This window comes from Gorilla gorilla, chromosome 11 (genome assembly GCF_029281585.2).
Source record: "Gorilla gorilla gorilla isolate KB3781 chromosome 11, NHGRI_mGorGor1-v2.1_pri, whole genome shotgun sequence".
NCBI classification, from domain to species: Eukaryota; Metazoa; Chordata; class Mammalia; order Primates; family Hominidae; genus Gorilla; species Gorilla gorilla.
Genome location: NC_073235.2, coordinates 55,902,710 through 55,974,798, shown reverse-complemented (window position 1 = coordinate 55,974,798; position 72,089 = coordinate 55,902,710). Strand labels below are relative to the sequence as shown.

The window sequence follows — 72,089 nt, the reverse complement described above, 5'->3', positions numbered from 1 at the left end:
AATTCTGATTTAATCATTGTGGGTTTGGTTTGGGTATAAAAAATTTTAAAGCATCTTTAGGTGATTTTAACATGTAGCCAAAGTTGAGCACTAATGCTCTAAAGATTATGATAAAATGGGTGTTTGCATGCTTTACAAATAGGAGTAAAAATTGGGTACACCTTTTTTGGCAAACAATTTGGTTGCTTTTTGCTTTATGTAAAAATAATAGTTTTTACTAAAAATTTCAATTTGTAAATTCATCCTAAAAGTGTAATTTAAATATAGGAAACATTATAAGTAAAAATGTTCTTTGTGCATAATTAATTCAATAACAATATTCGAGATCAATATAACTGCTCAGTTATGGTTTAATAAATAAATTATAGTATGTTCACATAATGGAATACTATACTCACTAAAATGTGTATATAAGTTTTTAATGCCATGGGCAAATGTAGTATTAAGAAGGAAAAGCAAGGTATAAAATTGTATTTACTATATAGTCATGGCTATGTTCAAATAAGTATAGTAAAAAGGAAAAAAATAGTCTAATTACTAGGGTGAGTATCTTTGAACTATGAGAGTAATACATTTGGGGGGATTATTTTCTAAGTGTTCTGTATTTTCAAAAATGTAAATATTTATCTCAAATCTAATTTAAAATATTTAGAATATTTCATTGTGGTAAAGTACATAAAACATAAAACTTACTATTTTAACAATTTTTATATGTACAATTCAGAGGCATTAAGTAGATTCATATTTTTGTGCAACCATCACCCTATCCATTTCCAGAAACTCTTCATCATTCCAAACTCAAACTCTGTACCCATAACTACTGTTACTCCTCTCCCCAACCCCTAGTAACTATCATGCTGCTTTCTGAATTTGGCTAGTCTAGGTACCTCATTTAAAAGTGAAATCATACCATATTATTCTTCATCTGGCTTATTTCATTTAGCATAACATCTTCAAGGTTCATACATGTTGTAACATCTATAAGAATTTCAGGGCAGGGCCGGGCATGGTGGCTCACACCTATAATCCCAGCTCTTTGGGAGGCCAAGGTGGGTGAATCACCTGAGGTCGGGAGTTCAGGACCAGCCTGACCAACATGGATAAACCCCGTCTCTACTAAAAATACAAAATTAGCTGGGCATGGTGCATCATACCTGTAATCCCAGCTACTCAGGAAGCAGAGGCAGGAGAATTGCTTGAACCCTGGAGGCAGAGGTTGCGGTGAGCTGAGATTGCGCCATTGCACTCCAGCCTGGGCAACAGAGTAAAACTCCGTATCAAAAAAAAAAAAAAAAAAGAATTTTATTCCTTTTTAAGACGGAATAATATTCCATTTATGTAAATACCACATTTTGTTTATCACTTCATTTGTTGATGGACGTTTGGGTTGCTTCCACCTTTTGGCCATTGTGAACAATGCTGTTATGAACAGTAGTATACATATACTTGTTTAAGTACATGATTTCAATGTTGAGGGGTATATACCTAGAAGTGGAATTGCTGGATTATGTGGTAATTTTATGTTTAATTTTTTGAGGAACCACCATAATGTTTTTCACCATGGCTGTACCATTTTACATGCCCACCAGCAATGCATGAGGGTTCCAATTTCTCCACATCCTTAGCATTTTTTACTCACCAAGGTCAACCATTTTATATGGAAATCTTTCTAAAATGTTTCACTCACTTTCCAGACTTCTTAGAAGAAAACTATTGAATAAAATTTAATGGCTTTTTTCATTTAATGACTTATGCATATTGATGTCCACCTCAGGAACTATTGCAATTTATCTGTATTTGAGATCTTGCTATGTGCTAGGTACTGTTTTCCAGTTGTTTCCATAGAATAGATCAATCCTTTCAAAATTCTGTAAAGTATTATCCCCATTTAACAGATAAGTAAATGAGGTAAATAGAGGATTAAAAAAAAAAAAGGCTGGGTGCGTTGGCTACGCCTGTAATCCTAGCACTTTGGGAGGCCAAGGCAGGCTGATCACCTGAGGTTAGGGTTTTGAGACAAGCCTGGCCAACATGGCAAAAGCCTGTCTCTACTAAAAATATAAAAAATTAGTCAGCTGTGGTGGTGCATGTCTGTAAGCCCAGCTCCTCAGGAGGCTGAGGCAGGAGAATCGCTTGAACCTGGGAGGTGGAGATTGCAATGAGCCCAGATCGTGCCACTGCAGTCCAGCCTGGGCAACAGAGCGAGACACCATCTCAAAAAACAAAAACAAAAACAAAAAACTCGCCCAAGATTACACGGTTGTAAGTAAAGACAACAGGATTGAAAGCCATGCCTTTATGTAGTCTACTTGCCATTTAGACTGCTTGTCTCTATGTTAAATGTCTCCAAACTATTACTTAATACTCTTAGAAAGTCTGTGTATGGTGTTTAACATTCTGTTTTTTCCTTCTGTTGTTACTCTTTGTGGTTGTAAAAGCACCTACCCCCTAGCCATTTCCTCCTCTTCAGAACACATGTTGATACTGATATCCTGTCATTAAGAAAAACAGACAAAGAAGTGAGTTAAAACTCTGAAAAATCAAAGTCGTACGTTCTGAGAAAGAATTTGGGGAGGGATAATCTAAGGGTGAAATATATGAGCTTAGGTATTTAGCTTTTACGACATTTATTTTGGTGGTTCAATAACCTATTTTGCTTATTTCTGGCTTTTTTCTTATGTTTTGGCTATGGAATCTGCTATTATGAGTGGCTTCTGAATTTGAGTTCTTACTCTTACTCCTACTTACATTGTGTAATATAATGTAATTTATTTTTTAAAAAGCTTGCCCCAAAGCAATAAATATCCTTTCAATGTTTGATATTTCCTTTTTTAAAATATCTGCTTAATATTTTCATAACGTACAAAAAGAGAAAATCAAAAATCTTTTGGCATTGAGTGTCTGGTCCTACTTCAAGGCTATTCAAACTATAAATTACAGCAACCATCCATATCAGCATTCTGTAAAAATACCTTTACAGAATGCATTATAGGCCAAGGATATATTTTCCAGAAAGAGTAGGCAGTGTTTCTGTCCTTGTGTAACATGTATGTTATAAAATACTGAGCCTTTAACTCTCATAAAATCACACCTACCTATTTCCAATGAAGTAGAAGAGGATACTAGTTAAATAAATACAGCAGTTAGTCTTTCTCAGTATCAAAAATCTTTGCTTTAAAGTGAATTACCAATATGCTCCCTGCATACCATATGTTCATCCATTTTTCTGGAAATTAAGTTTTTCAATGTCAACATTTCTTAAAGATTTCTTTTTTCACACTCGTGAGATTCTCCTAAGAAACAGGTGAATAAAAGGAGAAAAACTGAAATTGTTCGCTGAAAATTCAAAAGGAAAAGATAAATAAAAGGGATTCTGTAAAACATAAAGATTTCTCTAGCAACACAGATCCCCTTAAGTCAATTCATGAATGAATAAATATAATTTTTGTATGACTAAGTTTATAATTAATTTCCATCTATATGTTCTAAGTAATTTTATTAAACGAAATCAGAGAGGAGGGAAAATAAGGGAAACAATCCCAAGATTGTCTTGAACAAAACCAGAGAGCTGAACTAGCTGATGGGGGAAATACCTATTACCTTGTCAACAATTTTGTGACTGATTAGTCCTTAAACCTGAGAGAAAAGATCCCACCCAAAGATTTGATTAAATATAAAACCTCTCCTGACTCCAAGGTTTGATCATTTTAACACTGACCTGATGAAAACAGCAATACTGTTCCTAGCAATAAATATACTTAAATTCTGATAATGATTCAACTAACATTTTTAGCATCCTTCCATATTGGATCTTACAAATGTACTATAAACTAACTCATGGTTTTTGTCACATAAAGAAGGGGCTAGTCCCTCTCCATCTGCTTACACCTAACTTCTACTGAACACACAATTCTGTACAACTTGATCCCTGGAGGTGGGCCTCTGTTCTCTGACCTTTTATTTTTCTAAATTTCTATTACTTTTCTCTACCATTCATCTCAGGATGACTTTATATTGCCTTAAATTTGTTGTAATTTTTTTCCGTGTATACATTACGTTTTATTATTCTTAAGGACTACCCACATTAAGTAGATAGACTGATTGTATGATGAGATTTAAGTAAATTCTTACTAATCAATTATTAATAAATTTATTCAAAGAAGAAATTGTCGAGAGTGAGGTATTCTTCAGTTCTAATTAAATTATGGGAAACTAGAACAATAAGCCAGTGAATTGTGGTAGAAGCCCAAGCCTGAATTTTCAGCTGTTAAACATCCCCCTAAAAATAATAATAGCTATTTTAAAAAATCAAATTTATTGCAGCTGATATACCATAAACATCAAAAAATTGAAAACTCAACCAGAAGGCATTTCATTCTATTTTATGATAGTCATGAAGCAGTGCAAAAACATTTAAGGAACACTCTGAAGATGGAATAAATGATGTTTTAAGAAACAGAAATAAGAGGATTTACCAAGCAAACAGAATGAAATTAAGAGTACAGTTGAAAATGGCAAGACAGCTACTATTTTTCAGTTTTATTTTATTTTTAATTGACAACTGTACATATTTATGAGGTACAAAGTGATATTTTGATACACATATACATGTGGAATGATCAAATCAGAGTAATTAGCGTACCCATTATCTCAAATTTTTATCAGTTCTTTGTGGTAAGAACATTTAATAGAAAGTAAATGTATTCTATTGGAAGCTCAAGTTACTGGTTTCCAGCTGTTACAGCTGAAAGAAAGAGGGAGGAAGGTAGGGAGTAATGGGGAAAAGGAGGGAGGGGAAAGAAAACAGAAAAGGGGGCGCGGGAACATGCAGTATTCTTTCAGAGTTAAGAAACTTAATCTGACAGGTTTATAGAATTTCGTTGGAACCTACAGCAAAATCACAATGGCTGAAGCGTCAATCAGGCCTATAAAAACATCTGTGTTTAGTTTAAATGACTAAGGGTGAAATACATCAGCTTATGGAAAATGGGGAGGGCTCCCAGTATTTGGCCAGCGTTCTAGGTGATGGATGTTGATGAGCAATTCCCTTAAACAACTGATTTACTGCCAACGGACAAAATGCTGGAAGCACATCCAAAAACTCATCTGCAATTAAAATTACAAGCAAGTGGTCACTCTGTTCACCTCCTTTACCAGAGAGGTGACCCTGCTCCCGGCAACTACCTCCACCCAAGGGCCACAGAAGAACTCCTCCTTCCTCTAACCCTCTTTCCTTGGCCTCAAACCTCACGATAAGACTTCCCTTGCTCTGTCTCCCAATCGCTTTTGTAAAGGAAGCTGGGTGTAGAGCTCTTCTTTCTCCCTCCCTTCCTTTTTTCTTTCCTTCCTTCCTTTCTTCCTTCCTTCTTCCATGCCTTTCTGTCTTTCCAAATTCATTGCTTTGTAAGAAACATTCTCACATCACCTCCACTCCACTAGAAATCCAACGCAGGCGAGTCGGAGTCAAGCACAGGCGGTGGGCGGGCGGCCTCAGCCGGCACCATCTGGCACCTGCGATTCATCGCCACTTTCCATTCGCCCAGAGGTCAGGGGGCAGCAGGCAAAGGACACGCAGAGCTCGTGTGTCCCAGTTCCTCTGAAACTTTCAGCTGACCGCACCCTCCCCCGACAAACTCTTTAATCATCCATCAAGCTAGAAGAGTACAGTGACCTCTGCCTGGCCTTTGGAGTTTGCAAAAGAAGCAAGCAATAAAAAGCAAGACCAGGTTCGCCCCTTTGCTTCCTCCACCTCCCAAGAGCAGCGCGCAACGCGGCGGTGCGGCCGGAAGGGGCCGCTGTTTGCTCAGCGCAGCCACCCCGCCGCTGCAGCAGCCGCGGCCCGCACCTCCCACGGCCGGGCCTGGTCCAGCCCCGCCAAGTTCCAACAGCCCCCCCCTCGAGCGAGCGCCGAGAACGAGCACCGCCAGGGCTGGAGCGGACGGCTTTAGAAGAGCCTAGCTGCTGCGCGCGTCGGAGAGGCTCCTGGGAAACTCCCACGGCCCAGGGACTTTCTAAAGCAGAGCGAGGAGCCCTCGCACGCGCTAGTCTGAGAGTGAGCGCTCAGCCCGGCACCTGTTCCTCCAGCGCCGCCGCCTTCCCACCCCTCGGACCCGCGCCGCTCGCGGCGCCTGCCCGTTCCTGCGATGAATCCGGCCCTGGGCAACCAGACCGACGTGGCGGGCCTGTTCCTGGCCAACAGCAGCGAGGCGCTGGAGCAAGCCGTGCGCTGCTGCACCCAGGCGTCCGTGGTGACCGACGACGGCTTCGCGGAGGGAGGCCCGGACGAGCGCAGCCTGTACATAATGCGCGTGGTGCAGATCGCCGTCATGTGCGTGCTCTCACTCACCGTGGTCTTCGGCATCTTCTTCCTCGGCTGCAATCTGCTCATCAAGTCCGAGGGCATGATCAACTTCCTCGTGAAGGACCGGAGGCCGTCTAAGGAGGTGGAGGCGGTGGTCGTGGGGCCCTACTGACCCGCCCTCTGCCCCCGCGGCAACCGCTCCCACGCCTGCCCACTTTGCTAGCCCGGCTGTGCCCCTCACTATCAGAGACTGGGCGAAGCAAACCTGTCGGAGTCAATTATTTCTCTCGACTTCGGCCTTTCGGAAAGAAGCGACCGGTTTCTCCCTCGCCCTCTGAAAGTCCTCATGCCTGGCAGTCGGAGGAGAGCGCCCAGACTCTGAACTCAGCAGAAAGTGGCAAGAAGAGGGCGATTAGGGCGCAGAACTTTGGAAGCTGCTACTTACTTGGAATGCGGGGAGACCGACGGGGCGAAGGCCCTTCTCCACCCGCAGGTGGGCCAAGCTCTGGGGGCAGGTGGAGAGGGCGGGCAGGGGAGAGACCCAGCGGCACTGATCGCCTTGTGACCGGAAGAGTGACCTGTTAAAAGCCACGCAGCAGACTCTGGGGTCTCACAAATCCGTGTCCGGGTGCGCTCCCACTCTTCTCCTGCCCCCACCCCCTGCCCTGGAGGAGAGAGGCGATAAATACCTTTGATTGTAACGTGCCGTTTTAAGAGGTTTTGTGTTTGTTTGCTTGAATACAAATGTTTGATAAGTCTTTTTCTGCCCCAGTGGCCTGTTTGCCTGCCTGAGGAGTTAGAGTTTTGTCATTGTAGGAGAAGGGGTGGGGGGAGGGGGAGCCTGCGAATTTGAACGGGGTGAGTTGTTTCTTATAGTGCATTTCCCACTGGGTCTTTTGGGAGGCGTCTAGCGTTCCTGCTGGCCCTGGGACAAAGACCCAGAATAGAACTCGTAGCTCGTGACTGCACGGTTTACGCCACAAAAGTGCTCTTGACATCCGTGACACCGTTTTGACTTTTTTTTTCTTATTTAACATTTCCTTAATAAATGCAACATTTAAGCGTTTTGTTCCTGGCCTCCTGGTGGTCATTCTGCGCTCCCCAGCAGGGGGAAACGGGGCGGCGGTGAGGAGTCTGGCTCCCGGCCAGGGCAATTAACCCTGGAGAGCTGCGGTTCAACTTGTGGATCCCCTGGAGGGGCGAGGGTGGGGCCAGACGGAGAGGCCCTGGGATGACTGAGAAAGAGCCCAGCCTCAGGCACAGTAGCCGTCCTGGAGGCAGCATCCTTTGTTTCCTCTTATCGTGAATATTTTATATTTCATTTAGTCGCAGCTCTCAGGTAGGCGAGACGACAGGAGGGCCCCCGCGGGAAGATTACACTTCCGTGCCAGGCTCCGGCGGGAACACAGGATTACACCGCTAATGAAAGGAAGAGACGGCTTGGACAGCCTTTAGGGAGGGCGTCTCTACCCTAACCAACGTCAGCCAGGCGGCTTTGGGATGCTGCCCATGGGTGGGGCCGGGGGGCGGAGGGAAGGGGAATTATAAAATGCGAGGAAAAGTAGCTGCTAAGGTACACAGTGACGTTAGTGACGTTAATGCTCCCTAGGGTAAACCATTGTTACTAAAACATGAGATGCATTACTGTCGTTGTGATATTACTTTTTCTAGCAAAAAGACCACGTTAAAAGAAAGATTCAGCCTGTTCTTTGTAATTTAGTCTGCCCCAGACCAGGCAAAGGGTTGAGAGGAGTTAGCCGAGGTCCTGAATGTGGGAGATCAGTATTACAACCCCAACTGGGAAGGATATTTGGAGTAGAGCTACAGATGGCCGTTGACACATTTAAGGTTCAGAAATTCAACAGTGTTAGAAAGAAACGCCTAAAAACCGTGCCTGTGAAAATAACCCAAAGGATACAATAGCTTCGAGCATAAACTTGACAAAAGGTTTTGAGCAGTTTATTTTTATGCCTGGGACAGGATCCTAAATATTTTAAAGACTATAGAGAATCCACTAGGATGCTATATAGCAATTAAAATTTCAAAGACTTCACAATGGCAGCTATAAGAGTAACTAAAATCAAATAATAATAAAGTGTTCCATTTACTCAGAAAGAAGCACAACTGGTGTAAACAATGTTAATGACTCAAAGATTGGGATCAAAAGTTTTGAGTGCCTTTAATGTCATATCCACTATTAAGTGTCCATTTCACTCTCAAGTAAACCTTGTTAAAAATCACAACCTAGGATGGTTTTTTGAATTCTAATGGATATCAGGATTGCGAAAAGAGGATTTTGAAGTTTTGCTTGTTGTTCCTGTCTTTTAAACAGGTAAGGATTTGTTTGCTTGTTTGTTGTTTTGGTATCTGGGCAGGGGGCAGGGTCAAGAGATAGTCAATAGGTAGTCAGCAGGAGTCTTGGAAGGCAATTTACTTTTGCTAACCGACAGGACAAGAAATGGCAATGTTCTATTTTGTAGACAGTTTCTGTGGCACCGAGTTAATCTGCTGCCTGCATGTTTCAAAGGGAGACACAAAGCAGAGCAATGGATTCTCTGGGACAAACCAGACACTTAAAATTTAACTCAGGCTGTGGCTGCAACATCCTCTGAGGGTCCCTTCTTCTGGAAGATTTATTAGCTCACCTGTGAATCCAGTACTCTGGTAGAATTCGATTTGGGATAAAAAAACAAATCAGCTAGAGTGTAGAAATCTTGCATTTTACTCTGCTGTGTACGGGCACATGCTTACAGTTTCAGACATGCGGAGGCTGAAGGAGGGGTCAAACCTACAAGTCAATTTTAAATTGTATAGAACACAGGTTTTCACTTAAAACAAAAGTCCTGAAAGTCCTGAAAGTTGAGAGAGGAGCCAAGGTTAAAGACCTCTATCTTCTCTATCTTGTTCCTCTCAATATTTCTTCACATCTCTTTCCTCTTCCCTGCATCTCAAAAGCAAAATGCAGTTTCTCTTTATCTCAACTATCCATATTTATTCTCTCACCCCCAGAAATTGTGCATGAAACAAACCAAAACCTGCAAAATGTAGTCCTTAGATACAAAAGGTATGTGAACACAGCTTTGTAATCTATGATCTCTATGCACTACAGGGAAATGCACAGTCTGCAATGCACATAGCCCTGGAGACTACTTCCTGCCAACAACACTTCTCTCCAGCCCTTAGATCCATTTGTTACTTAGAGAGATGCCAAGTAGTTCTGGTTTTTATAGATGAGGCAATGTGTGCAAGAAGCTTTTTACACTCTCTATTCCCCGATGGCCACAGAGCAACCACTTTCTGGGGCCACACCACTCCCTCTTTCACTCTGCCTTTGACTCTCTTTGTCCCTCATTCTAACAACTGCTTTAAATGAAACATTTTAATCCTGCTCAGAATTTATGGAGTGTCGGTCCTTTCCCAGAGACATTCTCTAAGAAAAAAAGGTTTTGAAAGCCACTCTCTGTGTTTAACCTAAGAAAACAATGTCAGCCTTAAGAGACCAGAAGTTTAGATACATAAATAATCAAACAGGCAGGTTCTACCATGCCACACTGAAGTCCACCATTTGGTCAGTAATTAGTGGGAGTCCCTGAGAGAGAGAGACAGATTCCTCTAAAAGCTTGCTTGATCTGACATGGCCCAGGGGGACTTATCTGAGATTTCCTGAAGCCCTTCTGGAAATACAGCAAATGCAGGGAGAAGTTTTCATGAAACACAGCTGGTGGATTAGTGGGATCTCAGGCTGGGCAGACAGCTAGTGATACCTCTTAGCTTAATTGGGTGGCCTCTGTATAAGTAGCTTAACCAATTGTTGATAAGTGTTCTTTTTCTTAAGATTGTTGATACGAATCTCCCCACTCTCTCTGAAAATGTAGCAAGAGCTTGAGTGCTGGACAGCTTTAGGGAAGTGAAAGCAGAGGTCACACTACTCTGTCAAGTCTGAGATCACACTAGTTCCTGGTAGATGGTCCATGATTTCTGATTTCCAAGCCATCCTGGCTTCTCACTGGATCCAAGTCAATCCTGCTACTGTGTCTTCCTATACTAACTCTGAATTAGGAAGGGAAAGACACACTGGGCTGAGATTATAGAAATTTTGGTTCTGGTCACTAAGCAGCTGAATGGCCTGATCCCTAAAATAAGGAAGATGGGTTCTAAAGAAACTTCCGATTCTATGATTCCATTGAATTAATTGGTTTAACATGTTCTCTCTCTTAAGATGTTTCATACATCTCTTAATTATGTGTCTTAAAAATATATTTTATCTTTCCAGTCTTGATCTTTTGTGTAGATGTTTTTCTCACAAAAGACAAGTGCTCCTCTACTGGAAATAAGTTATTTACAATAATCAAAGCAAAATTTCAGACACCTAGCCAGGCCAGAGTAGATGACAGTTTTTAACATGATCGATTACGCATGATCTCACCAGCACCTTAAATTTACAGGTCTCTGCGCTCTCAAAGGACGAAGCCATGAAAGTAAAGCCTATTGTACTGGGGAGTAAGCAATTCTTCTAGGTACGCATTCAGACTAATATGCACTGTTGTTTATAGAAACTACTAGGGTGTTTGAAGACTCTTTAACATCCACTTTTTCTCCCTAAAGCATTTTTCCTTTTGAGTTTCTGCAACAGCACACAGCACCTGTTCCACATGCAGTTTAGAGCCTTCCTTAACCCTGGCTTATTTTACTTCTCACTTTGGGGGTTACAATGACAGGAAAGGATTCCAGGGTTCGGTTTGTTCTGTAAGACTCAAACCTAATTTGAAAGCCTGTGGAAGCAGCAAGTCTGCAGCAATCCTCCAAACAGGAATCAATAAATATTTTTTCTACCTGTCAAATCCCATGTAGACCTGTGCACAATAGCTCAAATGGGATATGTTTTAAAAGCAGCTGCCTCAGTAGTAATTGTTTCCTAATGTCTGAATTTAAATGCTCAATAGTAAGTTGTTTCCACGGCCAATCTCACTTTGTTCTCATTTCCTGATATTTTTGTGTTGTTTTAAATGTTTAAAAGACTTGAAAGTCCAGGATTAACTTTCAGAAAAATTAATTATATAATATTATTATCAGTCATGTATCATTTATGGTGATCATAGTAACATACTTTGAATTTATATGTATACATCTTATTTTTTGATTATTATTATATTTGAGAAGCTTAAAATACTCCAGACTGAGCTCCTCTAAGGACTGTTGTAAGGATAACTACATGTATTTTTTCTTTTTTTTTTTGTTATTATACTTTTAAGTTTTGGGGTACATGTGCAGAACATGCAGGTTTGTTACATAGGTATACATGTGCTGCCATGGTGGTTTGCTGCACCCATCAGTCCGTCATCTACATTAGGTATTTCTCCTAATGCTATCCCTCCCCTAGCCCCCCACCCCCCGACAAGCCCTGGTGTGTGATGTTCCCCTCCCTATGTCCATATATTCTCATTGTTCAACTCCCACTTATGAGTGAGAACATGTGCTATTTGGTTTTCTGTTCCTGTGTTAGTTTGCTGAGAATGATGGTTTCCAGCTTCATCCATGTTCCTGCACGTATTTTTAAATATTCCTCAGTCACACTGCAAACAGTGGCTTGCATCTAACCTAAATAACAATATACACTACATGAGAATAAACAAAGCTTATTTTCATCTGTTTAACTATTTATGTATATTTTGAAGGGATAATGGATAGTTTTCTTTTCTAAATATATATTTAAGGGCATGCTTGCTGAAGTATTCCTGAGTGGGTAAATGCAGGTATAGAATGATCAATACTAAAAAGGTCAAGTGATCTGCAATAATGCTGGAACAAATCCTGCCCTGCCTAACCCCATTTTAAAACTGGTTTCCATTAGATAGTAATATTTTATGACCTCATAATTCAAAGAGTTATATAGTGTTTCTCAAGCACTCATGTATAGATGGTACATTACTACTTATTACTGGAAAAAATGAGATGATTCCTTTCCATTTGAACCATAAAACACTGGCACAGACAAACATATGTAAGGGAAGGTATATAATCTACCCACAAGAGTAAGATAAGAAATTGTTCCTATTATTTCTAGAATTCATAGTAATATAAATATACACACATAATTATGCCATAGCCTACATGTTGGTATTTTTTATTACAGAGAGAGAAGGTTATAGTTTTTTTTAGTTTTTTAAATATTTGCTTTGTACCCTCACCAATTCCTCTTTCATTATGCACTCCTTCCCACACCCACATCTAAAGATGTACTGCCCTGAAAGAGTCATTGATTTTTATCAGACCAAGACTCCAGATGTCTGATTGCTTTGGAAAAAGAATCCCTCTGGGATCCAGAGTGTCTCTTTTGCTTTATTTATTTTCCTATAAATTGAGCAGGATCATGTAGTTCATATTCTAAGTAGTATTGATTAAGGCAGATGCATGCGCACATATTCTCATACTCAGTGTTTCCCTTACTGTATACTCATGAAACATGTTTATTCTACTACAGACTAGAAATGAGCATCGCCCATTCCACATTCCCCAATTCTTTGTTTTACATTATGTATTTGTTTACAATAAAACAATGCATAGGAAAGGTTGCAAGTAAATTGTCTCAAAATGTTCAGTAAAGAAGATTTATTTGAAGTGTCTGGAGTCTTACAATACATCTGTATCTCGAGATATATGCTTTAATCTTCATCTAAGAATCATAAAGGAAAGAAGCTGAAACCCTAAGAGACAGAAAAGTCAAAGATTATATATTGCATAGGCTTGAAAAGCTTTAAAAGCCAAGTTAAGAGAAATGAGCTGGGACCCTAAATTTGAAGAAGGTCAATGAAAACAAAAAGAACCTATCAAGTAAAGTCTCTAGAAATTTACAGGCAGATTCTAAATTCTCAAAATGGTGGTTAGAAACTTTCACATTTAGAGGGCTTAATAAAAGGATCAAAGACTGCTGAGAGGGAGGACTAAACATTGTGAGAATGTGGAAGGTTGTAAATTCCTTCTCTATTTCTCTTTTCTTCTCTGTGGAGTCTTGGAATGATTGCAAACATCCTTTCCGCTGGCTGAGTTTTCTTATATCCAAAGGAGAAAGAGGCCTTGCCAGGCCTTCTTATCTTTATCATCAATAAATATTTATTATTTAGTATCTATTATAGTCATGACTCTGCACTAGGTACTAACTTAGACCTTGGAAGTTTGGTGCAAAGAATCATGGAATTTAAAGGGGCCTTCTGTGCTAATATCCTATCTTCTGCTTAATCTGTTTGCACATGTCCTTCGGGATCTATCTGTGTGAGCCACACACTCTCCTGGTTTCTCCCCTTGAAAATGAAGTACTCTCTACCCTTCTCTATAATTAGCATGGGGCCTGAAATACTCAAACAATTTAATTTGACTTTTCCCCATGTCTTCAGGTAGCATACGCAAAGCGGGCTCCACTTTACATATTCAAACTCAAGATGAACATGAATATGGAAGGCCTGAAGAAAGTGCTCCAAATGAATATCTCGAGGCTACTTATAATTTTCTACAAATTCAGCTCAGGAACAAGTGTTTTATTCATTTCCCCCACTGTGAATTTTCAAGGACTGAATAATTAAGAAGATCAAGTGTAAAATTTCCTCCCCTACATTCCATAGATGAGCTTTCTAAGGAAATGATACATTCTTCTTTTAAGTAACATTAATGTCTCCTAATATCATCAAAGTTCAAGCTAGAATGGACTTTATTAATTAAGAATCTTTGGGTTACAATCAACAAAAATCTAGCTTAAGCTAATTTTAAATTAAAAACAATTTATTGATTCATGTAACTTGTAAGTTCCAGGATACAGGTGCATCACGCATGAAAGAAGCTGATATCTAGTGTCACTCAGACTCTTTCTCCAACTCTCAGAAAATCTCTCTCCACACGGTAAGAAAAGAAAAATACATGGATGCCCCTGGGCCCACACTCATATCTCATCAACTTAATAACCCCAGCAGAAAGAGATTTTTTTCCTGGGAGAACTCTGGCCCAGTTGGCATCTTGTGTCAATTGCTGAACAAACCGCTGTGACTGGGTGGCTGCAGGAAGAAGGGTGTACTCAGTCAATGACCAGTGACACCCTTCTGGTGAGAGGAGAGAGAACATGGGGGAGGAGAGTTGATTCTATTCAAACCAATCTTCTGTAGCTCCTGTGAGGATACAAGGCCATGCATCCTCATAGGAGAAGGAATTCTAGTATCAAAAAAAGCAAGAGGCCTGCTGGAGGACCTGTAACAATGGTCACCTAGCTCAATGGATCCAAAGCCTAGAGACAGTATGTTATTTCCTACGGTTCCACACAGCTAGTCAGTGGTGGAGCTGGTAATGGGATCTATGTCTTCTGACTCTTAATATTTCTTTTAAAGCTATTTATTCTATCAACTATTTCAGCAAGGATGAGAAAAGAAAAACGACTTTTATAATTTTTTTCAAGGTTCTCTGTGTTGAGTTGATGTAGCTCCAAGTGCCCTGGACAATAGCTCTGAATTTCTGGGGCAGGTATTGCCACCACCTTGCACCTGGGCATTTGGATCAGTCATTTGACATCTCTCTTTGCTCATGAGAATAAAATCATCTGCCTTCCCTGGACCTAGCTAAGTTTAAATATTGTTTTTATATGAAATGGTAAATTTTATGTTAAAAAGTTAAGCTCTGTGACTCTCCATGAGATGGATAAAATACTCATGATTTAACAAACTTATTTTGATGGAGCCTCTCTCATGACCCATCTTGCTTGGAAATGCTGCCCGGTAAGCACATGAAATACTTTTTTTACTTTTCTTGGAAACATTCCTAATTCTGTTTTTAAATTGTTCCTCATATCCTAACCCAGAGAGTTGGCTTAGCTTTCTCATGCACATGGAAATTGAACCGTCATTGTTCATTTCTTTGGGTTTGCAGCTGCTTTGCCTGTTCCACACTTCTGATGAGGAAAATTACCTTCCTAACTGTGACTGTCTGCTTTGCAAGTATCATCTCCCCCTCTGAGACTTGCATTAGTGGACTTCTTGATTCTTATTAACAGGTGAGGGGATGGGGTTGCTGATGGTGTTGTTGGAAGAGAAAATTTCTCAACCATAAAGACTGGTGTGTAGGAGTTTGTTTCTCATGCAGCTCATCACCACAGGTAAACTCATCTCCTCTACAAATTTCCAGCTGTGAGACCTGAATCTGAGGCTGGAGGCACAGTGTTCTCAGTAAAGCATCTCTGTGTTTGCAACATACTTAATGGCCTCTAAGGCACACTTGTACACATATAAGAGAGCACTCTCATTTTTAGACAATATATCCTCTTTTTCTTGGCATGATGGTCCTCCTATATTTGGACAATTTCTTTTTCAGGAATAACTTTACAAAAACAAATAACTTCCAATGGTTAATAACATAAGCCATTCTCCTCTAGACATGATTTACTTTGTGAATAATTCTTGATTGCTTTATACCCAATAGCTAATTATCCAGTTATTACTCAGCGATAGTTTTTCCATACCACTAATTTCCTCAGTGAGTGTTTGGTAGTCGCAAGATTGGACCACTGTGGCAAAATTCTTTTCACAGTGATTTATAACATTGTGTTCTTAATATAACCCAGTACACCGTGTGCTACCCTAGTGTATTTGAGGAGAGGTCTCCAAGCCTACTTGGATTTTCTTTTTAAAAATTAAATATTTAAGATTTTTGATATTTTCTCAATGAATAATGATTTATTTCAAAATGTTCTTTAAAATTCTCTAATATTTAGAATGTTTATAAGTAGAAAATTTTAGAGATGCCAAAGCAAAAACTCTGGTAAATATCACAAGTATTATTTAAACAATAACAATACATAAAGAACCAAATTATAATACTGAAAACTTGAAAATTGAAAATTGAAAAGTATTCTCCATTTCAAAGGAGAATATGATGAAAGATTCATTTAGATTTTCTGTAAACATTTACTTCCAAATTAAAGTAAATTCATATCTGTATGTTATGTGAGATTGTATGCCTCAGTAGTGTTGTATAGAGACTAAATTTGACTGAATTCTTTGCATTTGGTCAATGTACTTTAATTCTCCAAAATCATACTTCCATTCTACAAAGCAAACAAAGCACGGACTATTGAGATAAAAAGCCATTCAAAGGATGAACCTTGGCAAGTTAATGTTGAGTTCCATTTCATGCTTAATGTGCTGTGTAGAGAAAGAAAGAAAATGTAACAGTGTTCCATGATTCAATGATTTTTGAGATAAGAATATTTTCAATTTATGATTCCATGGTTCAGAAAGAGTGCGTAGATGCTGAAAGAGTGCAGTGAGACATATTTTATGACCACCAAGGGCATTGTCTTCTTAGAGTCTAGGTTACCTGGCATGTAACAGTCACTTAATAAAGATTGAGTGAAGTTACAGAGTTTTAATACTCCTGCGTTTCATTGAAATTATATGCTGGAATATTAGACTATTCTATAAACTCTTCTGACTTTCTTCTATCCTGTTTTCAATTAATAAATGAAAAGTTTGTATGTTAAGATCTTACTCCCACACTGATTCCAAAGCATGAAATCACCATATGATATGGTCTTATTTTCTGATTCTCCTCTCACTGTTTTCTTCTAATCGGATTGTATTGTTGACATGGATAATTTTCAAATTCTGCTCATGGAAACTTGGTCAACATCAAATAAATTCTTGTTGATACTTATCATCATCCATTTAGATAAGTGATTGACTGCAGTTACTGCTAGTATTAATCATATTTGGTATTTTATGGATGTTAGTTCAAAGTTTTCAGAGTGATGTAATTCTAGAAGTTACATCATCGCATTCCCATGAAAAAGAAAATGGAGGGAATGAGGGGCTAGTAATTTTTCCAAGGTCATACAGGTAAAATGTTCTTATGCTAATCTAGATTAAAGATGTAAATCTAGATCTGAGAATATTACAAACAGCATTTTCCTCTCTGCCATTCTGCTAATTCTTTTGGTGAAGGATGGACAGTAAGGACAGTTTCAACTTTCTCACACACATGGTGCTTTGTCATTAACAACTTGGATCCACCCGTACAGCTTTGGGTAATGATTTCACATAGAGGATACGCAGAAAAATTGATCATTTTGGTAGATCTAGAGTCTGCTAGTAGCAAATGGCTCTAGGAGGTGGGGATGTAGATTTTAGGAGGAAATTCAAAATGAGCCTCAACTTGTCCAATTATATAGCCCCTTACTTGGAAATGTATACAGGTTAAAACATATATATTTTCTCTTTGGACTCTAATTATAAAGGTCTCTAATGTTCACATATATCATGTTGCTTAAATCATTTTCATTAAACTCCACCAATAGTATAATTTTGACTAAAATGTTTTATTCGAATATGTTGGAGCTTATTTCATGATATCAATGAACATGCCTCATAGTTAAAAGACTTTTTTGTGGACTATCTGTGCTTGCAAAGTTATATTTTTTTATTGAGCACTTATTACAAATTTCCCCTATTCTGAGCACTTTCCATGTGCTGGATCACACACATGGGAATGAGGTAGTCTCCATTCCCATTGCTGAGGAAATTGGAGTGCAGAGGGATAATATGTTTATTGACCACATTTAGATACAAAAAGACTCTGGGAGGCCTGAGTATTGGTCTGATTTTAATATGCTAAAACTTAACCCAGAAAAATACAAGGTCCTGTATTTGAGTCTAAAACAACTGCCCAAGTACAGAATGAGAAAAATGTGTCTTATCAACAGACTATAAATATGAAAGATGCAGAACTTTTGCTGAAGAAGAAGCTCTAGAAAAGTCAATGGAATTTTGAGGATGCCAAAAATAGTGAACTTAATCTGCACTGAGGGAGGCACTGAACCTCATTAGAGGAAAGCAAGGATCCAGCTCCCCTCTGTTTTTGGATTATTACAATCTTAGAATGGGTTCTGGGCCCAATACTGCATTTTTACAAACTTGTAAACAAACTCAGATATATTCAAAAAAAAAACTACTAGAAAGCAAGGATTCCAACACTATGTTAGATTAAAAATGATCAAAAGAGTTGGCAGTATTTACCACTGAGGAAAACAATAAATAAGGCCTCAGGGATAATATGATAGCTGTCCACCAATATCTGAGGAACTGACACAATCAGGGGGGATTACATTTATTTAGTACAACCCGAAGTAGTAAAACTGGCAAGAGTGAGTAGAAGCAGCTATAAACAGAGGATTCAAGTCTTAACAAGCAAGATCTTTCTAATGGTTGGAGCTTTACAAATATGAAATGAAGTGCTTTGAGAGAGAATAAATTCTCTGATACTGGATGACCATGCAGAAGAGATACTGCAACAGAGACACAAAAATTAGATGGATGGTTAGACTGCATCTTTGAGTTTCAATCTTGTGATTTTTGTTTTAATTCTAGCCTCTTTCCTTTTGAACAAGAAAGAACGGGCACCAGGCAGGTGGCTATGCTGTCTGATCTAAACAAGCAGCAGCCTGCTCAGGGTCTTTGGAGAAAGCCCACCCGAGTTAGGAGATTTTGGCCGTTACTGAAGTAGCAAGACCTGTAGACTTTCTCACTCACATGTGACTTTTTCTTACATCTTCCTTATTGTGCAAAAATCATCTTTTGTTTCACCTTTGCCATATATATCATAAATTTCTGATCTCACTTTGAAACAGGCCATTCCTAATTGATTTGTCCAGAAGTTACACTCAAAATGGCTTTGCGATTATTTAACTGAAGCAGGTGCAGACATAGCCTCTCAGCTTTCTATAAATTCAAAGACTAGTCCTTACATTAAGCTCCCTACCTCTAAAGGAAAATTAAACTGGCTCAGAGGCACCTATTTATCCAAAACAAAAGGATCCTTGAGGTACAGACTCATGGATTTAACAGGATTTTGTTTCCTTACTATATGAGTAAAAAGTGTTAATAGATAAATCATTCTTTCTAATCTGGCACAAGATGTAGTCCCAGCCACACTAGATAATCAAATGAAAGAAACATTTTATTGTTACTTGGGAAGAAAACTTAATACCTTTATGTCACAAGGCTTGAGAACAAACACAGAATCCAAGTCTGTAATTTTAGCATTCTATTTCAGAATCTGCACAGAACTGCAAAGAACACAGACCATGCTCTGAAGGATATGAGGTTCTTGCTACTGTGCTCTTGAAACTCCAAAATCTCTTTCAACAATACTGTAGTTGCATACTGTGTCATACCTCCAAAGAAAAATAGTTAGAAAAAAATTTCCAACAAGAGTAATGTTTCAGGCTAGACTCCTCTCCAGGTGGTAGAGGCATTCTTAGTAGACACAGCCATGTGGAGACATGAAGATCACCTTTCTGAATGCTGATTCATCCTGTTCATCAAATTGGAAACAGAGGAGGTAATAGACTTCACCACTGTGGAGGAGACCACTTATTAATTTTGAATCAAAATCAGTACTGTTAGAATTCATACTACTGTGTTGCCTATGTCTAATCCCTGGCATAAGAACTGTAGATATGCATCTTCCAGTATGTAACTATCTACTTCTTGTATAGTTTATATTATTCTTCATACATCACCTGCTTTTTATTATTTTTTATTTCAATAAAGAAAATGTTACACTTGCATTGGTTAAATATCTTCTTAATGATATATTTTATATTTCGTAATAAAACAAGACCATGGAATCATAAGACCCGAGTTGTCTGTTTCTAGGTGATATCACCCTTAAACATAACTTATTATCAAAAATGTTCTGACCTAATTTTACAACATGGTGTGACCTTGCAGTCCTGTATTCCAAAGTCACTGCAATCAGCATTGTCGTCTTGATATCTTGCTTAAATACTGCTTGCTATAATATAATTTTATGTCCTGTCCTCAGAGTGGCCTTTATTTTGAAATTTTGCCAAGAACAACATTGTGAGTGCTAGAGTTTGATTAAACATAGCCCGGAAGAATGTCTTTCAAAGGATACATCTCACCCAGTTTCCATTTATAATACACAAAGTAGCATATGCTTTGCAATGACAATAAATCATCTTCAAACTTAGACTTAAAAATAACAGACGATGTGGTCTTAAACTCTGGTCAGAGAGAGAAATGCTTCCTAGAAGGAATCTTGTAGTTTATCCATGTCATACATCCCCTGGGCACCTGGAGGCACAGTGATGGGGTGGGAGAGGATCCCAAACATGTGGCTAACATACAAAACGGGTGCTCAGGACGTTCTCAGCTCTGCTGTATCTTCAGCCCTGAGACCTCAACCTAAAGGCTCATTTTTGTCTAGTTTCTGAGTCAATTTTGACTAAAGTAGAGCACATAACAGTAGCTTCCAGGTGACCAGCTAATGGGATCTGATTGATCTTCAGGTACCTGGTGTGCTTAAGGTGATGCCTGGACAATCTTTTGTCCAGAGAACTACAGCTTTTCCACCTGAAGTCCACTTGTTTGTCTAGTCTACTCATATGTCCTGGCTTCTGCTGCACACTGGGCTAACTCTGATACTGCTGAAACTTTCCTCTTCCAGGGAACTGGAATTTCATTTGGATATACACCTAATTGTTGCTTGGGAGAGTCTAGAATTGTGATACCATCACCTCCCCTCATAAAATACCACTTTGGAACTACTACTGTTTTGTCTCAACTATTACAGCACATGCTCTTGGGTATTTAGAACAGCCAGAATCAAGTTCAAGTTAATCATACCTCTATGGATCCAGAGATAAGGATGGTCACTGACTCCCCTCATCTGTAGCCATGATTACAGTTGAGTTAACTTCTCAACACCGTTCATGTTCTCCGTTCCTTTTCCATTCCTCTAATCTGCTAGAAGATCCTAGCATGCTTTTGAGCCTAGGTTTCATATGCTATATCATGCTGACTACTATGAATGGAAAGCAAAAGATAGATGGAGTTGGAGGAGGGATTGAGGGGTTCTGCAGGCTCACTTAGTGACTTTGTTTGGCTGTAGGCGTAAGGCCGGGAGATACATCTATTTAGTCAACTATATATTTCTGCTTCTCCCTGTACTTACAAATCTAATTAGATCCTAGGCAACGAACAAAGTGTTCAGAGAGAGGCTACATGTTCGATTAGAGACTGAAGAGGTGACTTAAGTGCTATTTTTGTCCTGAATTTGAGAAAAACACTGAATATGGCCACTCCCTAATACACACTTGGATTTGGGGTGGGTCGGCTAATGGAAGTCCTTAAAAACATTACTAAGATGTCATCATATTTTTCTTCACTATGCAATTCTCCCACAACACCGCAGGGCAAGGTTGAATTACTTTTTAAATTATTTATCATTCTGTACTCTCTGGTTCACTCATCTTTCCCTTTACCTGGATTGAATAAAGAGTTGATTTTATGAGGAAGAAATTCCTAGAAGTGAAGAGGGTGAGGCTATAAATTACATTTTTAGAGAAATGTCTTTCCTCGGGATAAGAGTCAAAAGATAATCTTCAGTATACAAATGTTTCATTAAATCTTATGTGAGACAGGGTAGTGAATCATAAGATCTCCGCAAAATCTTTCCAGAATCTATGAAAAGATACAGCTACTGTTTATATGCCAGTGATTAGAAGTTATGGTTTCATGCAACAGTATTCTGGCTTAGCCTATTTATGAGCCAGGACCAAAGGAGATTCTCCATCGCTTTCATATTTATAGACAAACCTTCATATTTTCTTATTGCAAGACAAGTCTTTTGAACAGTGACAAAGTTTCAGTTCCTTTGGGAGTGGAGGCTGCATAGTATGGCTCGGCAAGTCTAATTTAGATTTCATTTCCTTTGATTCTAAACAATAGGGAAGGTGAGTGTGAAATGACTTTGGTTCCTGACACCAGTTGCATAGATTTATTTCAGTGATTGATTAAAAGATCACATGGTTTTGCTAAGCATTGCAAGGCTGCATCAATCTTCAAGAGAGATGAAACTGCCATTGATTTTGCCTTGCTGTCCTAGAAAGAAAATTCTGAAAGACTCGATCCAGCTATTAACAGCCATAAGCAGAGCTAATAGTTGCTTCAATTGCCAAGAAATTAGAGTATGAAAAGAAGAGGTCCATTGGACAATATTCTCTTTTTATTTAAAAAATGCATCTATTTTACTTGATCAAATAATTTTAAATTTAAATGCAGAAAATATGAATGATTACTGTAGTTAATAACAAAAAGATATATTAGAAATATGTAAACTTCAAGAAATAAGATTTTTTTTTACCTACTATTTATATGTATGGAGGGAAATATCAATTTTTATTTTGTTATTTTGAATTACAGAAGTGCATGCTGCTGTTAAAAATAAAGTTCACTGTAACACACAAGCTTCTAGGAAAAAAAAAGTGAAAATCTCTATCTATTCCATAAAAGCTCCCTATGGGATGTGCAACAGTAAAATTTGGGATTTTAAGAAAGTGAAAGGAGAAAAAGATCCAGGTGGCAGCAGATACAAATTTTACTCTACAAACTCAAATATACAAATACTGTAATTTTGTTTTTCTATAACTTATAGAAGGAGCTCTCATAATATCAGAGCAGTTCTTCCCCTCCATCTCACCCACCTTCTTCCTCAGAGTTAAGTCTATAGTTGGGAGCTCACAAAATGCGAAGGCTTAGGGAGGAGCACACATGGCATCTTATTCTCGTTCTTATCTTTCCATTGTGGCAACTACTAAGGTGATTCTTGTCTAATTGGTCTGGGTTGTGGATTTGCAGAAGTCCCTTCCCTGTGGAGCCTTGGCAGGTCAGATGACTCCCAGTATTAAGTTCATGTCATTCTTGGACGGAGGAGATGTATTATGATCTTCCCTTGGGAGTACAGGAATCCTTATACCACTCCGGCACGATCCTGGGTGTCCTGACTTGAAATTAACCCAGACTCATCTGCCTAGACATGACATACAACTATTTCTTGTCCAGAGAGGGGCCCCAGTCCTCACATCTTTTAAATATTCAAACCCATCTTTAGTCTGTCATTACCCTACCCTGGGCTTAATCTGGCTTTGACCCAGGATGGCTGAAGGAAGGGGTTCTAAGTATCTTTCTTGCTTACTCAATTCTATCAAAATCTTACTGCTCACTCTTTAACTCTTCTCTTCTTTTCTCTCTGGTGGGGAAGTGGTCAGAGTAGCATCTTCTAACTTTCATGTGTTCTCCCAAATTTCTTCTCCATTTTTTGAGTTCTTTCCTTTTTTTCCCGCATGTTAAACTTCTGAAATTCAAAACTCTAAAAACTGACTACATTTTTCCCCTCTTCTCTCTAATTTGCCAAACTTTTGGCGAGACATGAAGCAAAAGAGACAAGCTGTTTAAAGGAAGGATTAAGGCAAAAAAGAAAATACAGTGAAGGATATACAATTGATAAATCAAAAACATTAATGCAAATTATGAGTTAAATATTACTAAATATTGCAAAAAATTACAGAAAAGTGTATACACCACAACTCTGTCATGTAAACAGTGAATTTTTTCTTCCTATTTTTCACCAAAAAAAGTCATGTTAAATTTATAGATGGAAATCTGCAACTTACTCTATTTCCTTTAAACAGAATATTATGGAAATTCTTCAAGTGTAATTCATACCAGTCCCCAATTTAAAATCTGCTGCCTAAAATGATGTATCTGTGGCTGAAATCAAACCAGTAGACAGTGGCATTCTTGTGCCAATTATGTACAATCCATGTCCACTCTGATTAATGCATTCTATTTAGTCAGCACCAGGGCTGCACTGTTGTTTATTTTTGTTATTGCTTACTATTTTTACTATCACCCCAGCGTGTATCTTAACTTATTAATCATATGGATACTCAAGTGGTTTCTAATTTGTTGCTCTTTAACCCCACACTGAACATCTTTGTATATATAACTCATAACTTAATAATATTACTTCTTAGGTATAAATCCAATTTTAGGTTTAGAGAAATTCTTTCACAGGTAAATAAGAAGATCGGAATAATGATGGTCTTCTTCAGTATTGTCTGTAATCACAAACAACTGAAAACTATCTAAAGGTCTAATCGTGGGTAAATAGACTGAATAAAGTGAACGAATTATATAGCAGATAAAATGAGTGAATGAGGTCTCTATACATTTATCAGTATGAGTTCATCCTGAAAACATAATGTCGAGGAAAAAAGCAAATTGAATGTTGTTACATAACATACAGGTGACTAAAAATAAAATTATACTATATGGCTTTTCATGCTATAAATAACTATTAAGAGTATTGAAATAAGTACTTCAGACACATTCAATTTGTGATACAGGGTGCTGGGCCTTAGAGAGAAGTGAGAAGAAATTCAACTTCATCTGAAATAAGTTATCATAAAAAGATCCAAAGAAATATCACAAAATAGCAACATTAGTCCAAATATAGGCATATTTTATCTTATATGTATCTTACCTAAATGCATTTATTTTAATTTTAAAATCCTCATATACCATAAATTTTCTTTTGAGTACCACTTGGTTGCATTTAGTATAATTTGCTGATACCTTTCATACAGCTGTTTTGTGATTTCATTTTTAACTTAAGATTCATTGGAAAAATTAATGTTTTCTAGTGATTACATAACCTTTCATTATGCTCTCCTTATTTTGCTTTGTTTCTACACAATGTGGCTTTAGTGGTATCTAGTTTTAGCAAGTCAGTGAAATTTTATTTGACCCAAACATATTCAAAACTTCTATAAATACCATGAGGGCATTAGTAAACAATGTGAGATCTCTACTTGTTGTCTTTAGTGTTGTGTGAGAACGTTCTTATGTGTATTTAAGTGTGTTCCTATATGTTTGTTTGTGTTCATGACTATATCTGAGAGTTTTAGATTAAAGCTTCATAGGATTTTGTTATTTCAGTTTCGCTTTGTATTTTTGTCAGATTTTGCTCTGTCAATATTGACCCCATGTAATTCAGTGCATATGGGTTTATAATGTGAAAGGTACTGGGTGTATCTTTTGTTTGTTTGGTTGGTTGGTGTTGTTTTTTTGTATTGTTGTTGAGAGGAGGTTTTGCTATGTTGCCCAGGGTTTGAACTCCTGGGCTTAATGGATCCTCCCTCTCAACTTCTTGAGTAGCTGGGACTACAGACACACACTACTGTGCCTGGCAGACTCTTTTGTAATCAATATAAATGATTCCTTTTATTTTCTAATACAGTTTTCTCTTAGGTTTCGTGCCATATGACTCTCATATTTCTATCCTTAATTTTTTTGTTGGCATTTGTCTGTTATGTTCCCTGTTTTTCTTTTCAACATATTTTATGTTTTGTCATACTATTTTTTAAACATCTAGAGAAGTTATTACTCTCACATTTTATCCATGAATTTCCTAATGAGTTTCATTAAACCTTACATCAATTAGTATTTTTTTAGTACCAAATCTAAACTAGTAGCATTTTATTTGTGGCACTAAGAAACAAGCATTGGAGGGAGGGAGACAGTGGAGGAGGTAAATCAGCAAAAGTGCCCAGTTTGACCCTAGATTTTAAGAGTCATATCTCCTAGAAACAGAGAAAGAACAAGTAAAGGCCAATAGTATGGAATTTATAATTTTTGTGATATTCAAAGAAGGAAGATATTGCTCACTGAAATTGTTGGAGCAAACTTCATAGATCTTTTCAAAATAGTTACTGAATGAAAAGAAGACCATTTTTGATTTGCACAGGGGGAATAACATAAATAAAAAAATAATTCACTCATTCATTCATTTCAAGAAACATTAAATAACTACTTTTTCCAAGAATTGAGATAGGCTTAGGGAATACAACAATGTACAAAAATGGCTCCCAAATATGAAGCCTAGAATCTGTCCGCAGATTATATCACCCAAGTAGATGTAAAACTAAGTTCTGGGTCTAAGAAGTGAAGTGTTGCATCATCAATAGTGGGGAAAATCTGGCTAGGAAGGCTGGGAGAGGGTTTCCCAAAGTATAAATGTTAAACTGAGGGAAAAAGAAAGAGTAGGTAGTGACCATGAAAGAGAAGTAGGAGGGAGGTTATTAGACACAAAAAATGATGTGTGCAAAGACCCAATGGCAGGGGGAACTTGGATTGTTCTACCTCTCTTTGAAGCTCGAATGAAAAGAGAAATGGGTTTTGTGGTATGAGAAGTCATGAGAGGTTCACAGATGTCGGCTGAGGTAGGCATTTCAGATCTGGCTAAATATTTTGATCTCTGCATTAAAAATGACAAAAAAACTACTGATTTTTCTTTAAAAGCAAGGATTTGAGAGTGGAATAAGGGTGATTGTCTTTTTGGTTTGATCAATATTTGCATAGAAATGATCTTCCTGGCTTTCCCTCCATGGAGAATAAAGTCAACAGATCAAGAGAGGACATAGAGGATAAGAACTACAGCAGAAGTGCAAGGTTAGAGCTTATAGTAGTTCTGTCTAGAATGGTAACCATTGAAACAAAAAGAGCCGTTTGTAATTGAACAATATTTAGGAGGTAAAATCAGTAGGGCTTTAAGATAGATTGTATGGGGGATGAGGTACTCCAGGGTTTCTGGCCTCACCAACAGGATGGGGAGGGTATGGAACATGAGGTGATCATGAGGTTTGTTCTGAACATGACCAGAGTCATTGACAATGGAGTGTACATGCAGGAATGGCAATGATAACAACTTAGAAACAGCTGAAAATGCCTAATAGAGAGTTATACAATAAAGATGAAAATTAAAAGCATTAGGAGAACACAGAAAAAAACAGGAGAATTGAAATTCAGGCAGTGATGTTAGAATCACACACAACTAGGTTGAAATCCCCATGATTCTATTTACTCAGTGATTTTTTTTAAAGTACATAATTACCTTTCAGAGTCTTGGTTTTCTCATTTTAATGATGTGAAATTGTATCTACTCATAGGGTTTTTATGAGGGTTAAATGAAATAATATGGATGAACTGTCTAGTTCAATAAGTGCTTAATAACATTTTTATTTTTAAAAGAGGAGAGAGAAGCAAAGCCCCATTTTCAATTTGAGCTGCAACCTTATATATTGATCATATAATAGTCTCCATTTCTGATATTTGAGAAAATAAAGAGAACGGATGATATATCTCTAGTTAAATACTTTTATTAGCTATATCTGCTCTCTAAGTACTAGTCTGGCAGGTAGGCAGACATTTTCCTAATGCAACAGTAACTTATACATTTTGAGACAGATTTTAAAAGTATTTACCTACTTTATGAAAGTTGTCAAAATTACCTCCACATAAAACACAAGTGAATTGCTTATTTATTCTAACAATCCAGTTACACCAAAATATATGGAGCTCAGAAGGTATGAAATCTTCAGGCTGAGACCAATGGGTGCCAAGGAAACAGGCAGCCACCCGACTACTCTGTGTCAAAGGACTCAAGAAAGTCAGCACTTGCTCAAAGTAGGAGAGGAAGGCCTGAACATATAGAAACAGCCATTTTGAATCTTGACTTCTAGAAAATCAGGTGCTGTGACAGCACCAGATCTGCTCTAAGCTCTCTGGTTCACATGGTTCCCTCCACTTCCTGTTTGATGACTTAAAACTGATCCTTTGCGTTCACTTATATTATCCGCCTGGACCCTGCATTCATCCGCATGTGTAATCCAGACATTTCTTTTGCTAACGCTCATAGTTAACAACCCGGGTTCTGAGGCGAGATAGCCTAGGTTCAAATCCTGGTTCTGATACTCACTATCTAACCATGACAAGTTACCTAACCTCTCTAAACTTAAGATTTTTCATTTGCACAATAGGAATATTAGTAATATTTAATTTACAAGTTGTTATGAGGATTAAAAACATATATAAAGCCCATAGAAGAGAACATAGCAACAGATTAGTGCTCATGGCTAGGTACTGAGGAAGTAAATAGGTACTAGGTGTTCTTCTGAAGGTTTCAATACACACAAATGGGTATCTTAGGGATGCAACTGTTCTCAGGAAGCCACTCCAAGTAAACATGACTCCCTCCCTTGAGCTTTCCTTAACCAGGCTTTATCAATGCTCAGCCACATATTAGCACACCCAGACTTCAGCATTTCCAATTCATGTTTTTTTTTTCTTTGGAGGATAGATCAAATCTAGGTTCTATAAAAGCCTAGAAAGGGCCCATTTTGGAAGACTCTAGGAAAGGGACCAGCATTTTGATGCAATTTCAGTATCTCTGAGATGGTAGTACTGATAGGAACAGGAGCAGATACATTCTAGGCAGAAAAGGTCGGGTCCCTGGAGAAACTCCACCCTCAAGCCAAAAAGCCTGAAATCGTGGCCCAAAGTGAGAACTTATATCCCTGTTTTCCTGCTTGAATGTTGCCTTTTCCTAAACCACCAATGGCCCCCTCCCCCCCCCCCCCCCCCCCGCCCCATCATGTGTCTATAAAAATTCCAGACTCTGCTGGTAGATGGAACTATGGCTGGGCGTCGCAGAGAAGTGGCTTGGCCTCAGAGGGACAGCTTGATGATGTAACCGGAGAAGAATTTGGCTGGAGAGGGCCGGACTTCAGGGGGCTAGTACCTTTCTGATCAGTCCCCTTCTCAGCTCCCCTTCCTGCTAAGAGCCATTTTAATTGGCAATAAAATGCTCCGCATTTACCATCATTCAATTCACTTGTGCTACCTCATTTTTTTTATTTTTTATTTTTTATTTTTGGACACTAGGCAAGAGCTCGGGAGCCACGAATGCAGACACAAAAGGCTGCCACACTGGCCCTTTGCCCTCGCTGCTGGAGGGCAGCTACCTCACGTGAAAAGGCAAAGCGTTCACTGAACTGTTAACACTTAAGCTGTCCGCTGACAGCAGAGCTAAACGAGCACCATAACGCGCCCTCTGGGGCTTCAGGAGTCGTGGGTACCCTGCCCAGATACTGCTGCGGAACTGCACGGAGTTCACTCCAGCCGGCACTTAAGCATCCGTCTGTTTCCTGTACCCGCTCACCTATGTGCTCCCTCCCATGAAGGGTGGAATGCAGTGGGTCCGAGTGAGTGGAGTTTGATCCCGCCGGCACCCAAGCAGCCAGCCTCTTCCAGCACTCATTCACTCGTTCCCGCACTCATTCGCTCATGTGCTCCCTTCAGCGGAGGAGCTGAGATCCGTGGGCTGAGTAAACGAGGCACCCCTGGGGCAAGTCCCACAGAGGGGTCAGGGAAATATTCTACTTCAGTACTTCCCAGCTGACTTCTTATTTTATTCATCCCATTAAAGGATTTTACTCCTATACTTGTATTCCTTGAATTTAAATTTTATCTCTTGTTTCTTAGGTCTGAGAAGTTATCATAATATGAAGAAGTTCACTGGAATTATAAGAACAGATTTTTGAAGAACTGAATGAGAAAAAAATGCAAGCATCACCTAAAACAAAGAAAAGAAACAGAAAATCCTTCTTCCTTACCCAACCCTTCCTTCCTATCCCCAATGTAAACACTTATTCACTTTCAGGTTATATTCTTCCCCCACTCAAAAAAATCAGGTTTACTCAAATATACATGTATATACATTATAAGTTATAAATGGAACCATACTACACACCTCTTTCTGCAGAACTTTACATGTAAAAATATATACATATCAATCTTTTAATGTCTGCACAGGATTATATTGTATGGAATATTATCCATGAATGATTTATATAACTAATCCTCTATTGTTACAATATTACAAAGAATGTTGGTGTGAGTACACTAATGTGTGCCTGCACATACACACACATACATACATTCATAGGTCTTGACATACTTTTCATTCAAGACATGTTGAAAACCTGAACTAAGTAGCAGTCGAGAGGAGATACGGAAGGTGTATAAAATTGAACATACGGGGGACCAAGAAAATCTGGGACAATTCCCAGGTTTCTTTCTTTCCTGGACAAATGTAATGTGTAATGTAACGTAATGTGAATGCATTGTAGGATCACATTCACTGAACTAAGGAATGCTGGTGTAGAAACTGGTTTTCACAGGGGAAATAATGACTTCAGTTTTTTATAGGTTGTTTCAGTTGTCCAAGGAGCATCCAAGAAGAGCTTTCTAGTAAGTAATTAGATACAACTGCCTGAAATTCAAAGAACAGGTCTCAGCTGCCAAGTTTATTCTGCAGCAGGCTGTGAAAATGGACAGTCTCAGAGTTTACTAGCCAGGTCTAGAAATTACTTAAAGTAGGATCTGGATGAGTTAGTAAAGAAGCTAAAGTTAAGACTATAAGACAGTTCTATATATATATATACATAATTTCAACTTTCATTTTAGACTCAAGTTACCTGGGTATATTTTGTGATGCTGAGGTTTGGGGTACAATTGATCTTGTCACCCAAGTACTGAGCATAGTACTGAATAGTTAGGGTTTCAAGACTTGCCCTTCTCCATCCTTCCCTACTAGACCCCTCTAATAGTGTCAATTGTTGCCAGCTTTATGGTCATGATTATCCATTGTTTAGCTCCTGCTTATAAGTGAGAACATGTGGTATTTTTAAATTATTTTTCTGCATTAACTTGCTTAGGATAATGGTCTCCAGCTGCATTCATGTTGCTGCAAAAGATGTGATTTCATTCTTATTTATGGATGCATAGTATTCTATGGTGTATATGTACTACATTTTCTTCATCCAGTCCACTGTTGATGGGCACCTACTCTGGTTCTACGTCTTTGTTATTGTGAATAGTCCTGTGATGAACATATGAGTGCATGTGTCTTTTCGGTAGAATAATTTATTTTATTTTGGCTATACACCTAGTAATGGGATTGCCAGGTTGAATAGTAGTCCTGTTGTAAGTTCTTTGGTAAGTCTCCAAACTGCTTTCCACAGTGGCTGAACTAATTTACATTCCCTCCAACAGTGTAAAACTATTCTCTTTTCTCTGTAGCCTTGCCAGCATCTGCTGTTCTTTGGCTTTTTAACAATAGCAATTCTGACCGGTGTGAGATGGTAACTCACTGTGGTTTTGATTTGCATTGCTCTGAAGATTAGTGATGTAGAGCATTTTTTAATGTTTGTTGGCAGCTCATATGTCTTCTTTTGATAAATGTCTGTTCATATCTTTTGCCAATTTTTAATGGGGTTATATATTGTTTATTGTTCAATTGTTTAAGTTCCTTATGGATTCCAGATATTTGGCCTCTATGGAATGCACAGTTTGCAAATATTTTCTCCCATTCTGTGGGCTGTTTAGTCTGTTGATAGTTTCTTTCAGTGTGCAGAAGCTCTTTAAGTTAATTAGATTCCACTTGTCAATTTTTATTTTTGTAGCAATTGCTTTGGAGGACTTAGTCATAAATTCCTTCCCAAGGCCAACATCTAGAATTGTGTTTCCTAGGTCTTTTTTCTGGGATTCTTATAGTTTGATGTCTTATATTTAAATCTTTAATCCATCTTGAGTTAATATTTGAATATGGTGAGAGGTAGTGGTCTAGTTTCATTCTTCTGCATATGGCTAGCCAGCTATTCCAGCACCATTTATTGAATAGGGTGTCATTTTTCCACTTATTAACTTCGATGGCTTAGATCAGATGGTTATAGCTGTGCGACTTTGTATCAGGGTTCTCTATTCTGTGCCATTTATCTATATGACTATTTTTGTGCCAGTACCATGCTATTTTGTTTATTATAGCCTTATAGTATAGTTTGAGGTCAGGTATGTAATGCCTCCAGCTTTGTTGTTTTTGCTTAGGATTGCTTTGCTTATTCTGGGTCTTTTTTGGTTTCATATAAATTTTAGAATAGTTTTTCTCTGGTTCTATGAAAAACAATGTTGGTTGCTTAATAGGAATAGCTTGAATCTGTAGATTTCTTGGGGCAGTATGAACATCTTAACAGTATTGATTCTTGCAATCCATGGGCATGGAATGTTTTTCCATTTGTTTGTGTCATCTATGATTTCTAAGACTATCATTCTATTATGATTTAAATGATAATACTAGATAGAAGGAAACTACTTTTGTATTGAAATGCTGTATAATAATAATTTATTTCACTGCTGTAAAATATTTTATTTCACTTAACACTAAATTCATATGATACTCATATTCTTTTTCTTTTTTTTTTGAGATAGAGTCTCACCCTGTTTCCTAGGCTGGAGGGCAGTGGTGCAATCTCAGCTCACTGCAACCACCTCGTGGGTTCAAGCGATTCTTTCACCTCAGCCTCACAAGTAGCTGGGACTACAGGCACCCTCCACCACGACCAGCTAATTTTTGTATTTTTAGTACAGACAGGATATTCTCTTATTTTTAAATTAATAAGATACTTTTAATCCTGCAATTTGTGATTTGGTCAGAAAATCACATATAAATTTCAGGAAAATGAGCATATTCTTATGCCATATGTTTTGTTGTTTGGGCCACAGCATCAGTTTGAAGGAAGCTCTCTAAGCAGGCAAAAAGAGCATCAAGTGCTGAAAGTGTAAACACTAAGTTATAAAATTCTCATGAAAACTTGTTAACCAAAACCAAACCAATGTCAGTTACAGAAGCTGTACAAGCGATGCTGGCTGTTTAGGAGGTTGTCCTTCTGATGCTTGCCAATGCAACATTTGATTCTAACCTATATGAAAGAGAATCCACATTTTTTAGTCAGGAAGCCAGGGCTTCCAAAACCAGCCTTGAAGGTAAATGAATCCTCCACTCAGTCCCAGGAATCCCCCGTCTAGCTGCTTCATGAGCCTGCCAATCAAAAGCAAGTCACCTGTGTCTGCACCTACCTGCCGCCTGGGGCTAGAACTCTAATTGCAGTGAGAAGGGAAAGCAGCAGTCATTCTGACACTGCCTGGGGACACTATTTCCTATTTCTTTCACAGTAAATTTACAGTATCGAAAATGAAATTTCCTCCCAAGTTCAGTTTTAGTTCAGAACAAAAACATACAGTACACTGGAATTACTGTAAAACGCTAGTTTTGGTGGAGCACATCGGAGTGCATTATGTGGATGTGATATTTAACTCTCACTTTCTCTTTCTATACTGCATAAACTTGGGCAAATTTCTCTTGCTAAAATGGAGCAGAAAGAATTTAATGCAATTTAGTAGTCTCCAGCAGCCTCATGCACTTGGGGGAGAGCAGTATTATTTGATAATGATAATTCTGATGAAGGCACTCATACTTTGGGAATTTCTTACCAAGTTTGAGAAGAGAAAAATTCTGTACATTTACAAATTATAATAGACTTAAGCTAAGAAGGTTTTTGTGACAATAAATGATGTTACATATGGGTTGGAAGAGGTTACTGAAAACAGGCTAAAGCTAATTCCAGTATTGGGTGAGAAAAGAATCTTATTTACTAGATTAAAATGTATAAAGGAACACACAATTTACTAATGAATGCTGATGATTTTAGGTCAAAATATATTTTCTGAGGTTATAAATTAGATTATTTTTATAGTTTCAATTAAATTATTAGTATATTAATACTTATTTAATTATAATACTTTTTGATGGAGGCTGAAAATATACAGCAATTGGGAAGAAAGCACATCATGCCTCCCTGGGGTGTTTGATAAATATCAAAGTATGACAATGCATTGTGTACAGAACATGCTTTATTTGTATTTATGGTTGAACTTCATAGAAAATCTTCTCTGTGAGACATTAGATAGGTCCTAACTAAAATATTGTATCATGTTTACTTTCATCCCTCTTTTGAAACATGCTATGGAAAACTGAAGGTGCTATGGAAAGAAATCAAAATAAAGAACATACTTGCACAAGTTTCCAAGTGAAAGCCCATCAAAGTTTCTTTTGGTCAATTGCAACTGGCTACTATTACATAAGAGGGACATTTTAATGGCCTGATAAGTGTGCTACCATATTACAAGGTCAGCTTCACTCCATTATAAAATGCTCTGGAAGACTGACTGATATGTGTTCATCGGAATATAATAGACATCTGCAATCAAATTCTATCCAGAGAATTTTCTGGGCACAATTTAAAGTGTGGACCAAAAAAAAAAAAAAAATTCAAACCTAGGGGTATAGGACTCAATTATCTGTGGGAATCAGAACTCATCATCCAATACATCGTCTAAAGAACAATTAAAGATTTTACTGAAGCAGTCAGTGACAAAATCAGCGTCTGAGTTCATGATTTCTCTGAGCCTCCTAGTGTTAAATTTGATCATGGATAATCTCGCTTCAATCATTTCTTTTTTCATTCAAACTGAAAAATATTTATCACAAAAACTAACTTGTTGAGTAAGATGGGGAGGAAAAAAGAAACATGAGTGAAAATAAAAAGTGAATGCAGCAACGTATAATATGCTGGAAGAAACAATTTGCAGTTTTGCCGTTTAAATGCATTATGAGTTATGAGAATAAAAGAGGAAGACTTTAGCAGAAAATGATGGTAGAATAGGCTTCACATTACTAATCTGACAAGTCAGAGTGGTTACATGAACTCTCCAACAATTATTACCTGAAAGATTCATTCTAAACCCTGAACGATGAAGCCTTGTTAAGTAAAATGCCTCTGTAGCAGTCAACTCTATCCAAGCCATACTCTGGGTTTTTCAACCAGAAAGATTTACTACAGAAAACTGTTTTCCAGATTACATTGTTTGAATAGGTTCCCTCCAAAATTCTGGCATTGAAACTTGGTCAGTGTGATGTTATTAAGAGGTATGGCCTTTAAGAGGTGATTAGGTCATAAGGGCTTCTCCCTTCATGAATGGAATTATGACCCTTATATAAAAGCAGATGCAATTAACATGTATCCCACTTACCCTTCCACCTTCTGTCATGTGAGGACACAGTGTTTCTCCCCTCTGGAGGATGTAGCAACAAGGCACTATTTGAAAGCATAGAGCAGCCCTTACAAGACAACTGAATCTGCTGCCACCTTGATCTTGGACTTCCAGCCTCCAGAACTGTGAGAAAATAAATTTCTCTTCTTTGTAAATTACCCAGTCTTAGGTATTTTTGTTATAGCAACACAAAACAGACTAAGACAATAGATAACGCAATTTGTTGAGAAACAAGTAGAGGTGAGTAGTGCAAATATAGATTGGCAACAGCAAGAAGCCATTACCATCTCTAGGGCAGGGGGGACAATGGAAGGGAGCGCTTTCCACTGTGTGGGAGCCAGAGCCATGGGGGAAACATCTTGGTCAGAAGTGGGATCTCAGGGTGCATGGCTTCTTTGAGGGACTGGAGTTATGAAAGAGAAGCACTTGCAGAGACAACACAGGATGCAGAAGGAAATGGTGAGAAGTAAGCAGACCTCCCCCTCCTCCTGTCCTCAAACTGTTGACCCCCACCTTCTGGTATTCGGTTTGGGCTTCCATAACAAAATACCATAGACTGGGTAACTTAAAAAGCACAGAAATATTTTCTTACAGTTCTAGGGGCTAGAAGTCCAAGATCAAGTTTCTGGCCAATTCAGTTTTTGGTGAGGGCTCTGTTCCTGGCTTGTAGACAGCCACCTTCTCCATATGTCCTCACATGGCCTTTCCTTGGTACATGCACAGGAGAGAGAGAGACAGAGAGACAGAAAGACACACAAAGAGATAAAGAGAGACGGAGAGAAACAGGGAGAGAGAGACAGAAAGACAGAAAGTGCACACACGCGCTCTCTGGTGTCTCTTATAAGGATATTAATCCTATTGGATCAAGGCCCCACTCTTATGACCTCGTTTAACCTTAATTACTTCCTAGGAGGTCCCATTTCCAAATACAGTTATATTTAGGGTTAGGGCTTCAACATATGAGTTTAAGGGGACACAGACATTCAGTCCATCGCACTGCCTTTGACTGAACCTACTGTGATGCCTTTGGCTGAGTCCCTGAGATAGCAAGGGGTCCTGAAAAGTGTCCTGAGACGCAGAAAAGGGGGAGAGGTAGAATAGGTTAACTTGCATATTCTCTCATGGTATTCTTTTAATCTGATTTTTAATGGAACGTGGAGAAAAAAAAAGAACAGAAGAATTGAGTGAACTTAATATAACTTGGTGAAATATGTGTTTCTTAATTACCATCATGGCAACTCAATATATGCTGGCAGATTTGATAGTTGTGATCAAATGCTAGGCTACAGAAAATGTCTAATTTATCACCAGAAATATCTCCCCCTATATCAGAAGATTTATCATAACTGGAGCATTATATAAATTTTGTTTCTAGACAACAAAGATTTGTCTGCTTGAGAAAAAAAATAAACTGTTAGAGGAATAGAAAGAAAATACGTTTCTATTCTAATAAACTAGGAAACACATAAAAATAAGTTGGCTTCAAGGTTCCCTTATTAATCCTCCACTCCACCCACTCACATTGTGGGCAGTGTTAATAAATACAGAAAAGCAACATGCTTCACTACATACAACCAAAAAATAAAGACAGTATATTACTATTGTTTGAACAAAGGATAAGTCTTTTATCCATATCAGTAACCTAAATCTGAGACATCATATGCAATCCAAACATAGATGCACAAACCTCATTTACAGTTAAAAGTCTGGCTTTGCAAACATTTGTAAGGGAAATGGTAATTGCTCTGTAGGTCAATTGAGACTTTTTAGATTTAACTCAATGGATACTTTCAGGTAACAAAAGAGGAAATGCATATGGGTAATTAAAATCACCAAAAATCAATCCATATGAAAAATACAATGGCCCTTTAAGTGGGGTGTCCTAGAACACTGCCTTGCCATTTAAAATTTGATCACAATGAATGATCCAAGACCTCATAATATATATCAAGAGCCTTTAAAAGTCCATTTTTTAAATCAATTTATTTCATTTTTGAGAATCCAAGGAAATAAAAAAATCAGGAAAAGTTTTACATAAGCCTGTTAGTTAGGTCACAATTTATATTACAAATTAGAAACAGTCTAACTTTTTGACAGTAAGAGAATGCTTGAATAAGCTGTGAAACAGAGCTAGAATTTGCTATTATATAACCAATAAAACTATAATTATGAAGAGAATTTATTATATGGTAAGGCATATGCATAGGGTACTACCAGAGTAATACTACAGGAAAGACAGGAGAAAGATGTAGCAAATGTTAATAGGCTGTAAATGTAATAAATAATCGTGGTTATCTTTCAGTTTTAGGATTATAGGTGTATTTTTCCCCTTTATTTCTTTGTAGTGCATATTTTCCACATTGATCATCAGAAATAAAACAAGCCATATGAAATAATCAGTGCTCCTATCTGACACCTTGCATCTTGTTGTTTGGTGTCCCTCAGTCCTGCCTTGGTCTAGCAGTTTTGGAGGCCAGAGCTATGAGAGCTTAGATATGGATTTGGCCAGCTGCCCACTGTTCCCCAGTGCTATCCTGGCCTCTTCACCTACATTTACAATTATTATAATATTTGTTGAGAACCTGTTATGTGCCAAGCATCAGTTTAGGTGCAATAATAAACTTAGAGATGTATGCCATTTTACCTTTACGCTTGCAGTTAGGTTTATATTTATTAGGGCGACAAGACTTATTTACTTGAAATAAAAATCAGGAAACAAAAGAGCACTTAATCTGAAGCCAAGATATTCTATAGGCCAGAAGCTTTTAAACCTTTCAATGTAAAGAATATATTTTAAACCTTTCAATGTAAAGAATATGTGTGTCTATGTATATCTGGAAATAATGTCTCACGGAATATTCGTCATCACTATGTTTAATAAACTCTGATATTTTCTATTTATCCCTGTATTCCTATTCTGCATTATTACATTTAAAATACACTATTAGGATGACAATATTTTTTGTCAGCAGCAGCTTACCTAATGAGTGTTGATGCTTTGGGTCTGAGTGAAGAAAAGATAAAAGAAGAAAAAATATGCTAATCACAATCCACTAGATTGATTCCATGACCTATTACTGGGTTCGAATCCAGAGTTTGAAAAATACACCTATAGGCAAAAAATTCTGAAAAATGCTTTAAAAAATCAATGTAGTTCCTGTAAATTACTGGGAAAATCTGAGTTTGAAAGTAGTATTCAAAATAGTGACGGTATCCATGTGGGAAAGATAAACCAACAGAATTAATCTGATAGATTCGTCTGAAGTTCAGAGCTGCTGCCTGAGAAACATCCAAATAAGTAGAAGTATACTTCAGTAGTTAAGAGTGTAGTCTTTACAGTTAGACTGAAATGGGTTCAAGTCCAAGCCTTCCTAGATTACTTAATTTCTCTCTATATTTCCCCAGTGTAAAATAAAGATGGCTAGTTCTACTTTTTAAGAAAATTTATAGAATTAACTCAGCCAGAATAAGTTGTGCCTGATATGTAGGAAGTACTTACTATACACTTCCTTAGTTCAAAGCTTGGTGGACTATGTTGACTCTTGAATCTTAATGATTTATTTCACCTGGTTCCAAATTCCACAATGGTATTGACCAAAACTAATGTCTGCCTCTCATCCTAAAATCTCCAACCTGGTTTATTTCTACTTTTGCCTAACTCCTACCCCTAAATCTACAATCTTCTGCTCTCAATAGTCCCAAGTAACAGAATTTAGCAAGTTTGAGAAGTGAGTCAGACTCTAATTCTTTTTTAATATAGACCATGCTATGTAACGTAAACTTTATATATAGAGATGGCTGTTTGTAGTGATAATGTTTTTATTTTTTAAAAGTAATAAATATAAATAACATATAAAGGAATAAAGCAAAAAAGAAAAAACTTAGAAACAAAAATCATCGTCTTTCCACCACCTAATCTTTTCAATCCTACTCCTTAACAGTAATTTCAAAACAATGTTAAAAGATAGTGATGAGAATGGGCATCCTGATATTTTTCCCGACTTTAATGTATATGCTCATTATTCACTATCAAGTATAATGCTGATTTGGGGGTAAGAAATATATAAGGAGAAATACCCTTGAATCTCCATGATTGATATATATGAGAAAATAGAGATTATTTTTAAATGAATTTGTATATTAAAAAATCACTATAGGACAGGGGTGGTGGCTCACACCTGTAGTCCCAGCATTTTGGGATGCCAAGGCAGGCAGATTGTTTGAGCCCAGGAATTTGAGACCAGCCTGAGCAACACAGCAAAACCCTGCCTCTACTAAAAACACAAAAAATTACCCAGGCATTGTGGCATGCACCTCTAGTCCCAGCTACCCTGGAGGCTGAGGCAGGAGGATCACCTGAGCCCGGCAGGTCAAGGCTGCACTGAACCATGATCATACCACTGCACTCCAGCCTGGGTGACAGAGTGAGACTATGTCTCAAAAAAATCATTATATTTTCCTATTTTGTTATTTTTAAAATAAATAATAAAGAATAAATTTTATCATATGTCTTTTCTGCATCTCATGGGGCAACTTATGGTTCTGCTTGTTAGACTTCTCATATGGGGAAGCATAATTATGGATATTCTAATATTCTACTTGTTTATATCTGAAAAAGTTATTTTAATGGACAAATTTTTTAACAGACATGTTTTCATGTAAGTATTTGAAAAGATATTCAGCTTGATTAGACATTTGGAATATCTAAATTATAACCACAATGAGAAATCAGTACTTACGTGTTACCATGGCTAAAAGCTCAATGATTGACACTGTCGATTGCTATGGAAAATGTTGAGTAATAGGAACTCACTTCTGGTGGAAATGTAAAAGTGCGATAATTTTGGAAAATAATTTGGTAGTTTTTAATAACATTAAATATACACACTCAATCTAAATTCTTGGTATTTATTCAAGTATTATAAATTGTAAATCTATATTGACACAAGACTTGTATGTGAAACACCACAAGCTGGGAACAACTAACATGTCCTTCACCAGTTGAATGACTCAAAAGAACTTACATACCTATAATGGAATGACACTTAGCAATTAATAGAAAAAAACACTGATACATAGCAACATAAATAAATCTTAAATGCATTTTGTTAAAGGAGGCAGAAAACAAATGCTACATATTGAATGATTTCATTTATATGATATGCCAAAAATGGCGAAATTATCTAATATTCTACTTCAAAGATTTATATTTTCTTATCTATCAATGTACATCATTGGAAATGGAGGGCATTTTTCTCTGATTTGAAAATTATCAGTCATTATGCATATAAAATAGTATTATTCCTATACTCTTTACACCCTAGTCATACCATCAAATGGATAGCAAAGATAAATGCTTTTCTGCTAGTGCACTTTGTAAATCTTTGAATAACACATTCCTCAATCATGATAGCCAAAATACAATTGAACAGATTGAGATTTTTATCAGATTATATTCATTTATTCATTCATTCACTCACTCAAAAAATATTTCTTGAGTACATACTAAATGTTTTGTTCTGTGACTAACATAGTACAAGAACTCCAAGGCGTTTATGATCTAAGAGGGAGATAAACATTAACAATCACCCTAGGTAGATGTGTAAGCAGGTAGGCAAGTAGGTAGGTAGGTAGGTTAGTGGGTGGGTGAGTGGATGGATGGACAAATGATAGATGATAGATAGATAGGTAGATAGATGAATAAATGGACAGATAGATGATAGATATGTAGATGGATGGATGAATGGACAGATGGACAAACATATAGGTAGGTAAATGATAGATAAAATTACTAACTGTAGTTAAGCACTGTCAAGATAAATTATAGAATTATAGGAGAGATTATTATAGAGCACAAGAAATCTAACATAATCTTGGGAGAATGGGAAGGCCCTTATGAGAAACTGACCTTTTTTTCTGAAATGGAGTTTCTTGTCACCCAGGCTGGAGTGCAATGGCATGATCTCAGCTCACTGCAACCTCTGCCACTCGGGCTCAAGCAATCCTCCTGTCTCAGCCTCCTGAGTAGCTGGAATTACAGGAGCCCACCATCACGCCCGGCTAATTTTCATATTTTTAGTAGAGATGGGGTTTCACCATGTTGGCTAGGCTGGTCTGGAACTCCTGACCTAAGGCAATCCGTCTGCCTTGGCCTCCCAAAGTGCTGGGATTACAGGTGTGAGCCACCGCACCTGGCCTGGGAAATTGACTTTCAAGCAGAGATCCTAAGGATAGAAGATAAATAATAGAAAACACAGTGAAGAGTGCTCTGCACATAAAAAATAGTACTCAAGTCTTAAAGATGAATGGATAGTGACATATTTATGGAATTAGAGAAAGTCCAAGATGGCTGGAGCGCAAAGCATAGAGAAAAGTGAGGGAAAATGGGAAAAAGGTGGGTGATTTCTGCATTTCCAACGGAGGTACCTGGTTCTTCTCATTAGGACTGGCTAGACACTGGGTGCAGCCCACAGAGGGCAAGCTGAAGCAGGGTGGAGTGTCAACACACCCAGGAAGCACAACGGATCTGGGAACTCCCTCCCTTAGCCAAGGGAAGCTGTGAGGGACTGTGCCTTGAGAAATGGTGTAATCCGGCCCAGATACTCCACTTTTCCCACAGTGTTTGCAATCCGCAAACCAGGAGATCCCTTTGGGTGCCTATGCTACCAGGGCCCTGGGTTTCAAGCACAAAACTGGGCAGCCATTTGGACAGATACCGAGCTAGATGCAAGAGTTTTTTTTCATACACCAGTGGTGCCTGGAACTCCAGCAAGACAAAACCGTTCACTCCGTTGGAAAGGAGGCTGAAGCCAGGGAGCCAAGTGGTCTAACTCAGTGGATCCCACCCCCCAAAGAGCCCAGCAAGCTAAGCTCCACTGGCTTGAAATTCTTGCTGCAAGCACAGCAGTCTGAAGTCAACCAGGGACGCTCGAGCTTGGTAAGGGGAGGGCTGTCCACCATTACTGAGGCTTGAGTAGGCGGTTTTCCCCTCACAGTGTAAACAAAGCCACTCGGGAAGTTCGAACTGGGTGGAGCCCTCTGCAGCTCAGCAAAGCCGCTGTAGCCAGACTGCTGCTCTAGATTCCTCCTCTCTGGGCAGGGCATATCTGAAAGAAAGACAGTAGCCCCAGTCAGGGGCTTATAGGTAAAACTCCCATCTCCCTGGGACAGAGCACCTGGGGGAAGGGGCAGCTGTAGGCACAGCTTCAGCAGACTTGAATGTTTGAAATTAAGGCAGTAATTTATCAACCAAGAAAAGCCCAGGACCAGACGGATTCACAGCCGAATTCTACCAGAGGTACAAAAAGAAGCTGGTACCATTCCTTCTGAAACTATTCTAAACAATAGAAAAAGAGGGACTCCTCCCTAACTCATTTTATGAGGCCAGCATCATCCTGATACCAAAAACTGGCAGAGACACAACAAAAAAAGAAAATTTCAGGCAAATATCCCTGATGTACATCGATGCAAAAATCCTCAATAAAACACTGGCAAACCAAATCCAGCAACACATCAAAAAGCTTATCCACCATGATCAAGTCGGCTTCATCCTTGGGATGCAAGGCTGGCTCAATATACACAAATCAATAAACATAATCCATTACATAAACAGAACCAATGACAAAAACCACATGATTATCTCAATCGATGCAGGAAAGGCCTTCAATAAAATTCAACTCCCCATCATGCTAAGAACTCTCAATAAACTAGGTATTGATGGACTGTATCTCAAAATAATAAGAGCTATTTATGACAAACCCACAGCCAATATCATACTGATTGGGCAAAAGCTGGAAGCATTCCCTTTGAAAACCGGCACAAGACAAGATGCCTTCTCTCACCCCTCCTATTCAACATAGTATTGGAGGTTCTGACCAGGGCAACCAGGAAAGAGAAAGAAATAAAGGGTATTCATATGGGAAGAGAGGAAGTCAAATTGTCTCTGTTTGCAGATGACAAGATTGCATATTTAGGAAACCCCGTTGTCTCAGCTCCAAATCTACTTAAGCTGATAAGCAACTTCAGCAAAGTCTCAGGATACAAAATCAATGTGCAAAAATCACAAGCATTCCTATATACCAATAATAGACAAGCAGAGAGTCAAGTCATGAGTGAACTCCCATTCACAATTGCTACAAAGAGAATAAAATACCAAGGAATACTACTTAAAGAGATGTGAAGGACCTCTTCAAGGAGAACTGCAAACCATTGCTCAAGGAAATAAGAGAGGACACAAACAAATGGAAAAATATTCCATGCTCATGAATAGGAAGAATCATTATGGTGAAAATGGCCATACTGCCCAAAGTAATTTATGGATTCAATGCTATCCTCATCAAGCTACAATTGACTTTCCTCACAGAATTAGAAAACACTACTTTAAATTTCATATGGAGCCAAATAAGAGTGTGTATAGCCAAGACAATCGTAAGTAAAAAGAACAAAGCTGGAGGCATCAGGCTACCTGACTTCAAACTATACTACAAGGCTACAGTAACCAACACAGCATGGTACTGGTACCAAAACAGATATATAGACCAATGGAACATAATAGAGGTCTCAGTAATAATGCCACACATATACAACCATCTGTTTTTTGACAAACCTGATACAAACAAGCAATGAGGAGAGGATTCCCTATTTAATAAATGGCATTGGGAAAACTGGCCAGCCATATGCAGAAATCTGAAACCGGACCCCTTCCTTACACCTCATACAAAAATTAACTCAAGATAGATTAAAGACTTCAACGTAAAACCTAAAACCATAAAAACCCTAGAAAAGAACCTAGGCAATACCATTCCAGACATAGCCATGGACAAAGACTTCGTGACTAAAACACCAAAAGCAATGGCAACAAAAGCCAATATTGACAAATGGGATCTAATTAAACTAAAGAGCTTCTGCACAGCAAAAGAAACTATCATCAGAGTGAATAGGTAACCTACAGAATCGGAAAATTTTTTGCATTCTATACATCTGACAAAGGGCTAGTATCCAGAAGCTACAAAAAACTTAAATTCAAAAGAAAAAAACAAACAATACCAACAAAAAGTGGGCAAAGGATATGAACAGACACTTGTCAAAAGAAGACATTTATGAGGCCAACAGACATATGAAAAAAAGCATATCATCACTGGTCATTAGATAATTGCAAATCAAAACCACAATGAGATACCATCTCATGCCAGATAGAATGGCGATCATTAAAAAGTTAGGAAACAACAGATGCTGGAGAGGATGTGGAGAAATAGGAACACTTCTACACTGTTGATGGGAGTGTGGATTAGTTCAACCATTGTGGAAAACAGTGTGGTGATTCCTCAAGGATCTAGAACCAGAAATACCATTTGACCCAGCAATCCCATTACTGGGTATATACTCAAAGGATTATAAATCATTCAACTATAAAGACACATGCACACATATGTTTATTGCAACATTGTTCACAATAGCAAAGACTTCAAACCAACCCAAATGCCCACCAATGATAGACTGGATAAAGAAAATGTGGCACATATACATGACGGAATACTATGCAGCCATGAAAAAGGATGAGTTCATGTCCTTTGCAGGGACATGGATGAAGCTGGAAATCATCATTCTCAGCAAACTAACACAGGAACAGAAAACAAAACAATGCATGTTCTCACTCATAAGTAGGAGCTGAACAATGAGAACACATGGACACAGGGAGGGAAACATTACCCACTGTGGCCTGTTGGGGGTGGGGGGCTAGGGGAGGGATAGCATTAGGAGAAATACCTATGTAGATGACAGGTTGATGGGTGCAGCAAACCACCATGGCAAGTGTATACTATGTAACAAACCTGCACATTCTGCACAGAACTAAAAGTATTTTTTAAAAAGTATAAGTAGGCCAAGATGGCCGAATAGGAACAGCTCCAGTCTGCAGCTCCCAGCATGAGCGACACAGAAAACGGGTGATTTCTGCATTTCCAACTGAAGTACCGGGTTCATCTCACTGGGGAGTGCCGGACAGTGGGTGCAGGACAGTGGGTGCAGTGCACCATGCGTGAGCTGAAGCAGGGAAAGGCATCGCCTCACCCGGGAAGCACAAGGAGTCAGAGAATTCCCTTTCCTAGTCAAAGAAAGGGGTGACTGATGGCACCTGGAAAATCGGGTCACTCCCACCCTAATACTGTGCTTTTCCAACAGACTTAACAAACGGCACACCAGGAGATTATATCCCGCACCTGGCTCAGATTGTCCTACGCCCACGGAGCCTTGCTCATTGCTAGCACAGCAGTCTGAGATCAAACTGCAAGGTGGCAGCAATGTTGGAGGAGGAGCGCCTGCCATTGCCCAGGCTTGAGTAGGTAAACAAAGCGGCCAGGAAGCTCCAACTGAGTGGAGCCCACCACAGCTCAAGGAGGCCTGCCTGCCTCTGTAGGCTCCACCTCTGGGAGCAGGGCACAGACAAACAAAAGGCAGCAGTAACCTCTGCAGACGTAAATGTCCCCGTCTGACAGCTTTGAAGAGAGTAGTGGTTCTCCCAGCACACAGCTTGAGATCTGAGAACAGGCAGAATGCCTCCTCAAGTGGGTCCCTGACACCTGAGTAGCCTAACTGGGAGACACTCCCCAGTAGGGGCAGCTGACACGTCACACCGCCAGGTATTCCTCTGAGACAAAACTTCCAGAGGAAAGATCAGGCAGCAGCATTTGCGGTTCACCAATATCTGCTGTTCTGGAGCCACCGCTGCTGATACCCAGGCAAACAGGGTCTGGAGTGGACCTCCAGCAAACTCCAACAGACCTGCAGCTGAGGGTCCTGACTGTTAGAAGGAAAACTAACAAACAGAAAGGACATCCACACCAAAAACGCATCTGTACGTCACCATCATCAAAGACCAAAGGTAGATAAAACCACAAAGATGGGGAAAAAACAGAGCAGAAAAACTGGAAACTCTAAAAATCAGAGCGCCTCTCCCCCTCCAAAGGAACGAAGCTCCTCACCAGCAACAGAACAAAGCTGGATGGAGAAAGACTTTGATGAGAGAAGAAGGCTTCAGAAGATCAAACTACTCTGAGCTAAAGGAGGAAGTTTGAACCAATGGCAAAGAAGTTAAAAACCTTGAAAAAAAAATTAGATGAATGGCTAACTAGAATAACCAATACAGAAAAGTCCTTAAAGGACCTGATGGAGCTGAAAACCATGGCACGAGAACTACGTGATGAATGCACAGGCCTCAGTAGCCAATGTGATCAACTGGAAGAAAGTATATCAGCGATGGAAGAAGAAATGAATGAAATGAAGCAAGAAGAGAAGTTTAGAGAAAAAAGAATAAAAAGAAATGAACAAAGCCTCCAAGAAATATGGGACTATGTGAAAAGACCAAATCTACATCTCATTGGTGTACCTGAAAGTGATGGGGAGAATGGAATCAAGTTGGAAAACACTCTGCAGGATATTATCCAGGAGAACTTCCCCAATCGAGCAAAGCAGGCCAACATTCAAATTCAGGAAATACAGAGAATGCCACAAAGATACTCCTCGAGAAGAGCAACTCCAAGACACATAATTATCAGATTCACCAAAGTTGAAATGAAGGAAAAAATGTTAAGGACAGCCAGAAAGAAAGGTCAGGTTACCCACAAAGGGAAGCCCATCAGACTAACAGCGGATCTCTCAGCAGAAACTCTACAAGCCAGAAGAGAGTGGGGGCCAATATTCAACATTTTTAAAGAAAAGAATTTTCAACCCAGAATTTCATATCCAGCCAAACTAAGCTTCATAAGTGAAGGACAAATAAAATACTTTACAGACAAGCAAATGCTGAGAGATTTTGTCACCACCAGGCCTGCCCTAAAAGAGCTCCTGAAGGAAGCGCTAAATATGGAAAGGAACAACCGGTACCAGCCACTGCAAAATCATGCCAAAATGTAAAGACCATCGAGACTAGGAAGAAACTGCATCAACTAATGAGCAAAATAACCAGCTAACATCATAATGACAGGATCAAATTCACACATAACAATATTAACCTTAAATGTAAATGGGCTAAATGCTCCAATTAAAAGACACAGACTGGCAAATTGGATAAAGAGTCAAGACCCATCAGTGTGCTGTATTCAGGAAACCCATCTCACGTGCAGAGACACACATAGGCTCAAAATAAAGGGATGGAGGAAGATCTACCAAGCAAATGGAAAACAAAGAAAAGCTGGGGTTGCAATCCTAGTCTCTGATAAAACAGACTTTAAACCAACAAAGATCAAAAGAGACAAAGAAGGCCATTACATAATGGTAAAGGGATCAATTCAACAAGAAGAGCTAACTATCCTAAATATATATGCACCCAATACAGGAGCACCCAGATTCATAAAGCAAGTCCTGAGTGACCTACAAAAAGACTTAGACTCCGACACAATAATAATGGGAGACTTTAAGACCCCACTGTCAACATTAGACAGATCAAGGAGACAGAAAGTCAACAAGGATACCCAGGAATTGAACTCAGCTCTGCACCAAGCAGACCTAATAGACATCTACAGAACTCTCCACCCCAAATCAACAGAATATACATTCTTTTCAGCACCACACCACACCTATTCCAAAATTGACCACATAGTTGGAAGTAAAGCACTCCTCAGCAAATGCAAAAGAACAGAAATTATAACAAACTGTCTGTCAGACCATAGTGCAATCAAACTAGAACTCAGGATTAACAAACTCACTCAAAACCACTCAACTACATGGAAACTGAACAACCTGCTCCTGAATGACTACTGGGTACATAACAAAATGAATGCTAAAATAAAGATGTTCTTTGAAACCAACGAGAACAAAGACACAACATACCAGAATCTCTGGGACACATTCAAAGCAGTATGTAGAGGGAAATTTATAGCACTAAATGCCCACAAGAGAAAGCAGGAAAGATCCAAAATTGACACCCTAACATCACAATTAAAAGAACTACGGAAGCAAGAGCAAACACATTCAAAAGCTAGCAGAAGGCAAGAAGTAACTAAGATCAGAGCAGAACTGAAGGAAATAGAGACACAAAAAACTGTTCAAAAAATCAGTGAATCCAGGAGCTGGTTTTTTGAAAGGATCAACAAAACTGATAGACCGTTAGCAAGACTAATAAAGAAGAAAAGAGAGAAGAATCAAATAGACGCAATAAAAAATGATAAAGGGGATATCACCACCGATCCCACAGAAATACAAACTACCATCAGAGAATACTACAAACACCTCTATGCAAGTAAACTAGAAAATCTAGAAGAAATGGATAAATTCCTGTACACATACACCCTCCCAAGACTAAACCACGAAGAAGTTGAATCTCTGAATAGACCAATAACAGGCTCTGAAACTGAGGCAATAATTAATAGCTTACCAACCAAAAAAAGTCCAGGACCAGATGGATTCACAGCCGAATTCTACCAGAGGTACAAGGAGGAACTGGTACCATTCCTTCTGAAACTCTTCCAATCAATAGAAAAAGAGGGAATCCTCCCTAACTCATTTTATGAGGCCAGCATCATCCTGATACCAAAGTCTGGCAGAAACACAACAAAAAAAGAGAATTTTAGACCAATATACTTGATGAACTTTGATGCAAAATTCCTCAACAAAATACTGGCAAAACGAATCCAGCAGCACATCAAAAAGCTTATCCACCATGATCACGTGGTCTTCATCCCTGGGATGCAAGGCTGGTTCAACAAACGAAAATCAATAAACATAATCCAGCATATAAACAGAACCAAAGACAAAAACCACATGATTATCTCAATAGATGCAGAAAAGGCCTTTGACAAAATTCAACAAAGCTTCATACTAAAAACTCTCAATAAATTAGGTATTGATGGGATGTATCTCAAAATAATAAGAGCTATCAATGACAAACCCACAGCCAATATCATACTGAATGGGCAAAAACTGGAAGCATTCCCTTTGAAAACTGGCACAAGACAGGGATGCCCTCTCTCACCACTTCCATAGTGTTGGAAGTTCTGACCAGGGCAATCAGGCAGGAGAGGGAAATAAAGGGTATTCAATTAGGAAAAGAGGAAGTCAAATTGTCCCTGTTTGCAGATGACATGATTGTATATCTAGAAAACCCCATCATCTCAGCCCAAAATCTCCTTCAGCTGATAAGCAACTTCAGCAGTCTCAGGATACAAAATCAATGTGCAAAAATCACAAGCATTCTTATACACCAATAACAGAAAAACAGAGAGCCAAATCATGAGTGAAATCCCATTCACAATTGCTTCAAAGAGAATAAAATACCTAGGAATCCAACTTACAAGGGATGTGAAGGACCTCTTCAAGGAGAACTACAAACCACTGCTCAATGAAATAAAAGAGGATACAAACAAATGGAAGAACACTCCATGCTCATGGGTAGGAATAATCAATATTGTGAAAATGGCCATACTGCCCAAGGTAATTTATAGATTCAACGCCATCCCCATCAAGCTACCAATGACTTTCTTCACAGAATTGGAAAAAAACTACTTTAAAGTTCATATGGAACCAAAAAAGAGCCCGCATCGCCAAGTCAATCCTAAGCCAAAAGAACAAAGCTGGAGGCATCACGCTACCTGACTTCAAACTATACTACAACGCTACAGTAACCAAAACAGTGTGGTACTGGTACCAAAGCAGATACAGACCAATGTAACAGAACAGAGCCCTCAGAAATAATGCCGCACATCTACAACTATAAGATCTTTGACAAACCTGACAAAAACAAGAAATGGGGAAAGGATTCCCTATTTAATAAATGGTGCTGAGAAAACTGGCTAGCCATATGGAGAAAGCTGAAACTGGATCCCTTCCTTACACCTTATACAAAAATTAATTCAAGATGGATTAAAGACTTAAATGTTAGACCTAAAACCATAAAAACCCTAGAAGAAAACCTAGGCAATACCATTCAGGACATAGGCATGGGCAAGGACTTCATGTCTAAAACACCAAAAGCAATGGCAACAAAAGACAAAATTGACAAATGGGATCTAATTAAACTAAAGAGCTTCTGCACAGCAAAAGAAACTACCATCAGAGTGAACAGGCAACCTACAACATGGGAGAAAATTTTTGCAACCTACTCATCTGACAAAGGGCTAATATCCAGAATCTACAATGAACTCAAACAAATTTACAAGAAAAAAACCAAACAACCCCATCAAAAAGTGGGCGAAGGACATGAACAGACACTTCTCAAAAGAAGACATTTATGCAGCCAGAAAACACATGAAAAAACTCATCATCACTGGCCATCAGAGAAATGCAAATCAAAACCACAATGAGATACCATCTCACACCAGTTAGAATGGTGATCATTAAAAAGTCAGGAAACAACAGGTGCTGGAGAGGATGTGGAGAAATAGGAACACTTTTACACTGTTGGTGGGACTGTAAACTAGTTCAACCATTGTGGAAGTCGGTGTGGCGATTCCTCAGGGATCTACAACTAGAAAGACCATTTGACCCAGCCATCCCATTACTGGGTATATACCCAAACGATTATAAATCATGCTGTTATAAAGACACATGCACGTGTATGTTTATTGCAGCATTATTCACAATAGCAAAGGCTTGGAACCAACCCAAATGTCCAACAATGATAGACTGGATTAAGAAAATGTGGCACATATACACCATGGAATACTATGCAGCCATAAAAAATCATGAGTTCATGTCCTTTGTAGGGACATGGATGAAGCTGGAAACCATCATTCTCAGCAAACTATCGCCAGGACAAAAAAACCAAACACTGCATGTTCTCACTCATAGGTTGGAATTGAACAATGAGAACACATGAACACAAGAAGGGGAACATCACACACCGAGGACTGTTGTGGGGTGGGGGGAGCAGGGAGGGATAGCATTAGGAGATATACCTAATGCTAAATGACGAGTTAATGGGTGCAGCACACCAACATGGCACATGTATACATACGTAACAAACCTGTACGTTGCGCACATGTACCCTAAAACTTAAAGTATAATAATAATAAAATTTAAAAAAGTATAAGTAACTATCTGATAAGGCCATTATTTCTAATTTTTTCAAATATATGTTTGCATTTAATGATGTTAAAACTCTTCTCTTTTGAGGGCGAAAAGTTGTTGAAGTACATGGAGAGTTGGTTCAATTTTTTAATTTAAAAAATGAAGAAAATTCCTGCTCCGCTAAACTCTACCTTCTCTAGGTATTTGCTAAGGATTTTTTTTTGCAAAGAATATGCTGACTCTGTAATTAAAAAAATGTATTATTAAAGTCTGAAACTTTACTTAGAAGTTATGTGGAATAGTTAATATTTATTTGAAAAAACAAGCATTAATAGGGAAAGAGAAAAGAAAACAAAGTTAACGTGTGCATTATTCTATAAGAATAATGACACCAGGATAAGAGAAGGATTGCCAAAGCCTAATTTGGAGTGGAAAATTAATTATCAAAGGTATTGCATATAATTGTCCACTAAATTATACTTGACATTAAATCAAGGGGAAATAAAAACACCTTAAATCATCCCATTGCCACTTCATGTGAACTATGAAAGAATGTGGTAGATCAGAACCTTCTAAGACCACAATTTCTTATTTTTAAAATGAGGGTAGCAAGATTGAATCCTGTTTCAAGTTCTCCTTTGAAATCAATGATGAGACTTATTTTTACAATTTCCTCTCTTCTTAGAATAAATAGTGAGTCTCTTCATTTACTCTCACACAAAATTTCTCTAATTATTTCCATATTCTCTTACAGTAAGACTTGACCTCCGAGCTTGTATTACTAGATAATATAGAGGAGAGTCTCCAAATGCTTGGAGTGTCTATGTATATGCCTGTGTGTGTGTGCACGTGCATGAGTGCGTGTTATGTGTGTTTAGCCCCCAAGAAGAAAAAATAAAAGACACTGCAAAAATTAGGTAGATCATTAAATCAAGTGGGATTTTATGAAACTATTTTATAAATCATTCTGTTTGATGGACATTTATTATCTTTAAGAGGTAAGTTTAATCTAGGTGAAGTTATTTTCTGCCTTATTTTTAAATCATAATGTTGATTAAATCTTCAATAAAACAACTAAAATGAAACATTGCACTGATTGCAATGCCCCCCAACCACCTCCCCCGCTACCCCCGCCAAAAACTCTGCAAAGGGTTTCTGTCAGAAAAACAGTCCAGAAGAAAAGGTGACAACTAGATCAGGTGGATGACAAGCAGCACTGGGGGTGGGGGATGGGGCAGAAGCTTCTGCCAAGCAATAGGTGAAACTTGAAACCCAAGTGTGTATTAATCTGAATCACTTGTCAACTTGTAGGGTCACTGACCTTGAAGAAATGAATTTATTTCCTGGTCAAATACTTTCTGAAAAGGTGCTCACATTTTAATCAATTTTCAGGCCCTCACTAAAGTCCAGATTAATTTGTGCAGCTCGAAAGTTAATTAAACCCCTTCTTCCAACAAAACAGATTCATTCCAAACCATTTGATTCCTGTTTATGACCATTTCTTAAAAATGCTTTTGAAAAAAATCCACTGGTGGTAACAGCAACTGAGGATCCCTGGGAGCCCTAGAGTTGTTGTTCACAATCTTTGGAATACTATCCTGTGGCTTTTAGATAGGAGTGCTAACAATTTTCAACAACACATAAGTGTACTATTGACCTCTGTAAGAATCCACTCTAGGAAGCAAGGTTGTTGATTTCATGGAAATTGAAAAATCACAAATTCCTTCTTTTTTTTCCCATTTCCAGTTATCTTAATATTTCCCAAACCAGAACACTAAAAAAGAAACAAAAAAAATTAATTATTTAAAGATGTTATAAAAGAAGAAAAAGTAGTTTGAAGTCTGAGTGTTCCTGGAAGTTTAAAATGTTCTTGCATATTTTTTAAAGCTTCAGGAGCTATTACAGCTGCAGTACTTGAGGGAGAAATAAATGAAGTATGAATATGTGGTCCAATATAATGTGATTGTCTTCTGGCTGTAAATTCAACTGTCTTCACTGATTGTTGAGAAAGCAATAGTGTTATACATGTAACTGATTACTTTTTATAGCCATTCTGTGTGAAATATATTAGATGTTTAAAAGAAATGGGTGATCCCTTTCACAAAGATCTGAAAAAGGCAAACCCTCTCCATGATTTGACAGATGCAGAAAGCTGGTGAATGGCCTCCAATCCCATGCTAATTTTCTGTCCAGTAGAGCTCTCCCGTAAGGCAAAATGAGGGGCTAGAAGCCTAGAAAGGGAGCAGGAGGTTGACCAGCACTTGCTGTGTCTTTTGTAATCAGATGAACATGGTCTCAAGAACCAAGTGGCAAAACTACTGCTAACTTCTTTGCTGTTTTTGTGCAATTGTAATTTAAATCAAGCCAAGTGTACACCTAGGTAAGGTTCTGTCCCTGCTCTCATCTGAAAAGCCACTATTGACAAGCTCAGTTTTAGGATGGTCATTTATTAGCTGAAAGACATCTACACATGGCATGCCACACGATCACCTCTATCACATTGAGTTTCAAAGCCAAAATAATGCTGAGCTCAGCAGAAAAAATCTGGAAAGATGCTCAAGGCCTAAGACAAAAAAGAAAGGGCAAAATTAGGTTATTAACTTAAACTAGGCAACTATAACATCAGTAAAAATTGTCCTAGTAAAATAGAGTATACCTAATTATGTCAACTTTTTTTTTTTTTTTTTTGACAGAGTCTCTCTCTGTTGCCTAGGCTGGAGTGCAGTGGCACAATCTCAGCTCACTGCAACCTCTGCCTCCCAGGTTCAAGTGATTCTCCTGCCTCAGCCTCTAGAGTAGCTGAGATTACAGGCATGTGCCACCATGCCCAGCTAATTTTTGTATTATTAGTAGAGATGGGGTTTCACCATGTTGGCCAGGCTGGTCTCGAACTCCTGACCTTGTGATCCGCCAACCTCAGCCTCCCAAAGTGCTGGAATTACAGGCGTGAGCCACCATGCCTGGCTATGTCAACTTTTAAATATCATTCCTCCTTATAATCCTAAATAGTTTAAACCCTATATAGAAATATAAGAGCTGGTGAGGATTTCAATTTAAGCAGTTTATTTCATTTATAAAATTTTAAATGAGTAGCTCAAGCAGGGGTCTTATATCAAAATAACATAACTATCCTCAGGTGAGTTCTCTATACCCAGGATCTAAGCAGTTTATTGACATATTCAAATATATGAAGCAACTGTCATGGCAGAGCATCCGAGATCAATGGATACTTAAAGACTCAAGAGATCTGTGATCCCCCTGCAATTATAAGCTAGACTTAGTCTCTCTCTCTCTCTCTCCCTACCTACCTATCTATTAATACCTATCATTTGCATTTTAGGGGACACGAAGCCATTAGTATTAATGAAAATCTCAAAAGAATACACCACGTGTAACTTTATAAATCACATATGTAAAGGGCTACTTGTTACAAAATTAAATGTTATTTTTAAAATATCTAATTATGCTACAACAGCAGATGGTAACATAAAAACTCACAACCTATAACAGTTTAGCAAACTTTCACTAATTTTTGTTTCCCCCACAGAAAAAAAAATTAAAATTGGCTATTTATTTTGAAAATTATGCCTCCAGTTGTTTCTTAGAAGTCATGTGCTCTAGGGTTCAAAGTATGTACAAATCTTCTCAAACCTCAATAGTCCATGTTGCTATCTCTGTATATAATTACACATTTAATAAGTCCAATCTAAAACTCTCATCACTTACGGTTGAGGCAAGGCATCTCATACTGTGAAACATAATGATTCACACAGTTCCCACGATTGTAGTTCCCATTTGCAGTCTAAATGCATACAAAGCAATCCCTGTAAGATTTATTATAAATACAACATATTCTTATGTCTATTAGTGACTCACTCTCCTGGTGAGAATACAATTTACATTTTTGATGAATTAAAAAATGATATAAATATTAAGTGCTTACTGCCCTTTTTATATTTAAAATCTTAGTCAAATAGTTTGTCAAAATTAAGGAGTATATGTAAAAACATTTGGATGAAGAAGGCAAATGTATAATATTTTACAAATGCTAGATGTCATTATTTTAATAATATAAGGTAAATAAATTTTATACTTCAAAATACCAGCGGAGGGTAAATTTTGAAAATTAATTATTTTTATTTGAAGTCTGACATTAATTTTGCTCTAGAATTTTTAATTAATGCTGCTTTCTCTCTGGAAGATGTTTGAAATTGTAGAATAACACTGCCAAGATGATATAACTATCTCTACTAAGTTAAGGAAAAATTAACCATGCTCTACGAAAAGTTACTTTTCTGATTATTTAGCACAATGTTTCACACATGCCAGTCATTTTTTTGTCAAATGAACTCCCAACTCATAAAACATTAAAATTCTTTAAAGTTAATTACACATATGTTTAATAATAGACAAAAATCATATTAAAAGGTATTCAATTCACTAAGTTCACAGTAAATCACAGAAACTGTTTGTATGACATACCAACGAGATTCAGGACATTTAAAGGAAGTAGATATGCTCTGATTTCCCAAAATGAACATTATGCCAACAAATATTTTGACTGAGTCTTCTTCAATATGTTTCCACAAGGAAAACTATGAAGTAATGAGTTAAACCTTTTGTCAGATTGAAATCCTTATAATATAAAAAAGCAAACTTTCCTTTTACCCTTTTAATTGGTGATAACATGGATGCCAGGAGGTACTGCATGAAAGAGAGAGAGAAAGAGAAAGAGATAATATATATGGACACTTAATGGAGTAAGAAAGGGGTTACTAGAATTTAAAAAGAAATGCACATAAACCAGGGTAGGAAGAAGAGGGTATTTGGTGACTGGACAAGAATGTTGCCTACTTTGATAGGGCCAGGCAGTGTTCTTTCAGAGTAAAGGAGATGCATACTATTTCCCTGGTTTTGAAGAAGATTCAACCCAAGCAGTGTTCTTTCAGAGTAAAGGAGATGCATACTATTTCTCTGGATATGAAGAAGATTGAACCCACAAACTCCATTTGATCACCATCCCCTCTATCTTAAACTTCATATTTCTCCTTTACAAACATAATTTCCCACTTCCCCAGACCTGCTGAAGTTTTTTTCCTTACTAGGATCAGCTGTCAACTGATGGCTACTATCTTCATTAGCCTCATGGCTATGCTGGAAAACCTCACCTGGGCCCTGCCTGTTTCTTACACAAAACAATTCCTTTTTCTAGTAATTATGTCCAATTCAATTTTTTGTCCACCACTGGAACTTTATAAGGAGCACTTTATAATATAGTAATTTTAAAAGAGCATATGATATAGCTTGGATGTTTGTTCCCTCCAAATCTCATGTTAAAATGTGATCCCCAGTGTTGAAGGTGGGGCCTGATGGGAAGAAAGCATTTGTGGCATGGTAGCAGATCCCTCATGAATGGCTTGGTGCCATCCCTGCAGTAATGAGTGGGATGAATTCCCAAGACATCTGGTTCTTTAAAAGCATGTGGTGCTCCCCTGTCCAACTCCTTGCTTGCTCTCTCTTGTCATGTGACACACTTGCTCCCCCTTTGCCTTCTGTGATGAGTAAAACCTTCCTAGGCCTCACCAGGAAGCCAAGCAGATGTTGGTGCCATGCTAGTATAGCCTGCAGAACTGTGAGCCAAATAACCCTCAGCTATTCCTTTACAGAAACAAATGCAAATGGACTAACATAGCATTCATCCTAGAAATACAGCAACCTTGCCCACTGCACATTCACGCTACCTGGTTTCAGTTGGGCCCTGTTTGGAAGCAACACTGCTTTTGATCATCCTTGACTCTGTATTGAATGCATGTCTTACTTTTTGATAATTCCAAAAATCATCTTTAATTAGAAAGCAAGGAAAAATAATGAGGAGCAAAAACAAAAAGTATAAACAAACTTATTCACTTAACAATATTAAGTACTAGTTCTAGTTGCAATGGTTTTTCAATAACAATAACATCAGAAAAATTCCTGTCTTCCTAAAATAATTTTCTAGCTGGGAAAGGAAATAAAAAACTATATAATATGTGAGGCTATGATAAAAACCTCACATATTAGAGAAAAGGAAAGCAAGATATGAAAGCTAGAAGTAGGAAGTGCTGATTGAGTATGTTAAACCATATGAATGTGCTGGTGCATAAATTAAAAAATAGTCTAATACCTTTAACTTCATATGATGCAAACAATATGTCAAATAGAGTCTTTTAAAAAATGTCTAAGTTCCAAACATTTCAAACTTTAACTTATCTTTTCCTTTCTATATTTCTCTGTGAATACATGCCCATCTTTTTTCCCAAGGCTAATGTCTAACTCAACCTCCTAATTTCTTTTCTCCCCCATCTTTCTTTGACCTTGTCTTCTTAGCTAAATCTTTATTAATTTTTCCCCCTCCTTCTATTCTCAGCTTCCCTAGCCTATTTAATGCACTTTTCTAAAAGTTTCATCTTAAAATTTTTCTTACATCCTAAACTTCTCACCACTCCAACCCATTGTGTGGCCTCTTATCTTCTGGCATTAATATTCTTAGTGGAGGGTAATCTTCATTACTCTTGCTGTCATTTAGCCTTATTTTTCAACTTTTCCTATATATGTTCCTGGTCATCCTGATTACACTGTAGCTTCCATGATAGCAACACGAGAGTCATTTATTGTTTAATAAATGGGACCTAATTAGTCATTCTTTGAATAGGTACTCAAAAAACATTTAAGACAAATACATTTCCAAATGAATTCAAATTTAAAATGTTTTCCTGGTGTTCTAGGAAAATACATTTTAATTTTTATTTATCCTAGTAGTCTGCTGCTTGAGACACCTTTAAATTCTGCAAAAAAGAGCAACACTCTAATGTTTGGTTATCAACAGAAAAGGCAAAAATGTGTGTGAAAACAAGAATTTCCAATAAAATTTATTTTTACTGATTTATTCAAAGTGTTTGCTATCTTGAAACATAAAAATACTTTCACAATATCTTCACAATGTAGCCTACTATAAACATTTCAAAGGAGCCCACTGAGACAATAAAAGCACTAATTGCTCTGAATTGTCCAATTCTATACTTATGCTCAAAAAGAGTTTTGTTTCAATCTCATAAGATGAAACAGGCTTACCTCAAGTTGTGCATGCCAACAAAACAGGGAAAACATCTAAGAAGGAAATAAAATGTACACCAGATTTGGGTTTTCTGGAAGAATTTTAGCAATAAACATAATTTTGAAGATTGTAGCACCGAGTATATGCACATGAATGTGATGTAAATAAAATGACTACCACTTCAGTTTCTTTTGATGATAGTTCTCTTCTTGAGACTGTAAAGATGAACAAAGACTTACAAGACTAGTTTAATCTGTAATACTGGATTTCCTACACATTAAGCTTCTGGACCCAGGATAGCCCTTCCTGAAAGCTCTCCACATTACCTTAGTACAAAGCGTGAATCTGCACTTGGTAGTAATCATTTAGCAAAATAAAAATATGTGCAAATTAGTACCCTCTGCTTGATGGAAATCCTGTACCCTATGGTCTTGTTCTTTAGATATCTCTACTTTATGTGTTTTCAAGACACATAAAGGAAGCTATGAAATTGAGCAAGTATCAATTTTGAGAACAATGATCTAAAACTCTCAATCTCCAATGCTGATTAATGGCAACAAAGACTAGATGGAGCTAAAAAGAGCTGGCTGTGTTTATAGAGCTTTCCATTTTAATGGAGTAATGTAATGGCCAAATTATTTTCACTCTCACTATCAATATTAAATCATAAACTCAGCTAATATAGAATTAGACAGTGTATGACCTAATAAACAAAATTGGTGAAATCCAAGAAAATTTAGGACACCAAGATGAGCTAAGAAGTTTTTTATGTTTTCTGGATTTTTGCTGTAACACCCTGACAAATTGGAATAATTACTGCTGAAGGAAAATGAGATAGTAAAGCAGAATGACTCAAGAAGAAAAAGCTAATCTCATATTACTAAACTCAAATGGAATGTAATATGAGAAATATTGATTATAATTGTTCATCATGCCTTTGTAACATTTTAAATAATAAAAATTTTTAGACCATGGCATAGGGCAGTATTGATCAGGCATATTAAATTGACTTTATTTTCAAGAATAACTATTTACTTTTTACATGTATAGCATTACTGAAAACTTACACAGAGATGGTATCTGTGCTTCATATCATTTTCTCATAGACTTAATATGTGATTTCAGATACATGTTTTTCTATTTGAGTAGCAGGGAAGGAAATAGGAGAACAAGATTTCATAAGTAAACATTTTAATATTTATTTCTATAAAAATCATACGTTTATCAGTTTCCTGTGTATTGAATTTATTTCTTCCTAAATGCAGTATATCAATGACACAAAATCCAAATGCATTTCACACATTCACTGAAACCAAATAATTTGGTTTTCATATGTAGTTTTCAGTGATCCTATAGAACCTGAATTTTAAAGCAGTCACAATATTTCATGTATTCTTGTTTTAATTTTTAATAATAAAATATTGCAAACAAAGGAATAACTGAAAACTATAGGCCCCATTGATGCCTAGGAGATATTAATATTTTTCTATATTTGGCTCAATTTTCTCTATTTTTTCAAAAAGTCTACAACTAAGACAAAAGCCCTTCCTGCTCCTACCTCTTCTTTCCCACTCACACCTTATGAATACTATTCTTTAGTTTGTGTTTCCATTCACCTATGTTGTTTTTGTACTTTTAGTAAACATAAATATATCCACTGCAATATATAATATTATTTTCATGTATAAAATTTTACATAAATGGTATCAAATGTTAAGTATTCTAGTGTCATTTTGCTTTAGTCAACATTGTATGTTTTTGAGAATTATACCTGTTGATGTAGGTAGACATAATTCATTCACTTTTATTTTTCACTTTTGTCTGATATTTTTTCTAGTGAATAAACAATGGTTTGTTATCCATTCCCTTACCTAGGTTGTTTTCAACTCTTAGGCTATTTCCATGTGTTTGCTTTTACAAACAGTGCTGAAATTAGCACACCTTTCTATGTTTTCTTGTGCACATATGCAGCAGTTTATGAAAGACTTCTGGAAACGCAGCTACAAGTTTTAATATGTACGACAAATTCTTCCAAACTACTCTACCAAATTTCTGTTCAAATATCTCTACCAACTTATGCTACCACAGATAATAGGAGACCTGGTTTCCCAACACTTGGATTTATCAGACATTATTTTTGCCAATCTGATGGATATAAAATGTTACTTTATTGCAGTTTTAGTTTGCATATTCTTAACGGAATATAACATTCTTTCTAATGTTAATTTGCAGCTTATGCTTTCTTCTATCAATTATCTTTTGCTAAACATTTTCAATAACTAGCTTCTCTTTTTCTTGTTTGGAAGAAATTATTTGCATATTACATACACTAATGAGTTTTGGTTTTCTGAACTGCAAATATCTTCTATATATCCAGATTGATTTTTCATCCTTTTCAGGGTAATTTGCTTAAGAAATATAGGCACAGCAAAATTTTTTAAAATATTATCTTTTTTCTCCTAAACATCTAGTTTTGCTTTTCATTTCATGCCTCTAATGCAATTAGAAAAATGTGTGTTTTATATAAAGTAAGGATATATTTGATCTTAGTTATTTCTGTATGTTTAGCCAATTGACCCAGAACCATTTACTGAACAGATCAAGCCATGTATATGTGGGTAGAACCCACATATACATGGGTAGGACCCACATATACATGGCTTGATCTGTTCAGTAAATGGATTTTTCTATCTATTACTTTTTCAGTTAAATTTTTATTTACTATAGTTTCATAATATATTTTGAATGACTAGACCATTATCATTTTTGTTTTTTGAAAAGTCTCAACTGTTTTAGGCACTTTAACATAAGTTTTAAGATGAGTTTATCATGCTCCATAAAAATGATAAAATCTTGGGTTTTTTTTTTTTGAAAGTATAGATAAATAGGAGGAAGAACTCATATATTTGTTATAGTAAGTCTTATGTATAAGAATGTATCTCTACATTTAATTAAGTCTTTTATAACTTTCAATAAAGGTTTATGACTTTCTCATTAAAGTCTTGCCTCTGTGAAGTTACTTCTATTTCTAGTACTCTCGTTGCTTCTGTAATTGCTATATTTTGAAATTATATTTTTGTTTGCTGTTTGTATATATGAATTTAATTTTTAAATAACCATTCTCTGTAACTTCTCTTGGACTTTCATATACATAATCATAATCTTTACAAATGATGACAGTTTTATACTTTTCTAATCCTTGCAAATTTATTTTGCATACCTTTTCCATTTAGCAGGAACTCCATACAATGATGAATAGAAGAAGGCATTGAGGCCTTGTTCTCCATTTAAAGGCATGTTTTTAATATTTTATTACAAAGTATCTTGGTTAAAGTAATATTTGGTAGCTAACTTTTTATCATATTAAATAGGGTCCCTTACTCCTATTTGTTAAGAGTTTATATTATAAAGGAGTCCTGAGTTTATTGAATGATTTTCCTGCATGTATTGAAATAATCATATGTTTTAAAAATTGTTAATTTCTTATTGTGATAAATTACATGTTAATTTATCACGTTTTAACATTGTTATGCTTGCATTCTTAAGAAAAAAATTCATCATTCTTTGTCATGATTTAAATGTGCATGTTTTTCTTTGTTATATTTGGTAATATTTAAGCTATTATTTTTATATCCATTTTTATAAAAGATAATGATCTGAAATTTTCTTTCACTAACATCCCTGACAGATTTTATCAAAGTATAGTTTACCAAAATATAAAATTGTTGAGGAGCTGTCTTACTTTTTCTTTTACTTTAGAACAGTGTGAATAAAATAGATACTATCAAACCCTTGTTTATTGAAATTATCTTGTAAATATATTTAGAATACATGTTTTTTGCTTGTTTCAGTCATTGTTGGTTTTGCTTTGTTATTGTCGTTTTTGTTGTTGTGTTTTCCACCAATGCTTAAATTGTTGACTACTGATTTAATTTCATTTATTTTAATAGGATTACTCAGACTTTTATTTATTCTTGAATCTATTCCATAAAGTGTATTTTTTTCTTAAAAAATATATTTTCAAAATAATTGGCAAAATGTTATTTTATGATTGTGTGGTCTAGTTTTCATTAAAGCCTCTCTCTCTTATTAATCTGCCAGTGATTTGTCTATTGTATTAGTTTATTTAAAAGAATTAACTTTGAGCACTTTTTACTCTACTGTTTCTGTATTTTTTTATTGTGATAAGAACACTTAGCCTAAGATTTACTCTCATGACAAATTTTTAAGTGTACAATGCAGTATTGTTAAGTACAATTGTACAGCAGTCCTCTAGAAGTTACTCATCTTTTGTAAATAAACCATGTACCCCTTGAACAGATGTCTCCATTTCCTCTTCCCTCCAGCCCCTGATGGGATAGCTATTGGTTATTTTCCATTTAAAAATCTTCTATTCTCATCTTTACTTTTTTCCTTCTTTCTACTTTCTTTGGATGACTTCATTATTCTTTTTCTGCCTGTGTAAACTGGAAGTTGTGCTGATTTTTAGTTTTTCTTCTTTCCTAATACGCGCAATTAAGGCTTTTGCCTTTTAATTGTGGTTTTAGCCAAATCCCACACATTTTGATTTACAGCATTTGCATTATCATTCAGATAGAAATATTTTCGAATTTCCATTATCATTTCTTCTTAAAGTGTTTCATGAGCTATTTATGCCTTTTTTTTAAAAAAAACAATTTCCAAATACAATGTGTTACCTATTTGACTCTTAGCATGTCAGGGGTGGTAACAGAGACCCAGTATCTTCTGACTTTTGCTTTTCTAACCTGTAGCCACTACGTGTGAGTGCATCTTCATCCACCTTAGCGAGGCTGATGTCTGGATTGGCAATGCCTGCCAGGAGCTCTGCTACCTGGAACACAGCATCCAGCACCATAGCCCAATGCCAAGTGACAAGACCACTGGGTAAGGAGAAAATTGATTCTACGCCTCTTCAGTGAGCAGGCAAGTTTGTGTCCAGGGCAGTGTTTATAAACCTGGAACCCATAGTCACTGATGAAGTTTGCACTGGCACCTACCACCAGCTCTTCCACCCTGAGCAGCTCATCACAGACAAGGAAGATGCTGCCCATAACTATGCCTGGGGGCATCACGACATTGGCAAGATCACTGGCCTTGTCTTGGACCAAATTTGCAAGCTGATTCACCAGTGCACAGGTCTTCAGGGCTTCTCGGTTTTCCACAGCTTTGGCGGAGAAACTGGTTCTGGGTTCACTTCTCTCTGTTGATTATGCCACAAAGTCTAAACTGAAGTTCTCCATTTACCCAGCCCTGCAGGTTTCCACAGCTGCAGTTGAGCTCTACAACTCCATTCCACCACCAGTACCACCTTGCAGCACTTTGATTGTGCCTTCATGGTAGACAATGAGGCCATCTATGGCATCTGTTGTAGAAACCCCAATACTGAGCACCCAAACTACCCTAATCTTTAACTGCTTTCTTAGCCAGATTGTGTTCCCCATCACTGCTTCTCTCAGATTTCATGGAGTCTGACAGAATTCCAGACTGACCTGGTACCCTCTTCCTGCATCCTCTTCTCTTTGGTCACATATGCCCTGTCATCTCTGCTGGGTAAGACTACCATGCATAGCAGAGGTCACCAGTGCTCACTTTGAGCCAGGCAACCAGATGGTGAAATGTGACTCTCACTATGGTAAATACATGGCTTACAGCCTACTACACCGTGGTAATGTGGTTCCCAAATATGTCAATACTTACTGCTATTCCACTAACAAGACCAAATGCACCATCCAGTTTGTGGATTGGTGTTTCACTGGCCTCAAAGTTGGCATTAATTGCCAGCTTCCCACTGTGGTACCTGCTGGAAATCTGGCCAACATAAAGAGAGCTGCGTGCATGCTGAGCAACACCATAGCCATTGCTGAGGCCTGAGTTTGCCTGGGCCACAAGCTTGACTTGAGTTATGCCAACTGTTCCTTTGTTCACTGGGAAATGGGTGAGGGGATGGGAGAAGAAGCATTTTCTGAGGCCTGTGAGGACATGGCTGCCCTTGAAAAAGATTATGAGGAGGTTGGTGTGGATTCTGTTGAAGAAAAAGAAGGGGAACACTAATTTTCCATTCCTTTCAGCCCTGCAGCATGTCATACTTCCAGAATTTCAGCTTTGACATTAGCTGACAGGCATTAAATCTTTCCAGTTAGATTGTTTTCACTCAGCGGTAATCATGACTTTTCCATGTGTGCCTACAAGATTTTTCCATCATGTCCCAAATTAAAGGCTTGAAGTAAATAAAATAAAATAAAATTTCCATATATATGGAGATCATATTTGCTATATTTTTTCCTCTTTTAAATTTTTTTGAATTATCAGTAGAAGCATGATCTGTATGACTCATTTTATGCCAAAATATGTTATTTCTTAATAGTGTCATACATGTTTAAAAAATGAAAATGCTTTAATTCTTGAGTACAGATTTCTAATGTATCAACCTTACAATTTCTCTTTTCATTGTGGTAAAAATACATACAACATAAAATTACCATCTTAACCATTTTTAAGCATAAGGTCCAGTGGCATTAAAAACGTTCATAATGTCCTGTATACCTGCTCTTTACAGTCCTTATATGTACTAAATGTATATGCAGACTGGTGAATTGCTCCTTTTATTATTTTTCTGTAACCTTCTTTTTTCCCAATAATGCTTTGGCTTCAAAATATATTTCTTAAACATTATTATAAGAAGTAACATCATCTTTCTTTGCTTATATTTACCTCAAATATAATTTTCCATTTCTTCACATTCATAATTTTGTGTCTTTATGTTTTAGGTAGGTCCGTTGTAAACTATATACAGATGGACTACTTTTTTAAAATCCACTTTGAGAAGTCTTGCCATTTAACTTGCAAATTTAGTCAATTTACTTTAGATGTATTTCTACCATTCTTTTTAACTTTTTGAGATAATTGTATATTCACATGAAACTAATTTTCACTTAGTTTCCCCCAGCGATAGCATAACTAAAGTACAATATTACAACCAGAAATTGACAATGATATAAACTGTTGACCTTAATTCCATTTACACTAGTTTTACATGCATTCATGTAGTGTGTGTATGTGTGTGTGCATGTATTTAGGTCCATGAAGCCTTATCACATGTAAATTTGTGTAACTATAACAACAGTCAATACAAAACAGTTCCATCACAAGGATTCCTTTCATTGTTCACACCCTTTCCTTGTCTACTTCCCTCCCTAATCCCTAAAAAACATTCACCTCTTGTTTGTCTCTATCATTTTGCCATTTTTTGAATGTTAAATAAGTGGAATCACGGAGGATATATGATTTTTGCGACTGGCCTTTTTCAGTCAGTATAAATCCTTTGAGAACATCCGATATGGCTTGGCTGTGTCCCCACCCAAATCTCATTTTGAAGTTCCCATAATCCCCACGTGTCATGGGACAGACCAGGTGGAGATAATTGAATCATGGACAGTTTCCCTCATCTGTTCTCATGATAGTGATTGAGTTCTCGCAAGATCTAATGGTTTTATAAGCCCCTTTTGCTCGGCACTTGTTGCTGCCGCCATGTGAAGAAGGATATGTTTGCTTTCTCTTCCACCATGATTGTAAGTTTCCTGAGGCCTCCCCAGCCCTGAGGAACTGTGAGTCAATTAAAGCTCTTTCCTTCACAAATTACCCAGTCTCGGGTATTTCTTCATAGCAATGTAAGAATGGACAAATACACCATCCAAGTCATTGTATGAATTAATAGTTGTTTCTTTTTAATCAATGGTATGGAGATAAGAGACTCTCATTCAAAAATGGGAAAAACAGGAAGCACATAGCAGTCACTACTCCACAGCAATTCTTTCTCCAGTTCCTTCCTTCCACTCTCCCTTATTTTACTTTATTTATTTATTTACCTTTTCAGACAAGGTCTGGCTCTATCGCCCAGGCTGAAGTGTAGTGGTGTGATCTTGGCACACTGTAACCTCTGCCTCCCGGGGTCAAGCCATCCTCCCACCTCAGCCCCCTGAGTAGCTGGGACTACAGGCATGTACCACCATGCCCGGCTACCCTCCACTCTCTTGAAGCCAATTCTGATTTGGCTTTCTCTATAGTCCATCTACCAAATCTTCTCCTGTCAAGGTCATCCGTGACCTCCATGTTGCTAAAAACAATGTTCATTTCTCAGGCTTTATCTTACTTGACCTATAAGCAGCATTTGACATAGTTTATCGAATGACCATTATTCTACTTCCTTCTTGAAACACTTCCTCATTTGGCCCCTGGGACATGACACTCTCTTATCTATCTGTTTACTTCACTAACTACTCCTTTCTCAGTCTCTGCATTTACTTCCTATCCCTCCCTTGGCAAATTACAACAAACTTAGTGGTTTAAAGCAACACAAATTTATCTTACAGTTCTGGAGGTCAAAACTGCAAAAGGAGTTTCACTGAGCTAATATCAAGGTGGCAAACCTTCTGGAGGTGCTAGGGGGGAATTTGTTTCCTTGTCTTTTGCAGCTTCTAGAGGCTACTTGAATTCCTTGGCTTGTGCCTCCCTTCTAGCAATCATATTACCTCACTGACCTCTGCTTCTGTCATCACATCTCTGTCTTTGGTTCTGATCCTCCTGCCTCCCTCTTATGAGCAGTATTCTGATTACACTGGGTCCACCTGGATACTCCAGGACAATCTCTCCAAAATATATTAACAGGTTTTGAAAGGCTGGGATGTGAGCATCTTTGGAAGGCCATTTTGCTGCCTAGCACCTTCTCTCTTGCTGGTTCTCCCACATCTTTCTAACCTAAACATTGGCATCCTTCAAGGACTCAATCTTCCGATTGTTTCTTCCCATTTCTATGCTTATTCCTCGTGTTAACTGTTACAGTGATTTATATGACTCATATCTGATATTATGGCTTTTAAGTTCCAAGTATATGCTGATGATGTTTAAAGGTATATATTCATCCTGGACTTTTCTACTGAGCTCCAACTGCGTGTGTGACAATCTTACTTCGTATATCCAATGGACATCTCAAATTTAATATACACCAAGTGGAACTTCTCATTTGTCTTGTATCCGAAAGCTTATTCTCTAAAAGAATTTCTCATTTCAATAAACTTAAAGTTCCATATTTACTTACAACAACACCCATAGACTCTCCTTTTTTACAACCTACATCCATTTTACCAGAAAATCCTGATAGTTCCAACTTCAAGACATATTCAAAAACAAATTATATTTCCTCACATTCCCCAGGCAGACTCATCCAAGCCACCATGATCTCTTGCCTGGATTATGGCAATATCCTCCTTATCCATCTCCCTATTTGCATTCTTTCTCCCTACGGTTTATTCTTAACCTGTCAATTTAAGTGAAAGCATAAGTTAAATCATTTCACCTCTAGTGACCTCCTCTCACTCTGAGAGAGAGAAAACCAAGAAAATTGACTGGGCCTGCAAGGCCCTACATCATCTGCTCCCCGTCTCCCATAATTTCATTTGGTACCTCTATGACTCATCTTCTATTATTTTTCTCTGGCTTTCTCTGTTTCAGCCCTACCCACCTCCTTTTCATTCCTGGAACATTAGTGGCCTTCTCTCCCTGTAGGGATTTAGCACTGTCTCTTTTCTTCTCCTACCATGCTTTTCCCCAGATATCCTCTTTGTGTGCTTCTGTCCCTCCTCTTGGTCTTTGTTCAAATTTGACATTCTCAGTGAGGCTTCTCTGAAAAATTTGTGATCCCTACTTCTGACCTAGCACTTCCTATCTTTCTCCTCCACTTTGTCTCCATATCACTCATTCCCATGTGATATGCTCAGAAGCCCTTCACTTCCATGGTCCCTTTCTAAGGTCCTGTATTCTTTTTCTTAAAGACGGCCCACAACTGATTCAGGATTCGGGTGCTACAAAAGTTGGATGTACTTTAATTGTTAATTGTCTGTCTCCTTCTGTAAGAGTGCAAGCTCCATGAGGGCAAGAGTATTTGGTGTTTTGGATCACTGTTGTATCATATCACATAGAGGAGTATCTGGCACATAGTAGGTAATAAATATTTGTTGAATCAACTAATACAATCAGCAGAATTCACAAAGAAAAACACCAATAGATATAACCCTCTAAAAAACTAACTTCTGTATTTTACAAAAAATACCATAAACAGAATGGTAATCAGCAGTCTAGGAAAATATTTGCCACAACCTTGATAGACAAAAGTTGAATGCCTTTAACATACAAAACAGCAAGAACAAACCAAAACTATAAAAACCATGCAAACGAACAAGACAAAATTTAAGTATTCAGTGGGAAAATATGTAAGCAGTTATTCATCAGCTTTAGTGAAACGATGCCTTTGTGTCACTGGGATAAAGATTCATGTAGTTTAGATGGACGAAGTCAACAAATGATAATTAAATTATTTGGCTCAGTGCTTGTTCTTTGTTAATGTTCTTACATCAGCACCATTCCAGTGTGTCTGGAAGAGACCTATGAGACACTGTGGGTATCTCTCATAAAACAGAAGCAGTCACATGGCTTTGGACATTGCCTTTTTCAAAGATTACACAAGTACATTTTCTTTTTCTTAAGACAATAGTAATTTTCAGGGTATTTCTTAATATTGAATAAAAAAATAAATGATTATGAATCATAAACCACAAAACCAGAGGACTGCTTTTGTGCCACTGTAATTACTAACAACATTCATATGCTTACTCTAACACAGGGCCTAATTTCAGTAGATTTAGTGGTAGGCTTGTTTATTTATAGGCAACTATCTTTAAGCAATTACCTAGAATGATTAAACACTTTTAAATGGGTTGTGTCTGCTGCTATGGCAGAACTTTTTTCTTTTCACTTCATCGTGTAAACAACATTTACTTACTTCTTTTCTGATTATAGAAATAATTTCTGTTCATTTTAAAAATAGCTTAGAATGACAATAGACAGAGAAATATAAGAAAAATAGAGAAAGTTTTCCCTATTCTCAGAGCAGAAACAGTTATCAGCACAGAAAGTTTTCTATTTTTGTGTATTTAGTTTACAGTAAATTTTAAAGTCCATTTTAGCAAAACTGAGATCTTACACTCTATATTATTTCACTTCTTGCTTTTGTAATTCAATTTCATATGGTGAACATTGTTTCATATCATTGTGTGTTGTTCAAAAATTTGCAAATTCAGTTTTAATTTTATAAATGCATTATATTTGATTTACATGATAAAACTGACCATGTACTCATACTTTTATACAGACTTAAATGGTATCAAGTAAGATTTAACAGAGTAGTCCATGAGTAACCTTCAGAATCAAAGGTTTCATTCGAATGAACGCAGACCATTTTCATAATTGCTTTCTTTGCTGCAACACAAGGAGTTAGGCCACCTAAAATGCATCTACCCCTGGCTCTCCTAGGTGACCCTGGTTCAGGCTTGGATGACAGTTTATGAGAGGTTGTGAACTAGTCAGCCTCCCAAATCCAGCTACCATGGCTCCACCAATTGGCATCCTTTACATGGTGGAGTCATACTCTTCTGCCCTGGCCTTGCAGGGCCCATGTCAACATACAAGACTATGTGTGGCTTTTGTAGCACCTGGAAGATATTAAAAAGCCAGCAGTCTTTCTGACGTCTTCTGGATCTTAGTCTTTTCTTTTTTTTAATATGTAGCTACTCTTATGGGAAGGCCAAATTGACATATTAAGAAACCAAGACTAAATAATAAGTAATACCATGCCAGTGATTTTTATAAAATTCTGTAATTCCTACTACCTGGGAGAGCAAAGCAATTATAGTAGATGATGTCCTTAAAACTCCCTCCTTGTTCCCAAGTAGAATACCCTTCTTACCAGAGTTCTGCTCCCTGACTGGTCTGAAACATTTTTAAAATAGACTTTTATTTGTAAATATAAACAGTTGGTCTGAGGAAAACACCACATTGTAACCTTTCAATGGTACAAACAGAGACAAAACTTGAGAATAGGAGTATATTTTCAGAGTTAAGAAGGACTCCTAGGGTGAAGTGGAAAAACTGATAAGAGTATTTTTTTAAGCTGTAAAACCTAGTGATTAGACTGTAAGATTTTAATCTCTTACTTGTTAAAGTCTCATTTTAGTACCTTTGCATATATGGTTCCATTCCTTTGTATACAGATCAGGTCCTAGGACCATTAGCTAATGATAGTTTTCATTTTGAATGACGTGCATGCATTTCATTTAGTGGTTCTTGTCATGACTTCACCTTTCAGTTTTGTGGCAGCTGTATAGATCAATTACCAAAAAAAAAAAAATCTTTTTATCCTGTGTTTCTAATACAGATGCTCACCATTTCATCAAATCTAATTTAAAAGGACACTGTAACTTTTTATTTTTATTTTTTTTATTTTTATTTTTATTTTTGTGACAGAGTCTCCCTCTGTCACCCACGCTGGAGTGCAATGGCATGATCTTGGCTCACCGCAACCTCCACCTCCCAGCTTCAAGCAATTCTCCTGCCTCAGCCTCCTGAATAGCTGGGATTACAGATGCACGCCACCACTTCCAGCTAGTTTTTGTATTTTTTAGTAGAGACGGGGTTTCACCATGTTGGTCAGGCTGGTCTTGAACTCCTGACCTCGTGATCTGCCCGCCTCAGACTCCCAAAGTGCTGGGATTACAGGTGTGAGCCACTGAGCCTGGCCATCATTTTTAAATAAAACAAAGAAATAAGGTTGTTTAAAATTTCTCATAAAGCTTATTCCGAAAGATAAATCACTTTAAAGTTTTCCGGCATTTTTTCTTCCATTCTCCCTTACAAATTCATTACTTTTAGAATAGTCATAGGATGTATAGAGATTTTCCACACATATAATAAAGTTTATACTTTTATACATTCTGAATCAATTGTGGGTAACGCTTAGATGCTAAACTATGAGAGATTGGGATTCTAAAAAATGTCTATACTGAGACTCTGAATACAATACTAAGCACTTACATATAAGTTATGTTAGCCAAATATAATAAAATTGCCCAGAAAAATGACCTTTTTCTACAAACATTTGTCTTAATGTACTTGTCTTTAAAGACAAATCTTGCTTACCCAATTTTTCAACAAGTCTATCCATTGATATTTTGAATACTAGGGATCTGAAAGAATTAGGATCTATTTTACATGGACTCAATAGAACAACGGCAGTTATATAACTGAAACCTACATCAGTCATTCCTAAAATCAACAAAAAAGGAATTTATTGTCTGGAAATCAACGGATGAAATTAGTCAATGCTAAATAGGAAATATGGATATGGATATGGATGTAGTTGTATGCCGCTTAAGGACAAACATACAGCTTCTCCATGGTGGAGAGTTGTATGAGTGCACTGGGGTACAAGGCAAGGGTTTGAAAGATTTTAATCTCTTACTTGTTAAAGTCTCATTTTAGTACCTTTGCATATATGGTTCCATTCCTTTGTATACAGATCAGGTCCTAGGACCATTAGCTAACGATAGTTTTCATTTTGAATGACGTGCATGCATTTCATTTAGTGGTTCTTGTCATGACTTCACCTTTCAGTTTTGTGGCAGCTGTATAGATCAATTACCAAAAAAAAAAAAATCTTTTTATCCTGTGTTTCTAATACAGATGCTCACCATTTCATCAAATCTAATTTAAAAGGGAGCTGCAGGACAGACCCAGTACTAAGTGTCCACTTACCTTTGCTTGTACCCCAGTGCACTCTCCACCATCTCCACTCCACAGTCTGCCCAAGGAAGCTGACCTGTATAGATAGTATCGATACAATCCTGTGCCCTTGGGGAGTTTTGGCCAATGGAGAGGTCAGATAGGATACAGAAGGAAAAGTACAGGGTCAGGATGTATATTTCCCAGATCCCCCCCTTGGGCTGCCTGTGTCCTTAAACAGAAGGTCACTACTCCTCTCAAGACAGCCTAATCTTTCCAACTCTCCCCTTTTGGGCTCTGATAAATTCTCCCTCGCCTCATCCTTAACAGTCTATAGATGCTGCTAGCCCTAGGTTTGTGTATCATACCTCTTGGTCTTCCTATA

At 37.6% G+C, this 72,089-nt stretch overlaps 1 protein-coding gene, 1 non-coding gene and 1 pseudogene across 2 annotated transcripts; all 3 read left to right on the top strand.

The window, feature by feature from the left end:
• The first annotated feature begins 5,465 nt into the window (after positions 1 to 5,465).
• RPRM (reprimo, TP53 dependent G2 arrest mediator homolog) lies at positions 5,466 to 7,368 on the top strand. The gene has a single exon (XM_004032658.5). The coding sequence runs from the start codon at positions 6,144 to 6,146 to the stop codon at positions 6,471 to 6,473; it is 330 nt and encodes a 109-aa protein (XP_004032706.1). The 5' UTR covers positions 5,466 to 6,143; the 3' UTR covers positions 6,474 to 7,368.
• Positions 7,369 to 35,369: 28,001 nt separating this feature from the next.
• Positions 35,370 to 64,147, top strand: LOC101144168 (tubulin alpha-1 chain-like; annotated as a pseudogene).
• LOC115933858 (small nucleolar RNA SNORD56) lies at positions 37,925 to 37,995 on the top strand. The gene has a single exon (XR_004069704.1). It is a non-coding gene; the product is annotated as a small nucleolar RNA SNORD56 (small nucleolar RNA).
• Positions 64,148 to 72,089: the final 7,942 nt, after the last annotated feature.

Excerpts from the sequence above, each read along its gene's own strand:
- RPRM (XM_004032658.5), top strand. The coding sequence starts at position 6,144 with ATGAATCCGGCCCTGGGCAACCAGACCGACGTGGCGGGCCTGTTCCTG.